The sequence below is a fragment of the Orcinus orca genome, chromosome 13, assembly GCF_937001465.1.
Source record: "Orcinus orca chromosome 13, mOrcOrc1.1, whole genome shotgun sequence".
In the NCBI taxonomy this organism is placed as follows: domain Eukaryota; kingdom Metazoa; phylum Chordata; class Mammalia; order Artiodactyla; family Delphinidae; genus Orcinus; species Orcinus orca.
Genome location: NC_064571.1, coordinates 23843005 through 23915093, shown reverse-complemented (window position 1 = coordinate 23915093; position 72089 = coordinate 23843005). Strand labels below are relative to the sequence as shown.

Below are 72089 nucleotides of genomic sequence, written 5' to 3'. Positions count from 1 at the left end.
TGATAGGGGAGTTGTATCTAGACTATATAAAAAATGCTTAAAGCTTAATAAAACTAAAGACAAATAGTATAATTTAAAATGGATATAGGATTTAAATAAATAGTTCCCCAAAGAATATATCCAAATGGCCAGTAAGCATATGGAAAAGATATTGCCACCATTAGTCATTAGAGAAATGCAGATTTAAACCCCAGTGAGATACCACTTCATACCCACTAGGATGGCTAGAATAAAAATACATATAATTACAAATGTTGGCAAGAATGTGGAGAAATTGAAACTCTATAAACCTTCTATATAGTTCCCAACTCTGAACCTGTCTGTGAGTGCCTTAGCTTGGGGTTTTCTTGCAGGATGGTCAGGATGAATTCATTTATGGATTCTAATTTTAGAAAAGTGAGTCAGCTTCCACCAGCAGCTGGAGCAAGAAGCTGGTTTCTGTCAAGAAACAAGGACTAGCAGGGGAAATTCACAAGTCTCATTTTGCAAGCAGAGTGTTCCCAGACCTTAGCTTCAGGCAGGATCCTAGTGAGGTATTCAGCCAAAATCATGTGCTGTAGACCCAGCTTAATCCTTGGCTGGAGATCCAAGGTCTTGCTCTCACCCCATGGGCCTGCCTGTTCAGATTCTTCTCAGCATTGTGGGTTTCTTCTCTTGTTTCTATTTATTGTTTAAAAAAAAAATTTTTTTTTACCAGAATTTCTATGTATTTGGTGAAGGAGCAGGATATCATTGAGTGACCCATATTTATACAGAGGTCAAAATTTTCTTTTCCCTTTAACCTCTCATATTTATTAAGGCTAACTAAAATACACTGAAAACACATCTACCATTTGTCTGGTACATTTTGCCCTATGTCCTACTTTTCATATCTAAGATCTCCAAAAGGTCCAGAGGGCTTCATAGCTCCCCCCACCACTCCAACTTCAGTTACCAAAAGTTTAGAGACTATTTGGAAAGGAAAGAAGAGGGAAAAGACAAAATTAGAGAGTCTAAACACAAAATAGGAAGTCACTAGTAGAAAGCACATGATGCACTCTGATTTAATCATCACCAAGAGCCAGGAAACATTAAATGAAAATGCAAGGTGGTGAATTTACAGTGCTACAATGAAATATGTGCTTTCACAAAATGCAGCAAGTCTGTTGAATTCTTTTGGAAATCATGGATGCAAACAATAAAATATCTGTTGCTCTGATTCTCTCTGTCACCTGTATCTTCACTGCAGTTTGGGTCACTACACAGGTAGGAGATTAGCATCCATGAATCTCAGGAAGATGAGACACATTTGTCAAACCCACTCATCAGCACTTGTTAACTTCCTTTGGGTTTTATGAGGAGAGTAATCACAGGATTGTTTGTCTTTTATATATTTGCCAACATTTCCCCCCAAAAGCTTTCATTTATCCTTAATCTCCATGGTAAGTTTAGAGCTTTTTTTTTCTTGTTTTGGCCTCATAAATCCCCCAAAATCCTCAAAAGCAACTATGATTTCATGCATTGGAAAAGTCAAAATCATAGATTTTTCTCTACCTCTTCTTACATTAAGATCTGACCTGACCTGGGAGGTTGTATGGGATGGGGACCATGGGAAATTTGCTTTGGAATCTGTGCCCTTTATTTCTTATCTTTTGTCTTTCATGGCTCTTGTCAGGTATATATTGTGCATTTAAAAATTCCTGTTTAAGTGGAAGTGGCTATATGGATCAATGCCACTTTTTTAAATCTCTGCTTAAGGCTCAGAAATTTAATTTATTGTATTAAAGATTCATTTTTCTTTAAAAATATAATTGGCTAAGAAAAATCCAACATTTTACATACTAAATTTTCCTTTTGAGAACAAGTAAATAGGTGCTTTTAATTTGTTCTAAATTTTAAAACTAAATTTAAAGGTTGAGAATACTTAAGAAAGTATGTCAGAGTGAGAAATATTACTTCATGCTGTTTTTCTTTTGCTATACATTAATTAGAAAATTATAAAGGCTACCTGTTTCCTTGGAAATAACTAAACATCCATCAGTTGGGGATTGGTTCAGGGGTCAGGAGATTGCAGCCCTTTTTTGTAAATAAATTTTATTGGAACACAGGCAAGTCCATTTGTTTACATATTGTCTCTGGCTGCTTTTGTACTCTAATGGCAGAGTTACAATGGAGGCAGTATAGCAACAGTGAGTCTAGTCTTCCTTATGCCACCACCTCTCTGGTTTCTCTTTTCTGCCTTCTTTCCCTTACAAGGAACTGAGTGATTTCATTGGGCCCACCTAGGTAATCCAGAACAGTCTCCCCATGGCAAGGTCAACTGATCAGCAACCTCAATTCCTCTTTGCCATGTAACCTAACATAATCAGAGGTTTCAAGGGATTAGGATGTGAAAATCTTGGGGAGGAGGAGCATTATTCTGGTCATTATACTCCCTACCACAATGAGTATTTTAAAATCTTCACAATATTTTGTTATTTGGGGGGAAATGTAAACTAGTAAAACATCATATACATACGGTTCAGCTTAAATATTTTTGTGTTCATCTTATGAATAGACTATTAATTCTCCAAGGACTTGTGACAAAATATTACAATTAGTTTCTCTGGAAGACAGAATTATGCATGATTTTTACTTTAATACTTTTAAAACCCCCAAATATTTAAACATTAGCACTTGTCACTTTTATAAAAGGGAAAAATCTAAATGCAAATGATGGTAACTCAGAGACCAATTACAACAAAAATTTCAGAACAGGAAATTTTGCAAAACAAAACCATTGTTCCTATGTATATATTTGTAGTTTTTCTTTTATTCTTTTTATTCTTAACAGAATCAGGTACTTCTTACTTTCAATTCGTTGGTAAGATCTACTGTTGTCTTAATGCAAGTGTTTCTCAGAGGGGCTTTACTTCCCTGCATCATGAAAAACCCGATACTAATATCCTTGGACTAGGATGTCCCAAACAGCAGAGAATTGGAACCACTGAGTTCTCATAGAGAGATCACTACTCTAGAATTGTCATTTTACATGAATATTCAGTATTTTCCAGGTCCCAGTTAACTGATTTATAGCTTTTGAAATTCACTCGCATATTCCACACAGTAGTCTACAAGTAATTCCAATGCATGTTACACTTGAACATCTCACTTTCTTTTTCACTTGCAGCTCCTAGAGACAGATTAAATAGGCCATATTACTGCATGATGTTTTTTCCTTTTTCTTGTTTTCTTATTTTTGTTTTTGAGATAACTCAATTGCCTTTTTCTCCCAACTACTTATCTCATGATGTTCGGTTTTTGTTTTGATACAATTGTTTCTGTTGTTTGATATTAATCTGTTATACCAGATCATCTTAGAACTTCATAATTTCTTCCACTTATGTTACATCTTGTATGAATTCAGCTTTATTTAATAATCAACAAGCATTTATGGTATACCTACTATAAGTAATCTTGGATACTATTTTTCTAATGTGCTTATTTTGCACTCTTTTGTAGCAGTTGATTAAAATCACAATACTATCAATCAGAGCAATTGTGCTACTTGAAATAAAAACATTGAATTTAAAAAGTGTCAGACCAGTAGAATCTTCAGAGGATTCACAATTTTTTAAAAAGGAAGAAGTTTAAAATGGGAAAGAACAAAGAAGTAGCATTCCTTTAATTGCTTTGAGTTTAGCTTTCTCTTGCTCATTAGCTTCAATATGGCTTAGGAGACATTTGTTACTTTCACACCTTTATCAGATAAATTGTCCAAAGAGTGTGTGAGCCTTATCTTTATATCCTGCACAGTAGCCTGCACATTATGGGTCCTTGGAAGAGACTGTCGACTGAAAAAAAATTGCACAACCTAAAAGTTGAGAATTATGTTTTATTCAGCAGACTTTCTGAGGTCTTCAAGCCCAGGAGGCAGCCTCTCAGATAGCTCTGAGGAGCCAGGATATAGAGGAGTTTTTGCAACAGAAACCAAGTAGTTGGAACTTCAAAGAGATTGTTATTAATTAAGGAAAACTAGACATCAAGTTTATGAATTTAGTGCTTTTCTATGTATGGGGAATGCAAGAGTCTGGACTCATTGAAATCGTTCCTTTGATATGCACCTTAGCTATCTAGGGCCAGTATCCTGTTCTTTCCCATGGTGAGTCCACTCGCTGTGCACCATTAGGGGCAACTGCTGTGGCTGATGGCTTGATGACAGGCATTCTGTTTCCATCCTGAGTCCCCTCAAGGCTCACCAAGGGGGGAGGCTATAGTGGCTGTTGGCTTGATGGCCACAACATCCTTTGTTTACTGATATGGCAGGTGTCATTCTTAGTCCTCAAGACTAATAAGGAGATTATTAATAAACATGGGAACAATATTTTTCTTTAATAGGAATGTGTGCAGCAGCCCTGATGTAAAATAAAAATAAATATAATAAGGAGAGAGCCAGGTGCTTTGGTCAAAGAGCTGGTAAAGAGAATTTTAAAAACACTAGATAAAATTTGGCTGAATTAGTTTTGTGTTGTTAGCCTAGCAATAATGTGTTATTAATAATGTTCAATCTGAGGAAAGTTGTGTTTTTCAATGAATAATACTTGTCAACAACAAAAATTTCTTAAACCTCTACTTATATGCAAAAATTTGGATAGTGATTTCATAAACCTTATCATCTCTTTGAAGAGACAAAATTTAACACTGACTTAAAAGAAGAAAGCAAAATCAAAGAACCTCGTAGCATCTATGCTAAGAGCTTTAGTAGTCAGAAAGTCATTTGGGGCTGGAACAGTCAGTAAAGGCTCAAAGGCTGAGAGGAGATGAGTGCTGAGCTTCAAAGGACCAGAAAAAGATAAATACAGGATGAAATTTGAGGGTATGGTGGTGAAGGAATTACCATGGGCAAAATCAGAAGGCAAACAAGTGTATAACAAGTTATCACAATGGCTTACTGGAGCTTGGGTAGAGGTTGGAAGGATATGAATCATCACGTGAAATAAAGGTATTTAAGTTTATACTTAAGCAATCTTATTTATTTACCCCAAAAATGACTCTCAATTGCTCAGATATTATGATATACAAACACTTATTAACAAACAGACAAAAATCCAAATTTAAAAGAGAAAAAGAGGTGGAATTTCTGCCCCAAAGAGTTCTGTTTACTGAAAAGAATTGAACTCTGAGCTTCCTGGAACCTAAGAAAAATAGGGAAAGTACAAATGGTAAGGTATATTTTACTGTTAAAATGACAAACATCTTTTCCTTTCCTTCAGCCCTAGAGAACTTTGTGATAAGAACATTGAGTAACATAATGAGTAATGGCCTTGTGAACAATTTTAAAATGCAGGCATTTTGTAGCTGATGACTCTTCCTTTACTCACACTTAGTAAGAGCAAAGTGCATTGGGGACCAGATTGGGAAGGACATTTTGTATGCCAGGCTGGCTTGACCAAACCCCCTGGCTTTTTTCCTGTTATATTTATTTTGTCTTTAGGTCAGGTCTACTACATCAGTGCCTGACTAATAGAGAACAATAAACTTCCCTTAGTTATTAATAAGTTTTTTATTAGTCTCTTCCAAGAAACAATAACATGTTAGTTTGTGGCTGGCACATGCAGACAAGCATCATACACTCTTCAGTTAATTCTCCTAATACAAGTGAGAAAATAAATATTGGATCATAATCAATGCTGAAGCTAATGAGAAAAAGAAAGCTAGACTCAAAGCAATTAAGGGTATTCCACTTCCTTATTGTTTTCTCTTTTAAACAGGTTTTATTGTGAATCCCTATATGATTCTACTGGTCTATATTTTGATATTTTAAAATGTATTGTTGCTGTTTTAAGCAGTACAGTTTATTTAATTGACAATTTGTGATACTAATCATCAGTTACAAAAGAAGGCCAACAGCATACTGTAGTTTTTAAATGTAGACATTTCCTATGTGATGACACTGCATTGATGTTGGGGAGAACTACGTGTTTCTGGGTAAGGGTGGGGCCTGGAGAACACTTGAAGTCCAAGGGGAGAACATTTGTTTTTTTATTTTAATAAATAGATAGTCTTGGAACATTTAAGTGGCTGTAGAATAAAATAATCTGTAATATTTCAAGCAGGTTTCTAAAAGAGTTATATTCTACTTTTTATACTTCCATCCAATTTAGGAGAGGGCTGAGGGTGAATAATACATAGTTAGAGCTGTGATTTCATGATATGCCAAATAAGTACCAAGAAATAGCTACATTTATGGCATTTATGTTAAGGCCTATTACTGGTATGCAAATTTCCAGCCCATAATTGTTTTCACAATAGGGCCCAGAGGAAGAAATAATTATAAAATGTTTAAGTAAGAGTAATTATAAAATGGTAAATTACTTTTTCTACATCCTCAAATATTGCTCAGTTATAAATTAATCTTTGAAATACTGAAATGGCCACCTCCCAAGGACACGGCTCCCTTTGGGGAAATGTGCTCTTTTTAAGACTTTGCAAACTCAGGTTCTGGGACGTTCCAGCTTGGCAGGTGTTTCCGTGTCCTGTGCTATGGTCAACGTTTAGTGTACTGCAGAGATTTCTCTAAAGTGTGGCCTGAGTACCCCCTCATGTTCCTTCAAGTCCATATGGGAGAGAGGGATGTGCTGTCTATGTGAGCAGATGGGCTTTGCCGAGGAGCAGACACACAGCAGCCACAAATGTGTGAGCAAGGCAGGTGGATATTTGAAGAGGAGGATTATGCTGAGAAACTTTGGCCTTTTAAAATGGGAGGCCTGGGAAATCCAACCAGATGCCAAAAGGCCTCACTGGGCCACAGCTATGGGAACCAATTTTTCCACACAGAATTAAAACTTACTTTCCTACTAAAAGTTATATTGCACAAGTTAGCTGCAATTTGAAAAGGACTATAAAGGTTTAAAATGCACAGTGATCTAGGGTGGCTGCAGTGTATGGCAGGTTGAAGCAGGATCTTAATTCCCTGACAAGGAATAGCACCTGGGCAATGACAGTGAAAGTGCCAAATCCTAACACTAGACCACCAGGAACTAGTGGCTAGAAACACGACTCTGGCACTTGTCTTCTTTGGAAAAAGAATTTCAGCACAGAGAAAATAATGAAACAGGTAAAATGTTTATTAAGAGAAAAGTACATGTGGCTAGTCACATGGGAGGACTCAGAGAGACAGTCGCATGCTCTGGGGGTTTAAATCATTTATATGGAGGCAGTTTTCTGGGTTTCCTCTGGCCAATCATCTTGTATCATCTGGCTCCAGGTCTATATTTGGTCTGACTTAGGGCTCTCCCCTGTGTGCAAGCACATCTTTTAGCCAAGATGGATTCTAGCACAGGGGTCTCTAGGGGCTTGACAGGACATATTATGGGCTAGTTTCCCCTTCCCTGAGGAACCTTTCTGTGCATGTGTAGTCTGGGAGGTCTCCTTGACCCCAAGAATGAGAAATATGTGGTCTCCTTATCTTTTACAGAAGCAGGGCTTAGTCTCTCTCTGCTCCTGCCATTACCCTTATCTTGAAGTGTCCACAGGAGAAAAAGTCCAACTTCTTATCCTCTTCCTGTTATGTAATTTGTCTCAGCATAGTTGTAAATGTCTAACCTGGGGGCCATTTATCTCCTGTCTCAAGACTATAGTGAAAATTACCATTGAATGGTAGAGCCAGTAAATACACCTACCCAGGAGGACTGTAATCATCTCTATGACCTGGACCCTGCTTTTTCAAGTGGCATTTTATACTTACAGTCTAGAATAATGAGATACAATTCAGAATGTCCAGTTAAACTTGAATTTCAGATAAAGAGTAAATTTTTTTAAGTATATGTATGTCCCATGTAATATTTGGGACATACTTTCACTAAAAAGATATTGTTTACCTGAAATTCAAATTTAACTGAGCATTATAGATTTTTACTTGCTGAATATAGCAATCCTAATCTGGTTGCTACAGTAAATAGTATCTTTCTATCATCACACTCCCAGACTAGTTATTGCTAGTAGAAGAAAACATTGGTATTGTGCATATCAACCAAGCTATCTTACTGAATTCTCTCATTAGTTCTTTGGGTTTTCCTGTTGCCCTACCTTTGGCAAGTAATGATATTTTTGCCTTTCTCTTCTAATATTCAAATGTTTCAGTTCTTTTCCTTGTATTATTGCATTGAACAAAAATATGAAAGCAGAATTAAATAATATTGGTTATATAGGTATCTTTGTGAAACCCTATGTCTCCAGGTTACAGTTTTCTTTAATTTCCAAATTAAACAACTAAGGCTCCCATTCCAAGTTCTGTGAGAATTCCAGCTCATACTTTATTGTTTCTGAGGATTCTGGGGCTGACATTTTCCTAGTGATTTCATCTCATTCTAAACTTCAACACCTGATGTAGTCTAAATACACCATGTATCCTCTGCTTCTGTGACTACTGCTCCTCTTCTATATCCTAAAGTAGTGCTAGTACAACACTGGTGTGCAGTAGACACAGAGAGCAGAAGGGAGTTTAAAGTACACATGCATCTAAAAACAGCTTAAAATTCACTGTTAGCTGTCATTTTCTTTAACTCCCCACAGCAATATCTCCTAGGTCATCTCTCTCTCCCTAGATTGCTATCTGTAACCAAGTTGCTGCACCTCTTATTCTACTCTACAGAGAGTTTCTCCCATAGTCCCTTTTAATCTACACTCAAGTGCACTCAAAAACTCTTACATAAATCACCACTCTCCCCAAGTATGGGGAGACTTCAAATACATGTTTCATTTTACCAAAAATAATTTGGGTTACTAGAATAATTTTGCATGTACAAAAAACTTTGTGTATTCATTAAGAAGTTAATTTTGCTAAAGGGCCATCTTCCACTTTCTCTACCATTAGCAATTCAAAGTACTGCCAAAAGAGTGAAATAACAGATTTTCTATAGTTTGGGCTAGATCAGATTCTAAAGCAGGTCTCTTCTGGGAATGGAAGTACTAATTGGAAGATGGGTTCTTCCATTTATAGTGGTCTTCATTCTCACTTTCATGTGTCTTCTAATTATTTTAGCCTAATTATAAAGTAGCCTATCTCTTTGAGATAAATACTTTTGTTATGCTAAGGAAAATTTTGAGAGCAGTGGTGTTGAATTATATCAGATTTCTTTCTGACATCTATCAAGACAACCAATATTCTCCTACTACCAATTTTGATCAATTGGTAGGTTAAATAATATTAACATAGTTCCTAATTCCAAGTCATTTTTACTTCCTGCAAAGTACTTGATGTAGCTGTATTCTTATATACTGCTAAGACTTATCTGAAATATCAATGTTTCTTACCTTGTTTCAGGAAATAATCAATGCTCCCCAAACAAAATTTTCTGTAAACAAATAAGCTTGAGATACCTTTCCCAGGGAAGATACACAAAACTTGTCACCATATTAAAGACTCAGAGAAATACAAAGTTTAAATATGTTTTTATTTTTTAAAATTTTATTTTGACTTTTATAATTTTATTTATATTTTTATACAGCAGGTTCTTATTAGTTATCCATTTTATACATATTAGTGTATATGTTATTTTTTAAATGATTGAATTAACTCATTTGTACAAGGAAAATACATTCCATAAAATCAACTTAAAAGTTTTTTTTTTTTTGGAGTCGGGATCAAGATGGCAGAGGAGTAAGAAGCAGAGTTCACCCCAGTCTACAGAAACATTGAAATTACATCTACACGTGGAACGATTCACACAGAACACCTACTGAGTGCCAACAGAAGACCTCAGATGTCCGAATGGACAAGAAGACCTACATGTAACTGGGTAGGACAAAAGGAAAAAGAAAAAGAAGGAATCAGAATGAGGCCTGCACCCTGGACAGAGAGCTGTGAAGAAGGAAATATTCCCATACCTTGGGAAGGCTCCTCATCAGCGGAGAAGTTAGACTGGATGGGGGGGGAAGTTTTAGAGCCTAAAAGAGGAGAGCAGCCACCAGTTTGTGAAAGGCAAGATGGAGAGTAACCTGCACAGAAGGTCTTCACTGCCACCCTGCGCTCCCCAACCTGAGATAGTCCTCTGTCAATAAGGGTGGGGGTCAGGTGCTGAAGCTCAGATTCCAAAGATCAGCCCCAGGGAGAGGACCAGTGTTATGTATGGAAACAGCCTGAAGAGGTCGGGCTATGGAAACTAAGGGTGTACTAAGAATTCTGATCCCTGGGCCAGGCAGAGAGGAAAAGTACCATTATTAGGAGATACATGAGGAAGGGAGCAGGACAACCATAAGAACTTCTATCCCTGTGAGTGCTCCCAGCAGGAGCCCTGGGTGGGTGGGGGGGGCATGAGTCAGCATCACCATCTTGGGCTCCAGAGGTGGGCACTGGTTGCCTCTTCCAGACCTGCAGGCAGATGCTAAGACCCGCTCCCACTGACCCAGAAGGGGCTGGACAGATCCAGCCACTAGAAATTCCACCAACAGTCTCCAGGGCCTGCCCATGCTGTCCCAGGAGGGTGCAGATAGCTTCTGTGACTAGGAAATCCATCAGTGAGTGCCAGACACCACCCTGCTGTCCTGGCAGCATGCAGATAGCTCTCCCTACTAGGAAATCTGCCAGTGGGTGCCAGGATTTGGCCCACTGTCCCAGGAGAGTGCAGATAACTCACCCACTAGGAAATTCATCAGCGGGTGCCAGGACCTGCCCACACTGTTCTGGGAGGGTGCAGATAGCTTCCGCAGTCAGGAAATCTGTCAGTGGTGCCGGAACCAGCCATGATGTCCTGGGAGCATGTGGATGGCTCTCGGTACTAGGAAATCTGCCAGTGGGTACTGGGACCTGCCGTGCTGTCCTGGGAGGGCACAGATAGCTCTCCCCATGAGGAAGTTAGCCCAGAAAAGGGGCTGAAACCATAGTTGATTCCAGGGGCTGTGCAACTAAGGAAGAAGAGCTGAAATATCTCCTTGCAGCAGTGTGAACTACAGAGTTACACCTCCACTGACAGCTTCCTAAATTCAGCAGCTGTAAAACATCCAAAAGGACAACAAGTGCTCTGGCATTTGGAATGGGTCTGGCTTTAGCAGCTGTGGCCTCTGTGGGCACATAGCCATGGGGGTTAGGCTAGACCAGAGCTGCCTATGTAGCTCCCACAGTGGGTCCAGGTGCACGACTACTGCAGTCCTGGGACCTGACCTCAGTGGATCTGCACTGGTGGTCTGGTGAAAACAACACCTGAGAGTCACCAGGCCCAATTGACAGCATACCACAGTTAAGGTGGGACCAAAAGCCAAGCCAACAACAGTGTACTTTGTGAGGCCACACAACAGGTGAAAGAGGACACAACATAGCACATTCACAGGTGAACAGCTCAGAGGAAGAATACTCAGTGGCTTCTCTCCCAGTGGGTGTGCCTCAATCCCATATACCGTGCATCACTGATCAGAATCACAGCTAAGAAACAGATCTGGGGGCCTCTACTCCAACAACTATGGAGCAGACCATGCCCCTGACAGGGCAGTGACAACCACACAGCAAAGGGGAGGCCCCACTTAATATCCAGGGCAAGCTCTGGTCACCACAACACTACTCAAACCCCTATCAAAGGGATAACAGCACAAGCCTCTGGACCAACTTCACCCACCAGGGGACACCAGAAGCAAGAGGAACTAAAATCCTGCAGCCTGTAGAGAGGAGACCACAAACACAGTAAGTTAGACAAAATGAGATGACAAAGAAATATATTGCAGGTGAAGGAGAAAGATAAAAACCTACAAGAACAACTAAATGAAGAGGAGATAGGCAATCTACCTGAAAAAGAATTCAGAGTAAGGCAAGTAAAGATGATCCAAGATTACAGAAAAAGAATGGAGGCACAGATCAAAAAGATACAAGAAATGTTTTAAAAAGACCTAGAAGAACTAAAGAACAAACAGAGATGAACAAGACAATAATTAAAATGAAAAATACACTAGAAGGAATCAGTGGCAGAATAACTGAGACAGAAGAATGGGTAAGTCACCTGGAAGACAGAATGGTGGAAATTTCTGCCACAGAACAGAATAAAGAAAAAAGAATGAAAAGAAATGAGGACAGTCTCAGAGACATTTGGGAAAACATTAAATGCACCAACATTTGAATTATGGGGGTTCCAGAGAAGAAAAAAAGACAAAGGGACTGAGAAAATATTTGAAGAGATCATAGGCAAAAACTTCCCTAACATGGGAAAGGAAACAGTCACTCATGTCCAGGAAGTGCAGAGAGTCTCATACAGGATAAACACAAGGAGGAACACACCAAGCCACATATTAATCAAACTAACAAAAAATAAATACAAAGAAAAAATATTAAAAGAAGCAAGGGAAAATTAACAAATACATAGAAGGAATCCCAATAAGGTTATCAGCTGATTTTTCAGCAGAAATTCTGCAGGCCAGAAGGAGGGGCACAATATATTTAGAGTGATGAAAGGGAAAAACCTACAATGAAGAATACTCTATGCAACATGGCTTTCATTCAGAATTGACAGAGAAATCAAAATCTTTACAGACTAAGCAAAGGCTAAGAGAATTCAGCACCATCAAACCAGCTTTACAACAAATGCTAAAGGAACTTCTCTAGGCAGGAAACATAAAGAAGAGAACAAAAAAGGAAGGGGAAAAAAGAACTACAAAAACAAACCCAAAACAATTAAGAAAATGGCAATAGGAACATACATATCAATAATTACCTTATATGTAAATGGATTAAATGCTCCAACCAAAAAACATAGACTGGCTGAATGAATACAAAAACAAGACCCATATATATGCTGTCTACAAGAGACCCAATTCAGACCTAGGGACACATACAGACTGAAAGTGAGGGGATGGAAAAAGATATTCCATGTAAATGGAAATTAAAATAAAGCTGGAGTAACAATATTCATATCAGACAAAATAGACTTTGAAATACTGACTGTTACAAGAGATAAGGAAGAACACTACAGAATTATCAAGGGCACAATCTAAGAAGAAGACATAACAATTGTAAATATATATGCATGCAAAATAGGAGTACCCCAACATATAAGGCAAATGTTAACATCCATAAAAGGGGAAATCAACAGTAACACAGTAATAGTAGGGGACTTTAACACTGCACTTACACCAATGTACAGATCACCCAGACAGAAAATTAATAAGGAAACACAAGCTGAAATGACACATTAGACCAGATAGACTTAATTGATATTTAGGGGACATTCCATCTGAAAGCAGCAGAATACACTTTCTCCTCAAGTGCACACAGAACATTCTCCAGTATAGATCACATCTTGGGGCACAAATTAAGCCTTGGTAAATTAAAGAAAATTGAAACCATATCAAACATCTTTTCTGACCACAACACTATGAGATTAGAAATCAATTACAGGAAATTGTAAAAAACACAAACATATGTAGGCTAAATAATATGCTACTAAATAATCAATGGATCACTGAAGAAATCAAAGAGGAAATGGAAAAAAATACCTATAGATTAATGACAATGAAAACACAAGTATCTAAAACGTAAGGGACATAGAAAAAGCAGTTCTAACAGGGAAGTTTATAGCAATACAATCTTACCTCAAGAAAGAAGAAAGTCTAAGATAAACAACCTAAAGCAACTAGAGTAAGAAGAACAAACAAAACCCAGTGTTACTAAAAGGAAAGAAATCATAAATATCAGTGCAGAAATAAAGTAAAAATGAAGAAAACAGTATCAAAAAATCAAGAAACTAAAAGCTGGTTCTTTGAGAAGATAAACAAAATTGATAAACTTTAGCCAGATTGATCAAGAAAGAAGGGAGAGGATTCAAATCAATAAAATTAGAAATGAAAAAGGAGAAGTTAAAACAGACACCACAGAAATACAAAGGATCATAAGAAACTACCACAAGCAACACTCAGTTTCTGTTTCTGTTTCTGTGTTATGGTACAATGCTGATGATAAGTTGTGGACTGGTAGGAAAAACTAAAATGCGATGTACTGTATGATGTATGTTTTACTGAGGTGGCTTTGTCAAATTCTAATGATTTATGATAGAAATCACCTAAAGCTAGCATCACAATTCTCCAGGAATGTTCTGTAGAATGCTGATGTTAATGATGAATATGTGAATCCCAAATATTTCATTTGTATTGACCTTATCATCATTAACTCTTCTCCCAACAATGACATAACTAGAGTTGAGTTCTAAAGTGTACCTTCCTCTTTTCCCATAGAAATGGTCCCACAATTTCAAAAGGTGCTCAAAGGTGAAAAAGTGCACACGACATTTATCACATTTGCAAATGACAATGAAAATGCTAAGGTAACACTGTCCAAAATGCAATATTCTTCTGTGAGAGCACCCAGCTTTAAACAAATACACATATTCTAAATACAACTTAGATCTCTAACATGTTTTGGGCAATGAAGTGTGAGCAACATGATGGCCTTAGATGAGCCACAGAGGCCTTAAATGGGCTTGTGCAGTTGGGCTCATCTCTTATGTTTCAGTGAGTTTTGTGAGAAGACAGGGCCTGGGAGCTGCAGCCTCACAGTTGGGCTCCAGAGGAAGATGTGTGGGACAGACCTCAAACTGACCCAAAACACAGAGCAAAACCAGCCATCTAGAGGTCTAAAAGAGAGCCACTGCAGCTAGTCCATAGGTCTAAGAAAAATAAATTATTGTTTATGTAACTGAGTTTTGGAGTGATTTGTTCCAAAGCATTATCACAGCAAGAGCTGACTAATACAAAATCCTCCAAAGCTTTGTTATGTACATGGCTGCCACCATACCTACATGTAAGGCAACTGTGTACTCACATTTTGAGAATTCTTGAACTCTTGGTGCCTCTCCAACACAATGTACATGGCTAAAGTTTCCCCAAATAACTTCACTAATGTACCACAAAGATCTCCTAAACTTTTATTAAATGTAATGCAAAGTTCTTTAAAAAAAAAAAAGAAAAGTCCAACCACACCAAGTATTGGTGTGGCAGTATAGGAACTGGAAGTCTTTTACACTGCTAGTGGGAAGGAAATTGCTACAGTCACTTCAGTCAACAGTTTGGCTGTTTCTTTATAAGTTGAGCATACACCTACCACATGATCCAGCCTTTCTGCACCTAGATATTTATGCAAGAAAAATGAAAGCATATGTTCATACAAAGACTTGTACATAGATCATCATAACATCTTTATTTTTACTAGACAGAACTGTAACAACCTCGAGCACCCATCAACAGGTGAATGAATAAACATACTGTGGTATACTCATACAGTGAAACACTACTCCGCAAAACAAAGTAATAAACTATTGATACCCACAAAAATATGAATTACTCTCAAAATAATTACACTGAGTGAAAGAAGCCAGATAAAAGAGTCCTCACTGTGTGAAGCCATTTATATAAATTTCTAGAAAAATGCAAACACATCTCTAATGATAGAAAGCATATCAGTGGTCACTTGGGGATGTGGAGGGGTGGAATGTGAGGGGAAAAAAGGGGCTTTATGAATGAGGCATAAAAACACTTGCACGTGATGGATATGTTCCTTTTCTTGATTTTGTTGGCAGTTCCATGGGTATATGCATATTTCAGAACTTAAATTGTGTTCTTTAAGTATATGCAGTTTACTGTGTGTCCATTATATTTAACAGAGCCATTAAAAAAAGGCTAAGAATAGACGTTTGTCTCAACAAATAAATGTAGCAAAGAACAGAAAAGTCAAATACAGTATGATCTCTGTCAGTTGAATTTTCCTATTGTTTATTTCCCTCAAAAAATATATCCCAGTTCTTAAAAGAGATGGGACTCTTAATAAAAGGTAAAAAAAAAAAAAATGGCAAAGCCATCAGCAGGTTGAGCTCCAGCTACTTGTCAATTGTGAGACATTAGGTGCACGGTGCAGACATGCTAGGATGTTTGTTCTTCCTGCCCAATATTTTAGAGAGGATATTAAACTCCCCTGTTAAATGCCTGCAAGTGATGGCCAGAGTAGAATTTGGAGAATGATGGCTGTGATCTTTAGTATGATTGTGCCTTTGTAAAGAGTCTCACTCATAATTTCCAGGGTAATTTTGGAGTCAACTATACTCCAATAAAAATTATTTAAAAAAAATATTTTTATAAGCTCTGTAAGAGTTTATATATAAGGTGAATTTTATAGTTTCATAAATATTTGAAGGAATTCTATAGTCAAATCTTTTGTATGCAGTGCTGTTGTGTGTGTGTTTGATTCATTCCTGGAAAACCTTAAAACTAGGATTTCTAATTTCTCTGGTGACAACTATAGTAATCTTCATTTTCATAGAAACATATCTATTTTATCGAGGTATTCATACAAGCTATGTAGAATTATCTGCATAATTTAGAATTATTTTATAGCTTTAAATCATTCTTATCTGTGTCTCTAGATTTAGTGCTCTGTATTGTTTCCCTAAATCACCATTTCATTTCTTTTCATTTAACTTACAGCTTTAAATCTACCACCTATCAAAACACCTTTAGCAAATGATCTTACTACTGAACACACAGAGGAAGTAGATACTAATACACAGAAATATCCACCACTTTATCTCTGCTAGGTACTTTCTATCTGTATTTAAATATTTTCAAATCTCTTTAGATTGAGAATATAGTCCACTTGTTTCTAAAACATATGTCCACAACGTTTTTTCGTTTGGTTTTTGTTTTTTTAATATATTTCTTTCTTCAGAGTGGAGGTTAATTCCTTTCCCCTTAAGTGTGTGCTGGATTTAGCAACTTGCTCCTAACAAATAGAATTCAGCAAAAGTGATGGTATGTCACTTACAAGATAAGGTTATAAAATGAATGCATCTTCCATTTTGAGTGCAGGCTCCCTCTTACTTGCTCTCTTGCTCTCTCTATCTTTTTCCTTGGATCACTTGCCTGGGGTTAGCCATGTTGTGACCAGTCCCATGGTTACATTCATGTGGTGAGGAAATGAAGCATCCTTATAATGTTACGTGAGTAAGTTTGGAAGCTGAACTTCCAGTCCCAGTAAACTCTTTAGAGACTGCATCCCAGACAGACTGTTTGACTGCAACCTCATGAGAGATCTTGTTACTACCACCCAGCTCAACAGTTCCAAGAGTCCTGAGACTCAGGAATTATGTGTGATAATAAATGTTCATTATTTTAAGCTTTGTTTAGGATAATTTGTTACATAGCAAAGGATAACTAACATTTTATTTCAACCTCCCATCTTTCTATCACTACTACACTATCTCTATCTCCTTTCATAGTAAAAAAAGTTGGAAGAATTTTAATTATCTTAAGGACATTTATTATCTCACATAACAGACAGTATTGTGGGTTCACATATCAAGGGTAGATCCAGGTCTGGCTAACTCAATGACATGGTTATGTCATTATGAATCGTTGACTATTTCTCTTTCTTCTTGACAATCTTTAGCATGTTAGTTCTTGGGTGGGCTCTTTCAGGATTCCAACATTGTTGCTGAAATTCCAGACATTATCAATAGGTGTCAACCTTACAGGCAAAATGATCCCATTTGATTTATCTTTTTTAAAGTGAGAAAAGTCTTCCCAGAATCCCTCTAGCAGACAACCTCACATTTCATTGGTCAACGTTTTATCATATGTACATGCCAAACCAATTCTTAGCCAAAGGGAACAGGATTATCACATTTGGGCTAAAGTAAACTCTCCCTGCCCGAGGTATTTAATTGAGTGTTTAGTGATTAAAAATTTAACTGGTATTCACATGTACATTATACTGGTATGTATACAAGTATGAACTGTGGATTTATATTACTTTTCTTCCTTGAAGCTCTGTGTTACTATTTGTTCTTTTTGATCCCAGTTACCAGCCCCACTCCCCATTGTCTTGTTTCCCTAGAATTCCCCAGAATCCATCCTTGTTTCATTCACCTTACCTTGATATTTAGTGCCTATTAGAGTTGGGCAATATTATCTCACATCACTGTGAGGATGACAAAATTATCCAGAAAGAATATTAATTAGAGCAACTTTGCAAATTCTATTATATGAACTACTATCCTGACTTTGGTCAATTTGAAATTTTGTAAAATTAATGTATTTAAAATGATAAGTACCCATAAATGGTAAGTCTTTCTGATTCTGAGAGCATCTAGCTAGAGTCAGCCAGAAGTTAATTTTTATAATGAAATTGTAAATCCTTGACATGGGAAATTGTATTTGTTCAGCCAACCAGAGTCTTTTTGAATGCCTTTGTTATGGATAAAATGGCTACAATATATTGTGACAGAGAAATGGATTTGTCTCAGGATGTACACATTGATAGGCAAGGTTGAATGGAAGATCTCTGACATAATTGATTAGTATATTTTCTAATGACAAATATCCCTTTACAGTTTTAGAACTGACATTCTTGACAACACAATTAACCTAAGAGATGATGGAGGGAAAATATATAATCCACAATAAGAATCATGTAGCATTATAAAATGCTAAGTCTTAAATTTAACCTTATTAGAATATAATTAGAATTGGTCCACATAGTCAAATTGTTAGGCATTTTCTGAAGTCTGAAAAACCCAAGTTTCTCACTATTCTTTGCACTAAATTTGTAGATACACTAAGTGATGTACTTTGTTGTTGTTGTTTTGTTTGTTTGTTTGTGGTACGCGGGCCTCTCACTGTTGTGGCCTCTCCCGTTGTGGAGCACAGGCTTCGGACGCGCAGGCTCAGTAGCCATGCCTCACGGGCTTAGCCGCTCTGCAGCATGTGGGATCTTCCCGGACTGGGGCACGAACCCGTGTCCCCTGCATTGGCAGGCGGACTCTCAACCACTGCGCCACCAGGGAAGCCCAAGTGATGTATTTTGACTATACTTATTATCATCTTTACTGCTAGTTATCGAGTATAGCAACAGATACCATGAAGGAGAAGGTAAAATTTAAATATCTGGGTAGTGGAGTCATAACAGACCAGCCATAATATATTGAGCCATATTCTTTGACTTGTAATAGGGTTTATATAATCATTCTTGACACACTAATAGACATTATTTGTCCTTTACAAAATGTTCTCTGATTCTATTTTTATGTTAGTTTCTATTTTCATTCAGCATTTTCTTGTTATTGACAGAATAAACACTTACAATCTTATGCTGTTTGAGTTTTTAATGACAATGAGTCTGATAGGAGCTCTGGTGCCTTTGGCTCGGCATAAACTGTGCCCAACACACATGGTCTATACATATTACTTGCAATCTGTTTTGGGAAACAAAAATATCAGGTGAATAGAGAAAACAAGTCCTTTGAGTTGACAAGACAAGGTAACTACTCTCATTTTCTAAGAAGCATTCTCTATATTCTAGTCAGTAATTCTGGGACCTGGGGGATGATTTTGGAGTCCATGATATGACTTTCAATTCTATTATAATATCCTATGTAATTTATGTTTCTAGCTCAGATCTCACCTGGAGATGTAGTCTTGTGTTTCTAATTGCCTAGTTTGTCTTAATTGAATTCTTAATCTCATCCCTGAAATTTCTCCTTGTCCAGTTTTTCTCATCTCATATAATTGCATCACCATCATTTCAATTATTCAAGACATAATAGCTGCCATTCTGAACACTTTTGTTCCTCCTCAGCATTAAATTCATCATCAAGTCTTATCTAAAGCCCCTTTGTGAAACAGATTTGCACTTACATCTCCATTTCATCTAATGCCTATCTCCAACTTAACTATACTTAGCTATACTCTACTTCTTTTAGTTCTTCAAGTACATCATGCTGTTTTTTGTTTTGTTATTTTTTTCTTCCTGGAATACTTTCTCTACTAATTTCACCTGGTTAATCCCTACATATCCTTTTTCTCCCAAAATTGTTTCATTCTTTTAGTGCACCCTGTTCTTTTCCTTCATAACGTATACCACAATTTGTAATTACAAAATGTTTTTTCTCTTCATTTGTCTGATGTTGGCTCTCCCCTGTACCTGTAAACTCTAAGGGAGCTTGAATTGTGTCTGTTCTATTCCATTGTCTTCCTAGTGTCTACTACAGTGCCTTGAGCCCAGTAGATATACAGTTGACACTTGAACACCAGGAGTTTGTACTGCATATGGGTCCACTTGTATGCACATAGTAAATACACCATCGAGGTTGGTTTTAATTCTTGTTTGTGGAACCAAGGATACAGAAGGCCAACTATAAGTTATAATTGGATTTTTGACTGCACGGACGGTCAGCACCCCAACCACTCCCCTTCTGTTTGAGGGTCAAATGTATACTAAATATTTGTTAAATACAAGGTTAGATCTTTTAATAGATATATTACTATAACTGAGAGAAATGTGTATGCATACTTTCCACTGGATCTTATGGAGACTGATTAGTACACATAAAGTTATTACTTAATTATAAGAAAGGAAAAAGTTGTTGTGTTTCATGTTTGTAACATTCACATTGTCTTTCAAGTAGACATTCAATAAATTTTCATTAAATGAATACCTACATATATAATAACAGTCAGTTAAGGCCAAAAGTTTTTTTTAAAAGCTTAGAAAAATAAATGTTACAGAATATCTCAAGACAGAGTTGGAAGCAAAGTTCTTGGTTTCCAAGATATAGTCTGATTTTCTTCATCTGTCTATTCAATATTAACATCATTTATGATTAATTTACAGTATTTGAATTTATTTTCTTTCCCTGAACATATAAAACCATATTATTAGTGTAAGAAATAATTGTGAAAATAATTTTTTAATCTTACCATTTTTGTTCCCCAGTAAATGTTTGTGGTTAAAAACATTTTAAGATAGTGATAGAAATAAAGAGGGAATTAAGGATCACTATTAAATACTCTACCCAAAAGCAATGTGAAAATGTATTTCTGTATTGCTTTTTCTCTCTATTCATATGTTATTTCTTATAAAATAAATTTCTAAAATAATGATAAGTAATGCTTAAATAGATTTTTCTCTTTGCTGAACATTGTTCTAATTTCTTTGTAAATGTTAACTAATTCTATTTTTTCAATGACTCTTTTTTTTTTTTTTTTTTGTGGTACGTGGGCCTCTCACCACTGTGGCCTCTCCCGTTGCGGAGCACAGGCTCCGGACGCGCAGGCTCAACGGCCATGGCCCACGGGCCCAGCCACTCCGCGGCATGCAGGATCCTCCCGGACCGGGGCACGAACCCGCGTCCCCTGCATCAGCAGGCAGACTCTCAACCACTGCACCACCAGGAAAGCCCTTCAATGACTCTTTGACATAGGAATTATTAATGTCCCCATTTTACATGTGGGGAAACTGAGGCTTAGATTTTTTTCAAGGTCACATTATTAGTAGGGCACAAACTGAGGTTGTTTTCCAAGTGTGTGTTTCCATGATATTTAATTTCATGGACCACAATTTATTAAGAAAATTATCACAGTGTTACAGATGTTTAGACTTCTTCAAATGTTTAATTGCTTTAGACAATGATAAAATAAATATTTTCATACATATTTACCTGTACAACATTTTCTCCCTAGATATGATGGCCTTTTGAGCCCTAGATAACCAATGAAAAGTAGAAACAGACACAATGTTGCCTCTCAGTTACAAAGGAGTGAGCAAACAAAGCTTGCCTAAGGGAGCATGTGGAGATTACAGTTTATGGAGATCACAGAAATCTCTTTCCTCCTAGTGTTTAGCCAAAAAGTTTTGCTATTTTATCTTTCCAGAACTTGCCTTTTTGGTGATATGAACTCTAAGTAGTCTGACTATTCAAATTCTAAACATTTCCAACTATCTCACTCTTTGGAGTTAAAATAGGTATTTTACTTTATTTTTAATTTAAAAAATTAATAAACTTTATTTTTAGAGTAGTTTTAGGATCACAGCAAAATTGAGCCAAAGGTATAGATATTTTCCATATATACTTTATCACCACATGTGCATAACATCTGCCATTATCAACATCCCCTACCAGAGTAGTATTTCTTTTTTAATGATTGATGATCTTACATTGACACATTATTATCACCCATAGTTTACATTGTTTCATTCTTGGTATTGTACATTCTATATATTTAAACAATTATATGACCTATATACATCATTACAGTATCATAGAGAGTAGTTTCACTGGGCATTTTATTTTTGAAGATTCTAGGCTATTTAAGTTTACATATTCTGGAAGATATTGGTTTTATCAAAGAGCCTTAATGTGCTTTAGAAAAGAAGGAAAATGTTGGAGAAATGTCAAAGATATTCTAAAATAATTAGCTAGAAAAAACACAAACCAAAAATCTTTAGGGCATTATTTTGTTATTCAAGCTAAACTGTTTTAGAATACTATGAAATTATGTCTATAAATGAGAGAAGGGTGTTCTCCAGTTTCCTGGTTTGAATAGTTTACCATGTAACATGCAGTTAGATATGTACGCTTGTTTATCCTCAATAATTATTAGTATATACATTTTTAAAAGGCTTTTTTTTTGCCGTACGCGGGCCTCTTACTGTTGTGGCCTCTTCCGTTGCGGAGCACAGGCTCCGGAAGCGCAGGCTCAGCGGCCATGGCTCACGGGCCCAGCCGCTCCACGGCACGTGGGATCTTCGCGGATCGGGGCACGAACCCGTGTCCCCTGCATCGGCAGGCGGACTCTCAACCACTGCGCCACCAGGGAAGCCCCTAAAAGGCTTTTTAAGAGCAGGTTTAGGTTCACAATAAAATTGAGGTTTCCTTTATATCCCTTGGCTTATGTATGTATTGCATCCCCCACTATCAATAATCCTTACCTAAGTGGTATATTTGTTACCAAGGATGAACCTAAACTGACACATCATAATCACCCAAAGTCCATAGTTACTTTAGGGTTCACTCTTGGTATTGTACATGCTATAGGTTTGGACAAATGTACAATGACACCTAGTTATTATTGAACGGAAGTTCCTGTGCCCAAAGCACTCGGAGGCCAAAGAATACTGAAACATCAGAGTTTGGGGCAGAGAAAGTTTTATTTCAGAGCCAGCAAGGAGACAAGTGGCTCATGCCCCCAAATCTCTGAACTTCCCAACGGGTTTCAGCAAAGCATTTTTAAAGGCCAGGTGGGGGAGGGAGCTGCAGGGTATGTGATCAGCTTGTGCACAATTTTCTGATTGTTTGATGGTGAGGAAACAAGGCAGTGTCACAGAGGTTAACGTTATCAATCCTTAGACTCCTGGAGGCCTGGAGGCTACGTGCTCATGGTCATCAAGTAATTAACATCTTCCATTTGGTGGGGGTTTTCACATCTGTAGAACAACTCGGGAAATGTGCATCAGATACTATTAACTAAGCACTTCAGAGAGGAGATAAAGCAGAGGATATGAAGGAACAGTCTCGCTGGGAAGGCCCAGTAGGGTCCTGCTCAGTTACACAATCATTATAGTATCATACAGAGTATTTTCACTGCCTTAAGAATCCTCTGTGCTCTGCCTATTTATTCCTTCCCCCTACCCCAACCCCTGGTAACCACTGATCTTTTACTGTCTTTATAGTTTTCCCTTTTCCAGGATGTCATATAGTTGTAATGATATAGCATGTAGCCTTTGAGGCTTGGTTTCTTTCACTTACTATGTGAAAGTGTACAATTAAGTGTACACTTAATGGTATAAGTCAAAGCATTTAAGTTTCCTTCATTTCTTTTTAAGGCTTGATAGCTCATATCTTTTTTGTGCTAAATAATAGTTCATTGTCTATATGTACCACAGTTTATTTACCCATTCATTTACTGCTTCTGGATTTTGGCACTTTTGAATAAAGCTACCATAAACATCCAAATGCAGGTTTTTGTGTGGACATAAGTTCTCAACTCCTTTGGGTAAATACCAAGGAACTCACTTGCTGCATCATATGGTTAGATATGTTTAGTTTTTTGTTTTTTTTTTTTAACTGCCACGCTGTCCACCAAAGTGTCATTTTCCATTCCACCAGCAATGAATGAGAGTTTCTGTTGCTCCACAACCTTGCAAACATTTGGTGCTGTCAGTTTTGGATTTTAGCCATTCTAATGTTTTTTTAATGGTATCTCATTGTTTTAATTTATTTCTCTGATGACATATGATATGGAGTATCTTTTCATATTCTTATTTGACATCTGTATATCTTCTTGGGTGAGATATCTGTTAAGGTCTAGTTTTACACATTTTTATCACTTAATATAAACTCCCAGTATTGAAATTGCTGAGGCATGCTGTATAAATCTTTTTAAGATCCTTGCTCTTTTTCTTTTAAAACTGAGATAAATATACATGTGATAAAATTTTAAGTGATTTGACAAATGTATATAGTGAGGACTTTAATAGTGCCTGTGGCAAAATATAGACTATTCCATCCCCCAGAATGTTTTCTTGTTTTCCTTTCCAACGAAATCCCCTGTACCACCTACATTGCCCAGTCCCCCCAAACCCACCAGAGTACATTACCATTTTCATTTTGTCACCATAGCTTTTAATTGACTGCACTGAACTTTATACACATTGAATCATATGAGATGTATGACTCTTTCTGGCTTCTTCACTCAGTGTGTTTTTGAGCTTCATCCAGGTTGATATATATATATATATATATATATATATACACACACATATATATTTATTTTTTATTACTGAATGACATTCCTTTGTATGACTATGCCAAAATTTATCTATCCACTTATATGTTGATGGGATTTTTTGGTATTATGATCTAAACCTATGATACATATTACAAACTTTCCTTGCAGAAAGGTTGTCTCAATTTACACTCCCCCTAACCCATAGTTCCCCTCCCCTGCCAGCAATATAAGAGAAGATATTTCTATCACAGCTTATCTGTGCCAACAGAATCAGTTTTAAAGCCTGTTTCAATTTGATAATCACCAAATAAAATCTTATTCTAAATTGCATATTAAAATATTGAGCTTAAATTTTTATTCATGCATCTGTCTATTTTTCAATTGGTATGTTTATTATTTAAATTTCTTCTGCAAGAGGTATATATATACATTAAGGTTTAGGGGTTTTGGGGGGCTCCTTTAAGGACTTTCTCACCACCACCAAACTTCCTCCCAGCCACCCTCCAATACACAAACATTTATTATCTCCAAAGACAGGTATTATTATTGTGATACCCATTTTAAAGATGGAAAAAAAACAACAAAGTTTAGGCACAGTGAGTTTAAGTATTTTGCAAGAGATCACAATCAAGCAAATGATAGAGAGAAAGGTTAGTACTAAAACTCTTACCTTTAACTCCTTTGTTATGCTAATTTTCCATTCAAAGCAAGCTTAGACAACAAGAATAATTGTAACTACCTCATTGGGTTGTTTTAAAGATTAAACAACTCTATAATATAATAATAATAATAATAATTACCACTATGTGCCATTGTTCTATGTATCTTATGTATATTAATTCATGTAACCCTCAAAACAGTCCCATGATGAGAACTATAATCTCTCATCCAAATTTTACACATGAGGAAGCTGATGCACAGAAATGTTAACTACCTAGCCTGTATAACTAATAAGCAGAGATGAAATTTGATCTTAGATAGTATGCTTTAGAGTCTGTTCTTTTTAATCCCATGCTACCAGCTGAAAATAACTTCTGGAAAATAGTGTGTCTTAAATAGATGTTAAATAATATCATTATTAATGGGAATTTATTGGGGCATCATTATGGAAATAAAGCTTTTTTTCCTTAGGAGTTCCAATTTCTTGAGTTTGCTTCCTCCCCTTCTCCATATTGTTGTAGCAGTAAAATTGAGGGCTGACATTTTGGAGAGGGCTTGTGAAGAGACAGGTCTATGTCTCTTTCATTCAACACTTTGAGGATTTAGCATGTATTAGTTCTGATGTGGAAAAGCTGTATAACAAACAACTTAAAAATCTGAGATACTTAAAATAGCAAGTATTTATTTTCCTCATTTACAGATCATTCATCAGCTGTCACTCTGTTGGACTTAACTTGGCTATTCTCCTCCACAGAAAGCTATTTAGATTCAAATTTGCTTCTGGGTCTTTATCATTCTGGGATCACTGGAACTCAGCACCCAGAGCCTGGGTGTGATCTTCTTATGGCAATCATAGGAAAGCACCTGGGTAAGCCAAACTGTGCAGGCACATTTAAAATCTGTTGCATCATGTCTGCCTTTAAACACCATTTATGACATTTTGCCCACTGAAGCCCTTAATTTTTATGTAGTTAAAATGGCATATTTCTTCCTTTATGGTTTGTGCCTTTGGGTTGTTGTATATAAAAACTATGCCATAAAACCCAATCCAGCATGACTTTAGCATAATTTTGTTCAAAACTTTTCCATGGCTTTCCACATCCTTTAGAGTAAAAGTACAAAATCTTCCAAAGCCAACAAAGTCCTTCACAATCTGCCCCTCTCTCCTCCTTTGATAACTCTCTGATGTCATTGCCTGCTTCCTCTCCTCTTTAAGCTCCCACCAGCCTAGTCTCCTCACTGTTCTGAAAATACACCTAGTGTCAAAAGAGAATTTTAAAAGTTAAAAACAAGACTCATTATAAATATGGAGCAAGCCCATTCCAAATATTTGCTTAGTAATTAGTGAGACAACCAGCAAAATGGTAAGGCTGGTTCAAAGAATAGGTGTTTAGTATTATAAACAAAAAGAGCAAAGATTTTCCTTCATCATTCATTTACACGAAGGGTTAAAATCACACCCACTGCTCTTGCCCAACAACAGTATGACCTGAGGGGAATTCAGGATGGAAAAAACAGAAATGAAGCATTCTGTATTTTGGATATAGGGTCACTTCGAGAGCTAAGATACATATTAACCCAATGAAACCCAGATTCTTACATCTTCCCAAACATAGAAAAGCACTAATGTAATTAACTTGGCATACCTATTCTTTGTGATTAGCAGTAACTTTTTACCAAGATGTATGATTGACTACATGTATTTCTTAGTCAAAAAATTCATATGCATTTACTGATTCCTCCTCTACTTCTTTGGAACATCTTCTCAGAGCTACTGGCTACAGACACCGCAGAAATACAAAGCATCCTAAGAGACTACTACAAGCTATAGTCATCAGGAGGACACTGAATAAAACTTAACTCACAACTTTTAGGTTGTATGTCTTTCTTTAAACTAACAACATAAAGAGTCATTGGAAAAAGGATGCTGTAATAAGATGGCAGAATTATATACAAAACAGGTTAATATCTTACTGTGCAATGAAATTGGGACACATACACAAACGTATCTTTTTCTAATTTTTTTTTCATCTCATTGATCTCTTTGGGCACCAGAAGCATACGGTTTTTAGAAATGTGTTTATTGGCTTATTGGAATAAGATAACGTGCCTAAGATCAACAGCTGGCTCTTTTAACCTCTTGGAGAAAGAAAATATCAGCTTCAACTGGAATTTTTTTGTCTTCTTTAAGCACAATATATAAACGTAAAATGCCTAGTAAACAGCCTGACACAAAATAGGTGCTGATTAAATGGGTCTACCTGAATTGCATTCTCCTTAGAAATTCATGGAAGATTGGATCAAGATGGCAGAGTAGAAGGATGTGCTCTCACTCCCTCTTGTGAGAACACTGGAATCACAACTAACTGCTGAACAGTCATCGACAGGAAGACACTGGAACTCACCAAAAAGGATACCCCACATCAAAAGACAAAGGAGAAGCCACAATGAGACGGTAGGAGGGGCACAATCACAATAAAATCAAATCCCATAACTGCTGAGTGGGTGACTCATAGACTGGAGAACACTTATACCACAGAAGTCCACCCACTGGAGTGAAGATTCTGAGCCCCACATCAGACTTCTGAACCTGCGGGTCTAGCAACATGAGGAGGAATTCCTAGAGAATCAGACTTTTAAGGCTAGTGGGATTTGATTGCAGGACTTTGACAGGACTGGGGGAAACAGGGACTCCACTCTTGGAGGGCACACACAAAGTAATGTAAGCATCAGAACCCAGGAGAAGGAGCAGTGACCCCATAGAGACTGAACCAGACTTACCTTCTAGTGTTGGCGGGTTTCCTGCAGAGGCAGGGGTGGCTCTGTCCCCCCATGAAGACAAGGACACTGGTGGCAGAAGTTCTAGGAAGTACTCCTTGACGTGAACATCCCCAGAATCTGCCATTAGCCCCACCAAAGAGCCCGAGTAGGCTCCAGTGTTGGGTGGCCTCAAGCCAAACAACCAACAGGGAGGGGACCCAGCCCAACCTATCAGCAGACAAGCGAATTAAAGTTTTACCAAGCACTTCCCACCAGAACAACAGCCAGCTCTACCCACCACTAGTCCCTCCCAACAGGAAACTTCCACAATCCTCTTTGATAGCCTCATCCACAACAGGACAGACAGCAGAAGCAAGAAGAACTACAATCCTGCAGCCTGTGGAACAAAAACCACATTCACAGAAAGACAAGATGAAAAGGCAGAGAGCTATGTACCAGATGAAGGAACAAGATAAAACCCCAGAAAAACAACTAAATGAAGTGGAGATGGGCAAGTTTCCAGAAAAGGAACTCAGAATAATGATAGTGAAGATGATCCAGGATCTCGGAAAAAGAATGGAGAAAAAGATCAAGAAGATACAATAAATGTTCAACAAAGACATAGAAGAATTAAAGAACAAAAAAACAGAGATGAACAATACAATAATTGAAATGAAAAATACACAAGAAGGAATCAAGAGCAGAATAACTGAAGCAGAAGAACGGATAAGTGACCTGGAAGACAGAAGTGTGGAATTTACCTCTGCAGAACAGAATAAAGAGAAAATAATGAAAATAAATGAAGATAGCTTAAGAGACCTCTGGGACAACATTAAACACAACAACATTCTTGTTATAGGGGTGCCAGAGGAAGAAGAGAGATAGAAAGAACCTGAGAAAATATTAAATATTTGAAGAGATTATAGTTGAAAACTTCCCTAACATGGGAAAGGAAAGAGCCACCCAAGTCCAGGAAGTGCAGTGAGTCCCATATAGGATAAACCCAAGGAGAAACATGCTGAGACACATAGTAATCAAATAGACAAAAATTAAAGACAAAGAAAAATTATTGAAAGCAGCAAGGGAAAAGTGACAAATAACATATAAGGAAACTCCTATAAGGTTAACAGCTGATTTCTCAGCAGAAACTCTACAAGCCAGAAGGGAGTGGCATGATATACTTAAAGTGATGAAAGGGAAGAACCTACAACCAAGATTACTCTACCTGGCAAGGGTCTCATTCAGATTCGACAGAGAAATCAAAAGGTTTACAGACAAGCAAAAGCTAAGAGAAGTCAGCACCACCAAATCAGTTCTACAACAAATGCTAAAGGAACTTCTCTAAGTGGGAAATACCAGAGAAGAAAAGGACCTACAAAAAAACCCCAAAACAATTAAGAAAATGATAATAAGAACATACATATTGATAATAACCTTAAATGTGAATGGAATAAATATTCCAACCAAAAGACACAGGCTCACTGAATGGATACAAACACAAGACCCATATATATACTGTCCACAAGACACCCACTGCAGATGTAGGGACACATACACACTGAAAGTGATGGGGTGGAAAAAGATATTCCATGCAAATGGAAATCAAAAGAAAGTTGGAGTAACAATACTCATACAGGAAAAAATAGACTTTAAAATAAAGAATGTTACAAGAGACAGAGGAGGACCCTACATAATGATCAAGGGATCAATCAAAGAAGAAGATATAACAATCATAAATATATATGCACCCAACATAGGAGCAACTCAACACATAGGGCAACTGCTAACAGCTCTAAAAGTGGAAATTGACAGTAACACAATAATAGTGGAGGACTTTAACACCACACTTACACCAATGGACACATCATCAAAACAGAAAATTAATAAGGAAACACAAGCTTTAAATGACACAATAGACCAGATAGATTTAATTGATATTTATAGAACATTCCAACCAAAAACAGCAGATTACACTTTCTTCTCAAGTGTGTGTGGAACATTGTCCAGGATAGATCACATCTTGGGTCACAATTCAAGACTCAGTAAATTTAAGAAAACTGAAATCATTTCAAGCATCTTCTCTGACCACAATGCTATGAGATTAGAAATCAATTACAAGGGAAAAAAATGTAAAAATCACAAACATATGGAGGCTAAACAATACGTTACTAAATATCCAAGAGATCACTGAAGAAATCAAAAAATTACCTAGAGACAAATGACAATGAAAACATGATGATCCAAAACCTATGGGATGCAGCAAAAGCAATTTTAAGAGGACACTTTACAGCTATACAATCCTACCTCAAGAAACAAGAAATATCTCAAATTAAAAATCTAACCATGCACCGAAGAGAACTAGAGGAAGAAGAACAAACAAAACCCAAAGTTAACAGAAGGACAGAAATCATAAAGATCAGAGCAGAAATAAATGAAATAGAAACAAAGAAAACAATAGCAAAGATCAATAAAACTAAAAGCTGGTTCTTTGAGAAGATAAACAAAATTGATAAACCATTAGCCAGTCTCATCAGAAAAATAGGGAGAGGACTCAAATCAATAAAATTAGATATGAAAAAGCAGAAGTTGTGACAGGCACCACAGAAATACAAAGCATCCTAAGAGACTACTACAAGCCACTCTATGCCAATAAAATGGACAAACTGGAAGAAATGGACAAATTCTTAGAAAGGTATAACCTTCCAAGACTGAACCAGGAAGAAATAGAAAATATGAACAGATCAATCACAAGTAGTGAAATTGAAACTGTGATTAAACATCTTCCCAAAAACAAAGTCCAGGACCAGAAGACTTCACAGATGAATTCTATCAAACATTTAGAGAAGAGCTAACACCCATCCTTCTCAAACTCTTCCAAAAATTTACAGAGAAGGAACTCTCCCAAACTCATTCTATGAGGCCACCATCACCCTGATACCAAAACCAGACAAAGATACTCCAAAAAAATAAAATTACAGACCAATATCAGTGATGAATATAGATGAAAAATACACAACAAAATACTAGAAAACACAAGCCAACAGTACATTAAAAGGATCATACACCATGATCAGGTGGGATTTATCCCAGGGATGCAAGGATTCTTCAATAGATGCAAATCAATCATTGTGATACACCATATTAACAAATTGAAGAATAAAAACCATATGATCATCTCAATAGATGCAGAAAAATCTTTTGACAAAATTCAACACCAATTTATGATAAAAACTCTCCAGAAAGTGGGCATAGAGGGAAACTACCTCAACATAATAACGACCATATATGACAAACCCACAGCAAACATCATTCTCATAGTGAAAAAGTGAAAGCATTTCCTCTAAGATCAGGAACGAGACAAGGATGTCCACTCTCACCATTATTATTCAACATAGTTTTGGAAGTCCTAGCCACAGCAATCAGAGGAGAAAAAGAAAGAGAAATAATACAAATTGGAAAAGAAGAAGTACAACTGTCACTGTTTGCAGTTGACACAATACTATACATAAAGAATCCTAAACATGCCACTAGAAAACTACTAGAGCTAATCAATGAATTTGGTAAAGTTTCAGGATACAAAATTAATGCACAGAAATCTCTTGTGTTCCTAAGCACTAATGATGAGAATCTGAAAGAGAAATTAATGAAACACTCCCATTTACCATTGCAACAAAAAGAATAAAATACCTAGGAATAAACCTACCAGAAGAGACAAAAGACCTATATGAACAAAATTATGACACTGATGAAAGAAATTAAAGATGATACCAACAGATGGAGAGATATAGCATGTTATTGGGTTGGAAGAATCAATATTATGAAAATGACTATACTACACAAAGCAATCTACGGATTCAATGCAATTCCTATCAAATTACCAATGGCAATTTTTATGGAACTAGAACAAAAAATCTTAAAATTTGTATGGAAACACAAAAGACCCTGAATAGCCAAAGCAGTCTTGAGAGAAAAAAATGGAGCTGGAGGAATCAGACTCCTTGACTTCAGCCTATACTACAAAGCTACCGTAATCAAGACAATATGGTACCGACACACAAAAAAGAAATATAGATCAATGGAACAAGATAGAAAGCCCAGAGATAAATCCACGCACCTATGGTCAACTAATCTATGACAAAGGAGGCAAGGATATACAATGCAGAAAAGACAGTCTCTTCAATAAGTGGTGCTGGGAAAACTGGACAGCTGCATGGAAAAGAATGAAATTAGAACACTCCATAACACCATAAACAAAAATAAACACAAAATGGAGTAGAGACTAAAATGTAAGACTGGACACTATAAAACTCTTAGAGGAAAACTTAGGAAGAACACTCTTTGACATAAATCACAACAAAATCTTTTTTATCCCCTCCTAGAGTAATGGAAATAAAAACAAAATAAACAAATGGGTCCTAATGAAACTTAAAAGCTCTTGCACAGCAAAGGAAACCATAAACAAAACGAAAAGACAACCTCAGAATGGGAGAAAATATTTGCAAATGAATCAACGGACAAAGGATTAGTCTCCAAAATATATAAATAGTTCATGCAGTTCAATATTAAAAGAACAAACAACTCAATCCAAAATGATCAAGAGATCATTTTAAATAAACATTTCTCCAAAGTAGACATACAGATGGCCAAGAAGAACATGAAAAGCTGCTCAAAATCACTAATTATTAGAGAAATGCAAATCAAAACTACAATGAGGTATCACCTCACACCAGTTAGAATGGGCATCATCAGTAACTCTACAAACAACAAATGCTGGAGAGGGTGTGGAGAAAAGGGAATCCTCTTGCACTGTTGGTGGGAATGTAAATTGATACAGCCACTATGGTGAACAGTATGGAGGTTCCTTAAAATCTAAAAATAGAATTACCATTTGACCAGCAATCCCACTACTGGGCATATACCTATAGAAAAACATAATTCAAAAAGACATATGCACCCCAATGTTCATGGCAGCACTATTTACAATAGCCAGGTCATGGAAACAACCTAAATGCTCATCAACAGATGAATGGATAAAGAAGATGTGGTACCTATATACAATGGAATATTAATCAGCCACAAAAAGGAACGAAATTGGGTCATTTGTAGAGACGTGGGTGGATCTAGAGACTGTCATACAGAGTGAAGTAAGTCAGAAAGAGAAAACCAAATATCGTATATTAACGCATATATGTAGAACCTAGAAAAATGGTACAGATGAACCGGTTTGCAGGGCAGAACTTGAGACACTGATATAGAGGACAATCTTATGGACACCAAAGGGGGAAAGCGGCAGGCAGTGGGGGTGGGGGTGTGTGATGAATTGGGAGATTGGGATTGACATGTATACACTAATGTGTATAAAATGGATGACTAATAAGAACCTGCTATATAAAAAAGTAAATAAAGTAAAATTTAAAAATTAAAGAAGAAAAGAACTGTAATTATTAATTTTATATATTAATCCCATCATTATTCTTTTAAAAAGTGTTCTTGGTGATTATTGCTTTTTTATTACAGACACAAATTTTGGCATTTGAAATTGGAATATTATCAGTTTTAAGATTAATTTTTAGAATGTCTATGGATTGTCATTCAATCTTAATTTTAATAAGTTGAATTATGAAAATATTTAAAATTGAAATATACTTGATTTACAGTATTACATTACTTTGGGTGTACCACATAATGATTCAATGTTTTAATATCTTATACTCCATTTAAAGCCATTATAAAATATTGGCGATATTTCCTGTTCTGTACATTACTTCCTTGTACTTTTAAAATTTTATACCTAATAGTTTGCCTCTGTTAAACCCCTACATCCATGTCTCCCTTCCCCACTGATAACCAGTAGTTTGTTCTCTATATATCTGAGCTTCTTTCTGTTTTATTTATTCACTTGTTTTATTTTTTAGATTCCATATATAAGTGAAAACATACAGTATTAGTCTTTTGCTGTCTGACTTACTCCACTAAGCATGATACCCTCCAGGTCCATCCATGTTGTTTCAAATGACAAAATTTCATTTTTTATGCCTGAGTAATATTCCACTCTGTGTCTGTGTGTGTGTGTGTGTGTGTGTGTGTGTGTGTGTGTATCTCACACCATCATTATCCATTCATCTCTGGATGGACACTTAGGTAGTTTCCATATCTTGGCTATTGTAAATAAGGCTGCTATGAACATGTGGTGCATATACCTTTCCAAATTAGTGTCTTTGTTTTCTTCAGATATATACCCAGGAGTGGAATTGCTGAATTATATAATGCTTCTATTTTTAACTTTTTTGAGGAACCTACATACTGTTTTCCACAGTGGCTGCATCAATTTACATCCCCACCAACAGTGTACTAGGTTTCCTTTCTCCAAATTCTTGCCAACATTTGTTATTTGTTGACTTTTTGATGATAACCATTCTGACAGGTGTGGGGTGATATCTCATTGTAGTTAATTTTCATTTGCATTCCCAAGATGATTAGTGATGTTGAACAACTTTTCATATGTCTGTTGGCCCTCTGTACATCATTTTTGGAAGAATGTCTATTCAGGTCTTCTGCTCATTTTTTAATTAAGTTTTTTGTTTTTATGTTATTGAGTTGTATGTGCTGTTTATATATTTTACATATTAACCTCTTATCAGACATAATATTTGCAAAATTTTCTTTCATTCAGTAGGCTGTGTTTTTATTTTGTTGTTGGTTTCCTTTCAGTGCAAAAGCTTTTAAGTTTAATTAGATCACATTTGTTTATTTTTGCTTTTGTTTCCCTTGACTGAAGAGACAGATCCAAAAAGATATTGCCAAGACTTATGTCAGAGTGTTTTGCTTATCTTTTCTTCTAGAAGTTTTGTGGCTTCAGGTCTTACATTTAAGTTTTCAATCTATTTTGAATTTATTTTTCATATGGTGTGAAAAAGTAGTCCAGATTGATTGTCTTGCATGTAACTGTCTAATTTTCCCAGCACCCATTCTTGAAGAGACTCTCTTTCTTCATTGTATAGTCTTAACTCTTTATTATATTAATGACCATATAAGCATGCATTCACTTCTGGGCTATCTATGCTGTTTCATTGACCTATACATCTGTTTTTGTGCTGGTACCATACTGTGTTGATTACTTTATAGTATAGTCTACATTCAGAGAACTTGATACCTCCAGTTTTCCTCCTTTTTCTCAAGGTTGTCTTAGCTACTTGGGGTCTTTTCTGATTCTATATAAATTTTAGGATTATTTTTTCCACTTATGTGAAAAATGTCATGGGTGTTTTGATAGGGATTACATAGCATCTATAGATTACTTTGGGTATTATGGGAATTTAATAATATCAATTATTCCAATCTATGAACACAAACTATCTTTCCACTTATTTGTATCATCTTCAATTTCCATCATCAATGTCTTATAGTTTCCAGAGTAAAGATATTTCACATTCTTGGTTAAGTTTATTACTAGCTATTTTATTATTTTTGCTTGTTATGAATGGGATTATTTTTGTTTACTTTCTCTTTCTTATAGTCCATTTTTAATGTATAGAAAAGCACGTGTTTCTGTATATTAAGCTTGTATCCTGAAACTTTACTGAATTTACTTATTAGTTCTAATTATTTTGGTGGAGACTTTAAGGTTTTCTTTATACATAGTAACATGTCATCTGCACATAGTCAGAGTTTTATTTCTTTTTTTCCAATTTGGAAGTGTTTTGATTTCTGTGGCTAGTACTTCCAATATTATGCTGAATAGAAGTAGTGAAAGTGCACATCCTTGTCTTATTCCTGATTTTACAGGAAAAGCTCTTAGCTTTTCACCATTTATTATGACGTTAGCTGTGGGTTTGTCATAAATGGCCTGTATTATGTTGACATATGTTCCCTCTATACCAACTTTGATAAAAGTTTTTACCATTAATGGATTTTGAATTTTATCAAATGTTTTTTTTCTGCATCTACTGAGATTGTCATATGACTATTTTCCTTCATTTTGTTAACATGGTGTATCACATTGATTGACTTGTGGATTGTGAACCATCATTGCATCGCTGAAATAAATCCCTCTTAATCATGCTGTATGATCCTTTTTTATATATTGATGATTTTGGTTTGCTAATATTTTGCCAGGAATTTTTACACCTGAGATATTGTGCTATAACTTTTTTTTTTTTTTTTTTTTAGTGATTTTTCTGGTTTTGGTATCACAGTAATGGTGGCTTCATAGAATGAATTTGGGAGTGTTCCCTCTTCTTCAAATTTTTGGAAAAGTTTCAGAAGTATAGGCATTAAATCTTATTTATATGTTTAGTATAATTCCCCTGTGAAGTAGTGTATTCCTGAACTTTTACTTATTGAGAGATTTTTTATTACTGATTCAATTTGAATACTAGTAGTTGGTCTATTCAGATTATCTATTTCTTCCTGATTTGGTCTTAGAAGATTTTATGTTTCTAGGAATGCATCCATTTCTTCTAGGCTGTCCAATTTGTTGGCATATAACTTTTTACAGTATTCTCTTATGATTACATATCTGTAATGTCAGTTGTAATTTCTCATCTTTCATTTCTTATTTTGTTTATTTGAGTCCTCTGTCTTTTTTTCTGAATGAGCCTGGGTAAAAGCTTACCAATTTTGTTTATCTTTTCAAAAAACCAGATCTTCATTTTATTGATCTTTTCTAATTTTTTTTTGTCTCTATTTTATTTATTTCTTCTCTAATCTTTATCATTCCCTTCCTTCTGCTGACTTAGGGCTTTGTTTTTTCTTTTTCTAATGACTTTTGATGGTAGTTTAGGTTGTTTGAAATTTTCCTTGTTTCTTGAGGTAGGCATGTACCACTATAAAATTCCCTCTTACAACTGTTTCACTACGTTCCATAGATTTAGGAAAGTTGTATTTTTATTTTCATTTTTCTTAACATATTTTCTGATTTCCCCTTTGATTTCTTTAATGACTAATTTTTTTTTTTGGTGTGACATTTTTTTTAATCTTCACATGTTTGTGATTTTTCCATTCTTCTTCCTGTGAATGATTTCCAGTTTTGTACAGTGGTGTTTGGAAAGTTGCTCAATAAAATATCTGTCCTCTCAAATGTTGTTTTGTGGTCTAGCATGGGATCTATCCTGGAGGATGTTCCATGTGTACTTGAGAAGAACGTGTATTCTGCCCTTTTTGCATTGAAAGTCCTATAGATATCCATTAAATCTAACTCATCTAATGACCACATTTAAGGTCACTGTTTCCTTATTGATTTTCTGTCTGGATGATTGATCTTTCCTTTGATATAAGTCTGATGATAAACTCCTCTACTATTATTGTCAAAAATTTCTCCCTTTATATCTGTTAATATTTGCTATATATATTTTGATGCTCAAATATTAGGTGCATATATGTTTATGAATGATATAGCCTGTTCTTGTATTGATCCCTTTATCATTATTTAGTGCCCTTGTTTGTCTTTTATTATAGAACTTGTTTTAAAATCTACTTTGTCTGATATGTGTATTGGGATCCCAGCTTTCCTTTTGTTTCCACTTGCATAGATTAATTTTTCCCATCCCCTCGCTTTCAGTCTGTGAGTGTCTTTAGCTCTGAAGTGATTCTCTTCTTGGTAGCATATAGTTGGCGCTTTTCCTTTAATCCAATCAGCCACCTATGTCTTGTGATTAGAACACTTAGTCCATTGACATTTCAAGTGATTGTTGGTAGTTATGTGTAAGTGCTATTTTGTTACTTGTTTTCTGGTTGTTTTGTAATTCTCTGTTCTTTTCTTCTTCTTTTAGTCTCTTACCTTGTGGTTTGATGATTTTCTTTGTGTAATGCTTGTTTTTCTTTCTCTCTAGTTTATGTGTATGTATTGTAGATTTTTGATTTATGTTTATCATGGAGTTCATATATGTTGACTTATAACAATGTCTCCTTTTTTAAATTGATAGTCATTTAAGTTGAAACTTATTCTAAAAGTTCTACATTTTTTTACTCCCCTCCCCCACGTTTTGTGTTTTTGATGTCATATTTTACATCTTCCTGCTTATCCTTAACTGTTTATTTTAGATATAGTTGACTTTACAATTTTTGTCTTTTAACTTTCATACTAGCTTATTTAAGTGGTTGACTCAGACTTTACTATATATTTGTCTTTACTAGTGGGATTTTTCCTCTTCTATAATTTCTTATTTCTATTGTATTTTTTCTTTTTCACTTAAAGAAGACCTTTAATATTTCTTGTAAGGTTGGTTTAATAGCGATGAACTCTTAGTTTTTGCCTGTCTGAGAAGCTCTTTAACTCTCCTTCAGTTCTGAATGATAACCTTGCTGGGCAGAGTATCTTACGTTGAGTTTTTGTTTTGGTTTGGTTTGGTTTTTTTTTTTTTTTCCATTTCAGCACTTTATATATATCATGCCATTCCCTTCTTTCCTGCACAGTTTTGGCAAAAAAAATCAGATGATAGATTTATGGGAGTTTCTTTTTATGTGACCCTTTATTTTTCTGTTGCTGTCCTTAAAATTCTCTTTTTTTCTTTAACATTTGCCATTTCAATTATGATATACATTAGTGTAGGTCTGTTTGGATTCATTTTGTTTGGGACTCTGTGCATTCTGTACCTGGAAATCTGTTTTCTTCATCAGCTTCAGAAAGTTTTCATCCATAATTTTATCAAATATATTTTCTTCCTTTTTTCTCTCTCTCTCTTCTTTTTCTGGAAACCCTATAATGGAAATGTTAGTACACTTGATGTTGTTATAGGGATCCCTTAAACTATACTCATTTAAAAAAAAATTTTTTTTATTCTATTATTCTATCTTTCAGATCACTTATATATTCTTCTCTATAACCTAATCAGCTGTTATATTCCTCTAGGGTATTTTTCATTTCAGTTATTGTATTCTTCAGCTCTGATAAGTTCTTTTTTATATTTTCTATTTCTTTGTTAATATTCTCACTGTGTTCATCATTCTTTTCCCAAGTTCAGTTAGGATTCCTATTACTGTTGCTTTTAACTCTTTATCTGGCATATTATTTATCTTTGTTTCATTAGGGTTTTTTTTTTCCAAGGGCTTTTCTTGTTTCTGCTTGAAACATATTCCTCTGTCTTCTCATTTTTCTTAACTTTCTCTGCCTCTATGAAATTAAGTGAGCAGTTACCTATCTCAGTCTTGAAGTTATTTCCTTGTGTGGGACCATCCCTATGCAGTCTGTGTGTGCCTAGTGGCTTTGGTGGGACAGCTAGATCTGAAGTGAGTATGGGTAATATCTTTCCCTGGGAAGTGCTTGCAGCTCCCTCCTTGGTAGGAGGTAGGGCTAAAGACAGAGTGGTTAGAACCAGAACCACATGTGAGCTAGTGCTTCTCCTATGCTCATAGCAGTCATCATTCTATCGTAAGTGGGATTGGGACCCAAAAAGCTGCAGCAGAAGCCCTGAGGAAATTGAGTTTCTCTATGTGTGATGGCAGTCTCTGCCTTGGTTTGGGGTAGTGGCAGGGTCCTGAGGGCTTGAGGTTATATTTCTGTGCTGGTTTTACTTTTTATTTGTTGTGCACACCTTGGTTATGTTGTGTTGTGCTGGAGTTGGAGAGATTTGGTTCCACCTGCTGAGCTGGTTTTGCTCCTGCTGGCAATATTGATCTTCACCCTGGGAGCTAGTTTCACTATTCCTAAATGTGGGTAGGGTTGTAATGGCTTCAGACGCAGGGTTGGGTCTGATCTGTCTCTCTTTCCTCTATAAGAATGGAGCCTCAGTTTCTCACAACCCTCTGGTAAGCCCCAGTGGTTTTCAACCATCTAAGGGAACTCATCTTTCTGGTGTCAGACCCTGGGACTGGGGTGACTTATATACAGCTTGAACTTCTCACTCTCCAGGAAGTATACCTGAGCCCATAATATTTCCCTCTTCTTCTGAGACCTCTGACAGGGTTGTGGATGCCAACCAGATTGCTTCTCTTCCCTTCCTACCTGATTCCATGTGGGTTTTTCTTTACAGCCTTCTTTGTAGAAGAGTCTTTCTGCCAGTCTCCAGTTTGTTTTCAACAAGAGTTTTTCCACATGCAGTTGTATTTTTTTTAAATATAAATATATATATATATTGAATTTTTGAATTTTATTTTATTTTTTTATACAGCAGGTTCTTATTAGTTATCCATTTTATACATATTAGTGTATATATGTCAATCCCAATCTCCCAATTCATCACACCATCACACCCCCATAGTTGTATTTTTGATGTGTTCATGGAGGGAGGTGAGCTCAGCATCCTCCTACTCTACCATCTTTATTTCTTCTCTCTATACAAAATATTTTAAGTAATTGGGTCCTTCAGTGTATCTGAAAGTGGCTGAAAATATGTCAAAATCAATGGATATTGAGGTAGGTATAAAAGTCTAATTTAATTACTTTGATAGCATTATGGAATGATTATTTAGTTAATTAAGGCATGAAAACTGCCAAGTAGCTTTCATTTAACATTGAACATTAATCTTCAAACTGTTTCTCAAATTTTGAGGACATGCATAAAACAAGCTACAGACATGCTAATCTATTTATTTCCATTATAACATTTGAAAAAGGAAACAGATTATTGCCAAATGAGGCCATGTTAAACTACCTTCAATGATTGTACTGATAGGTAAAGGAAATACATCAGAGAAATAGGAGAAAAAAAGGGGAAAATCGTTGAGGTTATAATTAGAAGTTTCATAAAGTAGAACTTGCTAAACACACTAAAATATTATACCTATCCAGGTCTAGTATAAATTTATTCAATGAATCACTGGAATTAAGTGGTATAATTAAGGTTTGGAAAAATAAAACACAAAGAGAATACCTCCTACTCAATTATTTATTTCCATAATTTGATTACTTTTCAGTCAGAATAGGCTATTTAGCTCTTTTTATAATCTAGCATAACTAAAAGAATATTATATTCCAAATTTTCTATACAGCCCTCAATGTTCTTAAGGGTATCCACCTGAATATTTATGTTCTAAGTTTCAGGGTTCACACTTTCCCTTTGGGGGCTCTGATTCTCAACTAAAATTAAGAGGCTTGCAAAGTGTCAGAATATAGACTCTTTTGAAGCTCTTCTACTCAAACCATTAAGTCCTGGACTTAATGGTTTATCAAACATAGTTTGCCCTCTGGGTATAGGTCAAGAGAATCTCTTTAAATGCTATTATGGAAGCCTTCTGAGATTCACGTCATGCTCTGAGTTGGTAATTAATGGATTAAACTGAGCTTGCTATTTTCACTCTTCAGTCATGAATGGAGCTTAACAACAAAGAATCAACTCTACATTCCTTATGATTACCATTTCCCCATATCTCTTAAACATCAAATATATTATGTAGGCCAGTGCATCTCCTTCAATCTATATCCCAACCTAGTCACCGTAAAGTCAATTGTAATGTATGCATGCCTCATATTAGCAATCTCTGTTTACTAACAAAAATGGGTTCCCAGTTGCCATCTGGCTAGGGAGTGATCCAATAAGTATTCTATCCTTAAGGTCTGCTTCCTAGGACTACTTCTTAGGTAGTAGTATTAAATTGAGTTGCATTTCTCAGATGCAGACTCCAAGACAAAGTTTTCTGTAAAAGTATTTATTTAGGAGACAGCCCCAGGTAAAACCAGTGGGGGAATGAGGAATAAATTTAAAAGAGATGGAGGGGAGGCCAAGAAGGGATCTAGTATTTAGCAAATTCCTATGGAGGGTGACTTTAGCTCTGTTCTATAGTCAGGCTCAGGAGAAGATGTAGGTCATACCTTCTCACACTTGTCAGCCATTGGTCAAGGGCTATATTTGCAGAGGCACTTCTGATGCTCCATTCATGCAGGTAAAGAAGCGGTCTGAGTGTGGTCCATTGACAAAGGGACACAAGTACTAGCTTCTTAAGAGTTATACTAGGCATTTATTATCTGCATAACAAAATACCCTATAACTTAGCACCTTAAAACAACTATATTCTATTTTATGGTTTTGTAGATCAGCATTTTGGGTTGCATTCAGCTGGGGACTTCTGTTGACTGCTCCTTGGGTCACTCAGGTGGCTACAATCACCTATCAGGTTGGCTGGAAGTGCTAGGTTTAAGACACCTGAGCTGACACAGTTTGTTTCTGCTCAACTGGTCTCTTCCTCTTATAGCTCAGTCTTTCTTTCTTGCCTGTTCCAGGGAAGCAAAAGTGAGAGCAGAAGCCAAATAATCCTTTAAGGCCTAGACTTGGAAGATGTATAGTACCACATCTGCCACATTCTGTTAGAAAAAGTCACAAGGCCAGACCGGATTTAAGGAATGGAGGAAGAGATTCCTCCTCTTAATAGGAGGAGCTTCAAAGAATTAGTGGTTACTAATCCAGGAGTAAAAGCATATAGGGAACCAGTGTGCAGAAATGAGGAAGCTGAGAAATATGAAATATGAAATGGACGTTGACAGTGCGATAATTACTCACTTCTTCCCAGTGCTCAGTTCCTGGCATATGTCACCTGCTCAAGTTATTTTGTTGTATGGGCAAATAAATGACAATTCACTAAAAGTATAAGAATATTTTATTTACTCTGTATACCTTTAGGGAGTCTTCATTTAAATAGATTCAAAATTAAAAAAACAAAGACAAAATTTTCTTTGAGATTCCATATCCTGATATCCATTTTGGAAAATTTGTTGTTCATTTTAAACAGCTGGATATAGAAGGCTAAACTGATAACCATTTTTAATTAACATTAGACACATAGCAGACAACAAATCTTTGTTGAATTAGGGTAACAGTAGAATGCTAATTAAAAGTGAGGAGATTGAGAAAAATCAAAATAAGAGAAAGGATGTTTGCTTAGGAGTAGTACTACATTTACTCCTTTTTGAACTTCAGTAAGAGGGGAAGAGAAAAAATATGTGTGCACTTACTAAGTTATTCCATACATTATCATCTCATTTTATCCAAAGAATGATCCTGTAAGGTAATAATATCGACTAAATAATGTTGACTATATGTCATATCAGATAACTGTAATGTGTGGTGACAAAAACTCTCTCCTTGACCAAACTTTATTTAGGCATCTCTGAGTGTCCTTCTGACTGGGTCTTGTCCTTGTCCCTATCTTTGCCAGACCTACATAACCCAATTGTAGTTAGAATCCTGCTAAGTCAATTTAGTAAGTATACCTGTTAGACCTTCGCGGTCTCCTAGGAGTTTCGACTCGCCCAGGAAACAACAAGAGTCGGAAGCCGATGCAAAACGCAAGAGGTTTATTGAAGGCCGGTACACCGGGGTTCCTTGGTCCTCACGCAGGAGGCCGGAGAAGGAACCCCCCCAGGGCGTGAACATGTATTTTTATAGGTCTCAATTTCCTGTTATGCAAAGTGTGGATTCAATTGTGATTTTTAATGATAGGTTCTTAGCTTCTGTTCGGACCAGAGAGGGAACCTGTCCCAGGCTTCCTGATTGGTTCTTTGACAGATACCTTTTTTACATTTTGTTTATCTCCCTCCTTCTCGGAAGGGGGCCGGACATCCTGGAAATTCACCCATTGTCTAAGAAGCCCCTATTGTCTGGAGAGTTCTTAATCATTAGCTGGAACAATGTCCCTCGAGTCCCACATTTCCCCCTTTTTCTTGTGACTATTGATTCCAATCATGGAATCTCAATCTTCTGTTCATAAACTTTGGTACTGTTGTCTTAGCATTAGAACTTGTACAGTACTGATACGTTCTCTAATAAATGTTATCAAGCAATTTAGAATACATGGTCCAAAAGTTAAAATCAACAATAAAACAATAAGAGGTCCCAACAGAGTAGAGATTAAGGTGGTAAACCAGGGGGATTTATCAAACCATGATTGAAATCATCCTTTTTCGTTTTCTCTCTCCCTTTGCCTTTTATCTAAGCGTTCCCTGAGTTTATCCATGGTTTTGGTAATGGTTCCTGAATGATCAATATAAAAGCAACATTCTTCTTTTAGAGCGGCGCATAATCCCCCTTCCTTAAGAAACAGCAAATCTAGGCCTCTTCTATTCTGCAACACCACTTCTGAAAGTGAGGTGAGTGATTCCTTTAGTTGAGTTATGGAACTTTCTAATGCTCGAAGGTCGATGTCTACAGCCTGTCTTAAACTTGCATAATACTGGGGTTGTTGTATGAGGGCTGTGGTTCCTGTTCCTATCCCAGCAGTTATTCCTAGTCCTAGGAGCATGGCCAACGTGAGGGTTATAGGTTCTCTTTTCCATCTTTTTCTTCCCTCGTATTCATCTAGAAAGGATGAATCCGAATGATAGATAAGTCTAGGAACTAATTGCACTAGTACACAAAAATCAGCTGAAGTGTTGAGAACTTCCAGAGAAACACAAGGGGTTAGCCCCATGTTACATGCCCACCATCCATCTTGGGGAGGTACAAGATATCCCGAGCCTGAAGGGAGGCTAAAATCATGACAAAGGTGTCGATGGGACTGGGGAGGTGCTCCTACACAAGTACCATTTCCAAAAACCGAAGACAGAGTTAATTTACTGTTCCCTTCCTGTTTCCATCGACAATGGTCCGGGGAGCTGACATTAGTATAATTAGAACTATATCCTATAGCATCATAGTAAGGGGGAGGGGCAGCATAACAAAGCCAACATGATTTTGTAGCCTCCGGGTTTGTAGCATTAAGGACCGTAAAAGCTGCCTGCACCAAAGAAAGCATTCTATCCTGGCGGGTTCCGGGCTTAATCGTTGTCTCTTTCAGCCCAGAGGTCCCGTTATTTTTAGGGGCTGGGGGTAACAGGGGGGGGCCAAGTACAGGGTTTGGGGGTAACAGGGCGGGGCCAAGTACAGGGTTTGGGCCTATCGACACAGGAGCGGGAGTCTCAATTTTTAGCTTAAGGGTCATCAATATTCCCAAATCATATCCATTCTTGTAAAATCTAATGCCCCATGAATGGCCATTTATCCATTCTTTATCTCTTTTTCCAGGATTACTAAAGGAAATTTTGAGGGGGTGGCACCATCCTGAACATTCGGGGGCGACAGATTGGGGACCCCTATAAGAAGTATGAGTATAGTTGGCTGTTACTGTAATAAAATCCCAAGTTGAGGTGGGTCTCCAATAAGTATCTCCTGTGGTTTCACATCCCCAGTTTTGGCAATAAAAATTTTCGGTTTCCCCACATTTATAATTCAGGGATCAGGGGCGATGGAACCCGGGGCATACATAGAAGGAGAGGGTTCTGAGCCAACTTCTTCGGACCTGATTTTTACAACCCTCTCCAGAGTAATCAGCTCTAGTTAGAAGTTCGGACAGAGCATTATGCTGATCATAATAACTCTCTAGATCCCAATAGGGAGCTCCTATGGCCAGTTTACAGACATCAGGAAAAAGGTCTGGCCACCAGGTCCAGGGAGGTGCAGTATGGCTAATGGACCGGGTTACATCTCCAGTTTGAGAAATTACCTGCCAAGTTAGACGTTGGGGCAGGTGAGGGCTAAAATCACTTACAGTCAGTAAAGGCAGTAAAATCAAAATTATAAGTCTTAGGTTCGTAGAAGCTTGAGTTTGAGCGGGTTGTCGGTTCTTTGGGCCCGCCATCCTGATGATGCCGTCGCTGGTGCAGCTTTCACGTGTGAAGCATGAATCCAGGCAGCGATGCCGTCCACTTTTATGGACGTTGGGGTGGTGAGGAGGATGGTGTATGGTCCTTTCCATCGAGGTTCCAACGTCTGGGTTCGATGCCGACGGACGTATACGGAGTCTCCGACTTGGAAAAGATGAGTTTCTCCCGGTGTTCCGAGGCCTCGGCGAGTTGGGACCATATCTCCTTTTGGACCAGTTGGAGTCCCAATAGCCTAGCATACAAGTCAGTGTTATTTTGACAGTCTGGTTTTATTTCTTCTCCTAAGGGGAGAAGAGGAGGTGGGGCCCCGTATAGTACCTCAAAAGGAGTAAGATGGTATCGGGAAGGTGTATTCCTAACCCGAAACAGGGCTAAAGGAAGGAGCACCGTCCAATCTGTACCGCCAGTCTCCAAGGACAATTTAGTTAGGGTCTCTTTTAGAGTTCTATTCATTCTTTCTACCTGACCTGAACTCTGGGGTCTATATGCACAATGTAATTTCCAATCAGTCCCCAAATATCTGGCCACATCCTGACTTACCTGGGCGACGAAGGCCGGACCATTGTCGGACCCTATTACCTTTGGCGCCCCAAATCGAGGAAAAATTTCTTCTAGGATCTTTTTGGCTACCACAGCAGCTGTTTCTTTCTTCGTTGGGAAGGCTTCCATCCATCCTGAAAAAGTATCTATAAAAACCAGGAGGTATTTATTACCGTACCTTCCAGGACGTACTTCGGTAAAGTCCACCTCCCAGTAAGTTCCTGGGCGGTCTCCCCTGAGCCTTTTTCTAATTTCAAGTTTTCCCTTGTGAGCATTTACCTGTTGACATGGAACACATTCCTGTACAATTTGTTCAGCTAATTTCGTCAATCCAGGGGTTCCGTACCCGGTTTTATGTAACAGGGATATCATTTTTTTAGTCCCCAGATGTGTCCATCTATGAATCTGTTGTAACATGGATTCTGCTTGCTGAGGGGACAAAGTTCCTTTTGTTGTGGCCGGGATGATTTCCTCGTCGCGGCCTGGTTTTTCAGGAACTTTATCTGACAGTCCTAAAATGACTTCTCCCGATGCTATTTCTCGGGCCACTTGGTCAGCCATATTATTACCCCTAGGTATTGGGGTATTGTCTTTCTGGTGTCCAGGGCAGTGAATGATGCTAACTTTAGTGGGAAGCATGAGTGCAGCCAATAGAGCCACAATTTCGTCTTTGTTTTTAATTTCTCTGCCACTTGAGGTTAGCAACCCTCTCTGTTGGTAGATGGCACCGTGGATATGAGCGGTAGCAAATGCATATCTACTGTCCGTGTAGATGTTTACCTTTTTATTCTCTGCCATCTCCAATGCCCTTGTCATGGCAATTAATTCAGCTCGTTGGGCTGAGGTCCCTTGTGGTAGCGCAGCTGCCCAGATGACTTGTTTTCCGTCTACCACGGCTGCCCCAGCCCGACGCTTACCTCCTTCCAGGAAACTGCTCCCATCAGTAAACCAAGTAAAATCAGCATCAGGAAGGGGTAGGTCCGTCAGATCAGGTCTACTACCGTGTGCTGCAGCCAACACTTCCTGACAATCATGGATGATGGTGGAGCCTTCTAAATCGGGATCAGGTAGCAAGGTAGCTGGATTGAGTCCTGTGGCTGGAGCAAACTTGATGCGATCTGAGTTTAGCAACAGGGTTTGGTAATGGGTCATCCTGGTATTAGTTAGCCACCTACCCAGTGGTTGACGGATTACATTCTCCAGGGCATGAGGAGCTGTTATCGTTAGATTTTGTCCTAAAGTTAGTTTGTCAGCATCTTTGACCAGGGCGGCTACTGCAGCGATTATCTTTAAACAGGTGGCCATCCTGATGCCACAGGGTCCAATTTTTTTGACAAATAAGCAACTGGGCGATTCCAGGGACCCAATTTCTGAGTCAATACTCCTTTTGCAATGCCCTTATTTTCGGCCACATATAAATGAAAAGGTTTGGTTACATCTGGCAGTCCTAGGGCTGGAGCTGAAAGTAAAGCTCGTTTGATTTGGTCAAAAGCCCGTTGTTCCTTTTCGCCCCAAACGAAAGGAGTGCTGTTTTTGGTTAGGGGGTACAATGGGGCCGCCAGCTCAGCAAACCCTGGAATCCATAGTCTACAGAATCCGGCCGTCCCCAAAAATTCTCTAACCTGCCTGGTGTTTTTGGGAGCCGGAATTTGGGCCACCGTATCCTTTCTGCTCTCCATGAGCCGTCTTTGTCCCCCTTTTAACAGGTACCCCAGGTAACTGACCTGTTGTTGGCATATTTGTGCTTTCTTGGCTGAGGCTCTATATCCCAGGGTTCCGAGCTCTGTTAACAGTTTTTCAGTTCCCTTGATACAATCTTCCTGGGTTTCAGCAGCTAATAAGATGTCATCAACATATTGAAGTAGCGTTACCTGTGGATTTGATTCTCTATATGATGCTAAATACTGATGAAGAGCTTCATCGAAGATGGTAGGGGAGTTCTTAAATCCCTGAGGTAAACGAGTCCATGTCAGTTGGCCAGATATCCCTGATGCTGGGTCCTTCCATTCGAAGGCAAAGTAGGGCTGGCTGAGGGGAGAAAGTCTTAGGCAGAAAAAAGCATCCTTAAGGTCCAAAACAGTATACCATGTATGTTGGGGCAGAAGAGTGCTTAAGAGATTATAAGGATTTGGTACTGTGGGGTGGAGGTCCGCCACTCGTTTATTTACCTCACGCAGGTCTTGTACTGGTCGATAATCATTAGTTCCCGGTTTCTTAACTGGCAGGAGAGGGGTATTCCACGCGGATTGACATCTTACCAGAATACCCAATTCCAGCAACCTCTGTATGTGAGGACGGATGCCATCTTTGGCTTCCTTACTCATGGGGTATTGACGAACTGTTATTGGGGTGGCAGTTGCCTTGAGTTCCACTAGTACTGGGGGCCGATTTTTAGCCATCCCCATACAGGCGGTTTCTGTCCAGGCTTGCGGGAACCGAGTTACCCAGTCTGTGACATTAACTCGTGGAGATGAAGGTTTTTCATATAATTTATATTCATCTTCCAATCTCATAGTCAATATTTGGAGTAATCTTCCCTTACTGTCAGTTATGGTGGGACCTTCCGGTTGGAAGTGAATTTGAGCCCCCACTTTGGAGAGCAAGTCTCTTCCCAGCAAAGGATAGGGGCATTCCGGAATAATCAAAAATGAATGGGTTACTCGTCCAATCCCAAGATCTACTGTCCTTCGTGTGGTCCATGAATATTGTTTATTCCCAGTGGCTCCTTGTACCCATGACCTTTTAGCTAAGATAGGACCTTTTGAGTGGAGAAGGACGGAGTGCTGGGCTCCGGTATCTACCAAAAATTGAACAGGTCCCCCTCCACTTTAAGAGTTACCCGGGGCTCGGGGAGAGGGTTCGAGCCCTGACTTTCCTAGTCTTCTTCTTCCAATGTTAAGATTTTGTTTCTGGTTGGCCTTCCTCCATTCTTTTTCTTAGGGCATTCTCTCGCCCAATGTCCTATTTCTTTACAGTAGGCACATTGGTCCTTGTCTAATGGCCGCCTTCTGTCTGCCGTTCGCCCTTCCTGCCTATTTCTATCCCCTATATTTCTTCCTCCAACCACAGTGGCCAGTATCTTACTTAAATTCCTCTCCTGTCTCTTATCCCGTCTTATTTCACGGGCTTCCTGCTCTTTCTGCTTTTTTTCTTCCTTCTCTTCCTCTGTTTCTCTTTTGTTATATACTTTATCTGCCTCTTTTACTAACTCCTGAAGCGAAAATCCCTGCAAGCCATCTAGCCTCTGTAATTTCTTCTTAATATCAGGGGCCGCTTGATCTATGAAAGCCATTGCTATAGTAGCCCTATGTTCCTGCGAAGTTGGATCATAAGGGGTAAAGCATCTAAAGGCTTCCATTAAACGTTCCAGGAACACAGTTGGAGATTCCTGGGGCCCCTGAGTGACTTCCCTTACCTTAGCCAAATTAGTGGGCCGTCTGGCCGCTCCATGGAGACCCGCCACCAGAGCCTGGCGATACATTTTCAGGCGCTCCCTACCTTCCGGGGCATTGAAATCCCAGTTTGGCCTGACGAGTGGGAAACCAGCATCAATCTCGTTAGGCAGCTGGGTAGGTTGCCCATTGGCGCCTAATACATTTTTTTTGGCTTCTAAAAGAACCCGTTGCCTCTCCTCAGTCGTTAGGAGAGTCTGAAGCAGCTGCTGACAATCATCCCATGTGGGCTGGTGGGAGAAAACAAGAGATTCTATTAAAGCGGTAAGGGCCTGTGGATTTTCGGAAAAAGTTGGGTTATGCATTTTCCAATTATAAAGATCTGCAGAGGAAAAGGGCCAATATTGGAGAGGTCTATTCCCTTGGCCATCAGGGGGGCCATATTCTCTAAGAGGTAGGGCAGTGGAGTCCGGGGAGATAGCCCTCCGGCTCCTAGTGCCCGCTGAGGGACCCTTTCTTCTTCCATCATGGATGGTCCCCTTGGTGCCGAGGGCAGTGGAGCTGGGGGTCCTCTAGGTGGTAGGGGATTTGGGGCCGGAGGATAAGGGGGTGGGGAATCCAAAAGAAGCAAATCGGACTGCGGGTCAGGATAAATCGCTTTCGGTGGATCTGGGGCGCCGGGTAGCTTTTCTGTGTTGGGGTTTTTCTTTAGGGCTAATATCTCCGACGCTGCTGATGTGTGCGCGGACGTACCTGTTGAGGAAACAAAGGGTCGGACCCACGGAGGTGGGGAGAGAATTAAATCTTCCCAGACCAAGACATATGGTACTTGGTCTGGATGTCCGTGGGGTCCTATATTAAATATCTTAGACTTCAGCAACCTAATCTTGTCTAATAAAAAGGATCCTTCAGGGGGCCATCCTATCTGAAATGTTGGCCATTCAGAGGCACACAAAGTCTGCCACTTTCCTTTCTTCACCTCTACTGAAAAATTATGGGCTCTGGCCCGAACTTCGGTCCAATGGCTTAGGGTAAGGGAAAGAGGAGTCGTCATAGTTTGTCCCATTGTCGTCCGTCAGAGAAGAAGAATAGACCACAATACAGAAACAGTTAAAACTCCACGAAACACATATACGTATGGGCCACCGCGAGCTCGCTTCAAAACCGAAACCTCTTCAGATGGCAGTTGTCACAAAGGGAACTGCCGAAACCGAGTGAAGGGGAGACAGAGTTTGCCTCTCCTTCCAGATGAGCCACCAGGGCGTCCCCTAGGGCTCATGGACGCCGGCTATTAGCACGTCTGCCTAGCCAGAGGTCCGATACAGATTCCATAATAAGCCGATTCTTACAGCTTTCCTCCGATAATGGCCCACAAAGAACAAGGTACAAACAGACAATCAAGCTCGAGCTTACCTGGTACCTCCAACTCCCGATGTTCTTGTGGTCCGGGGCGAGTGGAATCCCGGACGAGCCCCCAAATGTTAGACCTTCGCGGTCTCCTAGGAGTTTCGACTCGCCCAGGAAACAAGAGTCGGAAGCTGATGCAAAACGCAAGAGGTTTATTGAAGGCCGGTGCACCGGGGTTCCTTGGTCCTCACGCAGGAGGTCGAAGAAGGAACCCCCCCAGGGCGTGAACATGCATTTTTATAGGTCTCAGCTTCCTGTTATGCAAAGTGTGGATTCAATTGTGATTTTTAATGATAGGTTCTTAGCTTCTGTTCGGACCAGAGAGGGAACCTGTCCCAGGCTTCCTGATTGGTTCTTTGACAGATACCTTTTTTACATTTTGTTTATCTCCCTCCTTCTCGGAAGGGGGCCGGACATCCTGGAAATTCACCCATTGTCTAAGAAGCCCCTATTGTCTGGAGAGTTCTTAATCATTAGCTGGAACAATGTCCCTCGAGTCCCACATACCCACACCCTTGATATCCAATCACCTGGCATACCTTTAGCCAGAATTCTGTTAGATCAATTTAGCAAGAAATCCCTTACCTTTGATGGCTCCTCTTAGTAATCTACTATCAACCAACTCCCTCATTCTGATCTAGGCTATAAATCCCCAGCTGTTTTTGCTGTATTTGGAGCTGAGCCCTATCTCTCTTCCTAATAAGGAATATTTCAATAGCAGTAGTCATGAATAAAGTCTTACTATTTTAACAAGTGTCAGAATAATTAGAAAAACTTACAACTTAAAAGTTGCATGTCATGATTTATCCAGGATCTTACTGAGGACTACAGTGCAGGAGGCAGCCTCTCAGAGAACTCTGAGGAACTGTTCCAAAGATACAAGGAAGAAGCCAGGATATATAGGAGTTTCTGCTGAAACAAAAACCATGTAGTCAAACACCAAAAGATTACTGCTAAGCACAAAAACAGACATCTCAAGTTAATGAATTTAGTGCTTTTCTATATATGGGGAGATGCAAGAATCTGGGCTCATTGAAATTATTATTTCTTTTGATATGCATCTTAACCATCTAAGGACAGTATCCTGTTTTTCTCCATCCTGAATTCCCCACAGGGCAAACCATCAGGGGCCTGAGCAGTGGCCAATAGCTTGATGATGGTAACATGTTTTGTTTTCTGCAATGGCAGGTGGCATTTTTTGTCCACATCATCATTACTAGCACCAAAGTTGCCCACTGTGATATCAAAATCATAGGAGAGATGAGAGGAAGCCTGAATAAAGCACTGTAAAATTAAAAATATCTTTAGAGTTCACTAACTTATGCAAAAGTATGCTTAAGGAGCTCCTTAAAATAGAATGCTTCAGTCTTTCCTATACCCCTTATCATTGGGAAGCTTTGTTTCAAAGAAATTCAGTGCTAGCCTGTGTAATTGCCTGGACATCTTTTATCAGATGGTGTGCATTTGCTCATCTCCACCTGCTCCACCTCCCTGTGTTTTGAGTATATTTACTTATCTTAAGCCATCAGCAGGACCAATATTCTATCCCTAGAGAATGGTTACTCTAGCTTTTATCTCTGCTCCAGGTAACCTCAATTCCCACAAGACAGCTGTGATCAGACTGTAATCTTTTATGAGACTTTAACAAAACCTCAAAATAACACGTACGTATGATAAACACAGAAAGTAATATATGTCTGCCATTAGATCCTCTTTAAGTCCAAAAACATGTAATGATACATTTGGGGCACCAATAAGATGCTTTCCTTCCTCATTGTAGGGCTTTTCTCCCAAATGCCAACTCCCCTCCATGTCATGTTAAGATAGATTACTGTGTAGGGAGGAAAAATTCACCTCTACCAAAATATCTCTTTGGCATGCAGCTTACTTTCAGCTGAAACAACAGAGGCCCAGAAAACTCAGGGAGAAATTTGACCTTCAACTTAGCTGCCTAAAAATTTTAGATAAGGGGCCTATTCCTGGAATACAGTTATTTCCAGAGATATTTGCAAAGAATATGAGCTAGGTGTGGTGGGGAAACTCTGCAGTGCATAGAGATCAGAAGCCACTCTGTGTCTCATTGACTTTATATGACCCAGAAAACATTTGTTTAACAGTTCTTTGCTTTTCCATCTCCCTATGAATTGCCTTCCTCCTCTTTGAAGTCCCAAACCACTACCCCCAACATTCTCTTTTGGTTTTAACTGAAGATGGTATTTAAGGTGGGGCTTCAGCCATTTTGGTGAGTTAATCAGTTTTCCACCGTCTCTCCTATTAACATGTTATTAGACTTTTGTTTGATTTTCTCCTGCTAATCTGTCTCATGTCAATTTAATTCTTAGACCAGTCAGAAGAACCTAGAAGGGTAAAGCTTCTTCTTCCCTGATACCCTCAATAAAAGACTGACTTTGAGCATGTTTTGTTCCTTTGAATACAGCTCAACAAAATGGACATATCGGAACAAAATTGTCCGGCCTAAATACATTTTACAAAGTCTGTGTTCATTATCTTTTTATTCCAAATAAAGGATTGTCGACTTACAAAAAGGCATAACATGAGAGTTGCAAGTTAAGTTTTATTTGAGGAAAATGAGGACTGCAGCCCGAGAGACAGCATTTCAGATAGCTCTGAGTAACTGCTCCAAAGAGGTAGGGGAGAAGGTCAGTATATACGTGATTTTGGTGAAGGAGGAATGCATGCAATCAAGCACATATTTTTTTCGTAGAAAGTTTCTGCTAGTCTCATGAAGGTTACTGCTAGTCATGAGGAGCAGATGTCACAATGAAATATTTTTGTGTTTTTCTAGATATGAGGAGATACACGAATTGGGCTCATAAAATCGGCTCCTGAAAATATCTAACTATCTGAAGACCTGTTCTGCCAGTTTTTCCCAGAGCACAGAATGCCTCATTTCAGCTCTCCAAACTGAACTCCTTTCAGAGGGGTGTTGAAAATGAGCAGGTGCAGCAGCACATGATTTAATCCTTGTAGAGGTAGATGGCAAGTGGCAATGGTGAGTGCCAATTGTAGTTGACAGGATATTGCTGGTTTTATTCCACTCTTCCAGGTCATTTTTGATTGTTTGGTTGGTTAGTTTTTAAAATCCTTTTTCCAGAAAAGAGTAGAAAAATTTGTACATCTTTTCTTTAGTCTTCTCAGTCACTTTCTATTTTTTTGTAGGAACTAGTTAAAGTAGGCCATATCATCACATACATGCATGCATGTGGGACACACACACATGCACACAGGGGCACACACAGCCCTCTGGTTTAACAAACTTCAATCTCTTTGCACAGTGCAGTCTTACCAGTGGCTTGAAGAGAAACACTTCTCTAAAGGGAAAAGAGTTTACAGAGTTGCAACTCTGCATTTACAACAATTTATATTATTACCTCGAGCAATTGCACCTCTAGACAGCATTTAGAGATTTTTTTCTGTTTTTAAACTCTGTCTTACATTTGAATAATCGTAAGACCTATCAGAAATATGATTTTCCGAAAACTGTGTGCCCCACTGTTGTTTTCAAATTTCCACCCCACTAAAAGCTATGAAATAGCTATAAAACTTTTATTTATTTATTTTTTTACTGTGTCTTTCTAGGTTTCAAATATATCTTTTTGAGACAAGAAGGGGGCAGGGCACAACCTTTAAAAGAATGACAGCCATTGAGGACACAACATAAACTGGTTAGAACCAAATAGGTCCAAGATGGTGGATGATTGACTTCCACTAGACCTTGAGCCTCAGTGTACGCTCATTGTAATACATCAGCAAGCTAAATGACACACCCACCAGCACCATGATAGTTCTGAGGCTGACCATAAAAGGTCAAAAAGTGGGTGGTGACCCAATTCCTGGAAATCCCCTCCCCTTCCCCAAAATAGTTGTAATAATCCTCCCATTTATTAGCCTATGGAATTATCCAACCTATAAAAACTGAGAGCCCCATACCCTGGTGCCTCTTACCTTCCAAGATGTCCCGCACTGTCTGTGGAGTGTGTATCTCCTTAAATAAACCTTCTTTCAGTTTACTATGGCTTGTTCTTGATTTTTTTCCTGTGCAAAGCCAAGAACCTACACTGAGCCGCTGTCCCAGGGACTTGGACTTGACCTGGGATGTGACCATCCTTTTGTGTCCCACACCACATTTTTTCCTGTATCTTTTCTGGCGCCCAATGTGCGGCCTCAAAGGGCATAATCTTGATCCACATATTGCGCTACATCTCCCTTCTGGAGGGTGGCTGGTACTTGTCCCAAGCCATGTAGATTCAAGTATCCTCTTAGGTGACAGCTAATGCCACTTGCAGGATCTGGCAAAACCAGTTTTCTTGCCATGAAGAAGCCCATGAAGGCTAAGGCTTTTCTCCCCTTTATCTTTCTCATTCTCCTTTTGCTCTGTCTCTTTGGATTCGAGAAGATCCACCCAGATGACCACTGGACATCCAAGTTAAGACCAGGCAGCAAGTGATTGACAGCTTGGTCGGGTGAGTTTCCCCTGTGGCTCCTCGAGCCCAATTCCCCCTCCCTACTCATTCTTAGTCCCAGTCCGGTTCTGGGACACTGGAACTGCATCAGTGCCCAAATTGGGGGACTCTGTGAGTCCTCCTTTATATTTGCAACCCGGCCCTCCCCGAGTGCTCTCGTGGCTTATGGCTTCATTGCACTACCCCCTGAGTGGATGTTGTGGGTAAGCACTTCCCTGGAGAGGGTCGCAGTCCCTTCCCTACTAGGAAGTATAGCAGCTGTGCACCTTAGTCCCACTCAGTCTTCCTCCTTATTTCAAAACCTTGTTCACTGTTATACTGAACCGGGTGTCATGCTTGTCACATCTCATGGGGAGCCCACACACCCCTGAGTGGAAGTGTGGATAAGCACTTCCCTCTTGGGGTTGCAGGGGGACTTTATCAACCCCTGAGCAGAGGTAGTGGGTGAGCACCTTTCTCAGTGGGCTTACAAATCTCTCCTAGGTAGCGCTGTGGCTGTACACCTTCCTACCTTTTTCCCCAGGGATTTTTACCCCAGATATTGTACCCCTGAGCATAAGTGTGGGCAAGCACTCCTCTCATGGGGGTTACGGGCAGACTTTATCAATCCCTGAGCAGAGGTACTGGGCGAGCACATTTCTCAGTGGGCTTACAAGTCTCTGGCCTGGGAAGCATGGTGGCTGTACACCTTCCCTCATGTCCTGGATTTCTCTTATATCCTTTTTCTCTCCTGACTCCCTGGACTATCTACTGATTCTTGAGCCTCCTTGCCAGCTTTGCCAGCAGGTTGGGTGTTGTCTCTTTTACTTCTGTGGAGAGGTAGCCCTCCTTAGCATAACAAGGACCATATGCAGAGGGGAGATTTTTGCCTTGTATTGTTATCACTGCCTTGTGGTACTCCAGCCCTACTCTTTTGCTCTATTTGTTTCTCTTTCTTTTGTTACAGAGATAAAGGTAATCTGTTCAGTTGGTTCAGGGCATAGGTCTCTTCCTTCCCTCTCTGAAGGATTTAGGTCCTGAGACTCTGGTTGCTTTTTCTCCCACTGGCTCTTGTTCTTTTCCTTGACTCATCCAAGGGGCCTCCTCAAACTTACCGACAAGGCAGATTTCGGTGCTCACAGGGACCCCACTGTTGACACTGGGAGAATGCCAGGACAAATAACTACCATCTGGCCAGGATCCATCAGACCCCTGTCCTGTCAAGACATCCCACTAAAAAATGGGGGCAACTCCAAGCATCCCAAAGGACTCCCTGCTAGGATGCGTATTAGCTAATTGGGAAAATTTAGACAGGGTGGTTTAAGAAAAAGTTCATTTTCTTTTGTAATACTGCACAGCCCCAATACAAACTAGGGGACCAAGAGGTCTGGCCAGAAAGTGGGTCACTAAATTATAATACCATCTTGCAGCTGGACCTATTTTGTAAAAGGAAAGGTAAATGGGGGGAAGTCTCATCCATGCAAATGTTCATGACCCTATTCCAAAATCCAGGTCTAAAGAACTCCTGCCAGGCACACCCCTTTCAAAGTAACTTCTATTCATTTACCCCTAATGCCCCATCTGGGGAGCTAGAGACCACAGCACCCCCATAAATCAGCTCATGGATTTGGCCTTTGGAATATTAGAGATAGGGTTGAAGAGGCAAAAAGGAGGCAGGGACAACAGCTAACAGCACAATTACTGGAGGCAGCCCTAACCCTTATACCACCTCAGGGTTATCATCCCTTGCGAAGACACATGGTGAGGAGAGGATCCAGGCAGGCTGGATTAGAACCACTGTCTCACTGAGAAAAATATCTCTTTTAAGTGTGACCAAGAGGGCCACTGGGAGAATAAATACTCTCTGTATGGAAAAAGTCCACTGGCACCCTGCCCGATATACAAACAAAAGGGCCACTGGAAGTGAGACTTCCCCCGGTCCCAAAGTGGACTCAGGGCTCCCAAACCAGTGATGGCTGAGAGGACTGAAGACTGACAGAGCCCAGGACCCTCCTTGTCTCCCAAAGGACACCTGGTCATTTCTCTGAAAAAACATCGTGTAACCCTTGATGTGGTAGGTAGGAAAGTTATTTTCTTATTAGATATGGGGGCTGCCTACTCTGTGCTGACTGATTTCTCTGGACTCTTGTCCTCCCAATCCTGTATGATAATGGGAATTGATGGAAAGCCCAAGACTGTGGCAGGCGATAGATGGGCCCCAGGCTGAGCAGCTGGAGTTTGTTCCCTGTGGGACAAAGCAAGCTAAATGACACACCAACCAGCACCATGACCGTGCCAGGGCCGACCATAAAAGGCCAAAAAGTGAGTGGTGGCACAATTCCTGGAAATCCCCCCTTCCCCAAAATAGTTGGAATAATCTTCCCATTCATTAACCTATGAATCCCTCTGAGAGAACACAGTTTAACTTCAAATTATGAAAAAAGACATGACATTTGTAAGGGTGAAAAAACTGAAGAAAACTACTACACTCAGAGAATAAACATGTTACCAAGACAGAATTAATATAAAAATAGAAACAAATGCCTCTGTTACCAAACTCAGGTCCGGCTGCTAGCTGCTCAAAAGCGAATACTTGAGAGACAAGTGTTGGTAGGAATGGAAAGGTTGCTTTAATCAGGAAGCCAGCAACCTGGGGAGATAGGTGACTTGTGTCCAAAAATGACCTCCAAAGATTCTGCTCAACCATGAAGGTTTTTAAGGGAGAATCATGTGGGGAGAGTGTCAGAATCTTCGTTTTCCTCCAGTATGTGTAGACTCTCTTCTGATTGGTTGGTGGTAAGGTAATGGGCATTGTTCCAGGAATCTTGTGCTCAGCCTGAAGTTTCCATCCTCCACCCAGGTGGGGGCTTTTGTTTCTGCAGAAGAACTCAAAGGTATTGTTATGTATATTCCTTGAGGAGGAACCTGGACCCTGCACCACAGTTGCACTATTGTTTCTTTCTTTCTTTCTTTTTTTTAATTGGGGTATTGTGTTAGTTTCTACTGTAGAGAGAAGTGGAGTTCCCTGTGCTATACAGCAGGCTCTCATTAGTTATCTATATTATACATATTAGTATATATGTTAATCCCAATCTCCCAATTCATCCCACTCCCTCCTTTCCCCACTGGTGTCCACACATTTGTTCTCTACATATGTGTCTCTATTTCTGCCTTGCAAATTTGTTCATCTGTAACATTTTTCTAGATTTCACAAATATGCGTTAATATACAATATTTGTTTTTCTCTTTCTGACTTACTTCACTATTGTTCCTTGAGTGCACCTCCTTTGTTTCTGCATTCCCTCCCTTCCCTGATAAGCAACTGTTTGAACCTGCCCTGTGGAACTCAAGGAAGGTCAAAGAGACTGATTGAAGCCTGTTTCCTACAAACAAGAAATGGGAGACATGAGAAGGATTTGTACTCAGAAGGGCCCCACAGGGTCTTGCTCCATTTCAACTCTGCAAATAACTGGTAATACTTTGGGGAACCCACATTAAATACTGTATTGAAATTAAATAGGGAAGGCACATATGCCAAAGGCAGAAAAGAAATAAAAATCCAATCCCAATATTTAGAAAGATTTTCTTTAGATGAAATGTGTGATCACAAAACTTTAAAAAAGTAGGTTAATAAAGAAAAGACTGGATAAATAACAAAATGGCAAATTATAAAATAAAATTTAAAAACTATTTCAAAGTCATGAAAAAAGATAAGGCAAGGAAAAACACATGCAACAGGACTGCAGTAATAATACACACACAAAAAAAAACCGAGAAAATTGTGAAACAAAATTCATCTTTTATGGCAAGAAAAGAAAAGTTTAAACATAAATTTTTTTTCTGCCCTTTGGCCTTCTCTCTGTCCCCACTGTGTACTGTGTATCTGCATTATGTATTGACCAAACCTCTACCGTTGGCAGAAATACCTGCTCAACCATGAAGAGTAACATTCCCCCTGCATCAACAAAACAACTCCTAAAAAGATGACATTCCTTTTTGATCTTGTAATGGGCCAAAATTATGCTTAGATCTGGATTGTGTGAACTGTTATTTAAAGTACAGCCCTCTGTCTCAAAAAACTTATACAACTGTGCCTTGACTTCTAAGGGGTGGAACAGTTCTCAGAGCTTTCTGAGATGCTTTTTCCAGGTTATAATCCTCAAATTTGGCTTGAGTAAAGTTTTCCATTTCTTTCTTAGATAGAATGATTAATATTTCATTCACAAAACACTTATGATTTCCAATATCACAAAATAGATATCCCAGAAGGAGAAAGAACATGGTTTTTAAACCATTAGAGATAAAACATTTTTAGAGCTGAATAAAGAGATTTGGATCAGGCTTCCCTGGTGGTGCAGTGGTTGATAATCTGCCTGCCAATGCAGGGGACACGGGTTCTAGCCCTTGTCTGGGAATATCCCACATGCCACGGAGCAACTAGGCCCATGAGCCACAACTACTGAGCCTGCGTGTCTGGAGCCTGTGCTCTGCAACAAGAGGCTGCGATAGTGAGAGGCCCATGCACTGCGATGAAGAGTGGCCTCTGCTTGCTGCAACTAGAGAAAGCCCTCACACAGAAACGAAGACCCAACACAGCCAAAAATAAATAAATTAATTAATTAATTTTAAAAAAAAGAGAGAACTGGGTTATCAGATTGAGTTTGTTGAGACCAGGAAAATATCTATCATATTCAAGTGTATAAATTCTAAGAGTAAAGAATAATGTACAAACTCAGCTAGGCAGGAAAACAGAGAAAAATGTTAATACATGTAGATGTAGCGTTTTAAAAAAATACTTCATAATATGAATTTACTATAATCTTTTAACAATTTTCTACTTGGAAATTTTCAAGTTGAGTAAGAAAGTAAGGATAATGAGTAAGAAAATCTAGGGTAATGTTAAGAGAATGACTGAAATAATAGACTAACCCATAAAATTAGTTGGAAGGGATGATAAGATATGCTAAGACTGACAAATATAAAGAAACTTGAAGACTTGAAAAACTGGAGGTGCTGATGAGGCCCAGGAAAAGTATAATTTTGTATTGTTTGAAAAAATGCTTATTAAACGTTTGCATTAATCTAGTTGTATAAATAAACTGCCAATATCCTAACGCCCTTCTTTTTTTTTTTTTTAATAAATTTATTTATTTATTTTTGCCTGCATTGGGTCTTCATTGGTACACACAGGCTTTCTCTAGTTGCGGCGAGTGGGGGCTACTCTTTGTTACAGTGTGGGCTTCTCATTGCGGTGGCTTCTCTTGCTGTGGAGCACGGGCTGTAGGTGCACAGGCTTCAGTAGTTGCAGCATGTGGACTCAGTAGTTGTGGCTCGCAGGCTCTAGAGTGCAGTCTCAGTAGTTTTGGCACACATGCTTAGTTGCTCCGTGACATATGGAGTCTTCCTGCACCAGGGCTCAAACCTGTGTCCCTTGCATTGGCAGGCAGATTCTTAACCACTGTGCCGCCAGGGAAGCCCACCCTTCTTTTTTAGTAAGATAAAAATAAGAGATGAAAAGAAAACTCTTTAGTAAGATCAAAAGGCATTTAGAAAAACATATGACTAGAGTACTTAATTCAAACAGCAGAATTTAATTCTTTTTTTCATTCCTCCAACCCCTAACCCCAGCCCACATATTTAGAAAAAAAATCTCCATATGTAATACATATTATGTTAAATTACATTATTAAATGACAGTCGCATATTTACATTCCATTTTAGCCTTTTGATATATTTAGCACTGCGATTGCAAAAATTTTTTCATAGGAGGTGAAACGAATCCAATTATAACATATATACAGCTTCTTTCTAATGTTAAGCTAACAAAATTTTAGCTTGGCATTTTGACATACCTTTTTTTGGGGGGCGGGGGGTCAGTTGTGATTCTTTACATAATAAGGCGATAATTTAGTTTATTATCAGTATGTTTTATGATCCTTCATTTTAAAGTTCCTGTTCCAAATAATATAATAATACAATGCAAAACAGTATTTGTTGTTTCAAATTTTGAACTTTGCTTCTTGACATACAAAATTCCCTAAATATAACATGTACATTCAGGAAACACTTGTTGATACTGTTTATTTTGAGGGGGGGGACAAATAGAGGTTTAATAAACTCAAGAGCATAGAATAGTACTTTATTGCTCACTGAAGCAGCAGGTAACAAAATATTACAAATTTCAAATATGTAGAAATAAAATAACTATAGAACTAAAATGATTAAAAAGCTGCTTTAAGATTTAGTGCTTAAGAGGAAACAACCCAAGTGTCCATCAACAGATGAATATGTGCTGCAACATGGATGAAACTTAAAGACATTAAGCCAAGTGAAATAAGCCAGACACAAAAAAATAAGTATTGTATAATTACATTTATATGAAGTACCTAGAACACGTAAATTCATAGAGTTAGAAAGTAGATTAGATGTTACCAGGAGCTGGGGGAAGAGAAAGTAAGGAATTATTGTTTAATGTTTATGGGGTTTCTGTTTGGGAGGCAAAAGTGTTTTAGGGCTGGATATTAGTGATACTTGTACAACATTATGGGTGTAATTAATGACACCAAATTGTACACTTAAAAATGGTTAAGGTGGTGTATTTTATGTATGTATATTTTCACACACACACACACACACACACACACACACACACACACACACACACACACACAGATTTTAGCTCCATGCAAACCATGCTTTCATATTCAGAATAAAAACTAAGCATAGATGTAAATTTAGTTACTGTGTATATGTATCAGATATAGTCATTGCTAAACTAATCTAAGATTGAAGTTTTAACAAATCTGGAAAAACTTCAGAATTAATATATTTTAGGCCATTATGATAGGGATAAACTAACTTTTATTAAATAGATATTGGGAAAACTATTATAATCTAAGTACTCTCACTTTTCATACAATATATATTTTAAATAATCTACATAGTAGTATTTTCTGAGTATCACAAAATTTTAACAGTTTGTTGAGGGAAATTTATTGTATTCATGATATTTTTAGATGTAAAATAATATTTTATTTTTTACTTAAAATTATTCAAAATTTAAAATGTTCAAAATTATTAGTCTTTCCTGGTTTCTTTCCTTTATATTATTTATCACCTGATGAATAAATATTGAATTATCTTTTATTCTAAATATTTTATGGTTTTGTTTTAATAATTAAGCTTGTTGTATGTTATATAACTTATGTATTGCATTTATTTTTTCTTCTTAAAATAAGTATCCAATTAATATTTAGAATTTTACATTTTACCACCAATACAAAATATCTTCATCCTACATTATAGGATGTTTATCTTTACTTCTGATTTTTTTATCATGTCATTGTTCTGAAAAATTGGGACAGCACAATGATGTACAAATTACTGAAAAACTATCTTGTGTGCAAGTATATTTAGTTACCCTTATTTCAAAATTTTTTTTTATGATTCTAAGCATTATTTTACAGCTTTAAACCATTTTGTCAGCCTTCTCTTTTCACCATTTTCCAAAAATTGTTGAGATTTTAATTATGATTGTATTAATGTACGTATTAACCTGGGAAAATTCACTTTCATTTCTTTCAGCTTGCTATTTTTGTTATTTACCTCAATGGCTCTAAATAATATGCTAAATTAAACTGCTGGTTCTCAGTTGTTTAGTTTTAAATGTTATCCATTTTCACTTCCCATTGGAGGAAAAGACTTTCTGTTATTATACTTCACCATATACATCCATCCTTCCAATTTTTATTCTCTTAATACAGTTATAATTTGATAATATGAATAATTATTATTTATATTCTTATGAGTATGTAAATGCAACTCATAGTTGAGTCTTGAGAATTTATTTCTGCAACAGTTTTTTTTATATTAAAATTTTGATTGATGTTTTATGTACTTATTAATTCAAACTCAAACCCTTAAAAAGTTGCCTAAATCTCCCCTAAAATGCTCAGACAGATTAAGTCTGCTATACATTGTATCTTAAGTCTGCTATACATTGTATCTTCCTGAAACAATGTCCCCCCTCTCCAACCTTCTGACCTGCTCCAGTCTGGCTCCATTTGTTCCCTATGCTGGCACATGTTTGTGACCCTGGGGCAATCTTCTCCTTTATCCTGGGGAATCCCATTGATTTTTCCCTGTGCTTGATATTGTTTCTAGAATGGAGTCTTCTTTTTGCTTGTTGTTTTCTTATATTGACAAAGTAAGTCAAACATAAACTTCCCAAGGAAGAAAAATATGGGAAGGGAACACATGACAATGACACTAGATTGATAGGTTGGCTGGATGTATTTGGTTGGGTAGAGAATTTGAGGGTTTATATCATAATCCTTCAGATGTTTAAAGCTGCATTTTTATTGTCTTATAGCTTCAAATGTTTTTATTAAGTCTGTAGCTAGTATGATAATGGATGCTTTTGAATTATCCATTTTATTTTTCATCCTAAAAACTGGTATTTCTATTATCCTTATTTTTCTAAAATGTAATAAATATGTTTAATGGTGTAGGTCAATTTCCATATACTGTGCTTGGAATACTTATGGCTCTTTATATTTAAAATATACTATATTTCATTTCCAGGGAAATTTTATAAATTTATTTCTTCTCTTTTCTCTAATGATTTTTCCTGGAACTTGCCTAATTTGGATATTGAACTTCCTCAACTGTTCTTCTGGTTTTCATATATTTCTTCACCCTTCAGAATTCTTTATTGAGGTATAATTGACAGGTCAAGATTATACATATTCAATGTATATGACTCAATGAAGTTTGGGGATAGGTATACACCCATGAAGCTGTTACCACCATCAAGACCATAACATATCCATCACTTTTATCATGCTTAGTCATTTTGTTCCATTTTCTCTTTGAATTTCCAAGAACGTATTTTTCTTGTCTAAATATTCCTTTCTAATAGTGCCATATTATTTTTTAATTGATATATAATTGATGTATAACATATTAGTTTTTGGTGTACAATGCAATGATTTGATATTTGTTCATATTGCAAAATGGTCCACAATAAGTCTAGTTAACATACATCACCACATATAGTTATATATTTTTTCTTGTGATGAGTATTTTAAGATCTACTCTTTAAACAACTTTCAAATATATAATCACCATTGTTGTTATGTCTTCTCTTATTTCTGGGAATTCTAATTATAGTGAAGGGGATTTCTGGGACATTTTCTTAATCCTGCAGAGTTTTGTTCCCTCCACTTTCTTTCTTCTTCTTTGATTGTTCTTGCATGTGATTTGCTTCTCTTAGGTCTGCTAATATTTAAGAGAGCTAAGCTGACTGAAAGCTCTCACCTGTGAAGGCCATCTTTTCGGCTGTGAGCTTTACAGAATGATCTGGCAAGGTTGGTTAGTAGGAGAAACTCTCATTCAGTATTTTTGCGCCCTTTTTCTAAGACTGATCATATTTTACAAAGGAAAATTCTCCAACTCAGCCTGAGCAGTGAAAAACTGGATGCTAGCCCTGTGTGAGGAAAGTGGGCAGGGCTTTCTAGGGGGTCTTGCATCTAGCGATCATTGTTCATTTGATTCAGTGATGTGCTGGAGCTGGTTCATACTGGCAAATGAGAGCCAAATGTTATCATTTTTGGCATATTGCAAGCCACAAAACAACTATTATTAAATTACATAAAATACAATTAAACAAGTTATATAAAAACACAAAGTTAATAAAAACCCCAAATTTGTCACTTCTTAATTATTTTAGATTTTTCTGTTATCTATGCCCTTGAGATTATTTTTAACTATTGTATTTATATGGTGGAAATACTCCATAATGTGTTCTTGTACATATTACCAATTCCACTTTCAGTATTGTCATGCTGGTTGCTTTAAATTAGCCATTGGAGGAGTATTTACACCACAGAAATTAACAAACTGTAAATCAGGACTTGCTTTATTGTTTTAATATCTAAGCTTAATAAGGTGAGGCAGAAAATGTAAATAAGGCACATTATACTGAAAAGTGTTTGGATTTGTAGTTGTTACCTTGTAAAGAGCACAAAAAATGAGGAACTATTCTTCCAGTACTTGAAAACTATTATCACTTATGTCATTGATGACTGAGGGAATTGCGTATGGGTATCTTCATAATTTTGCTTTGTCTTATCCCATAAGCAAACAAAAATAACCGGTATTCATGGTGGAACTACTCTTATCCATCAATTACAACCACAGATTCCTTATAGATATAAAAGTTTGGCCAAAAAATATAGATGAAAGCATTCTGTGAGAATCAATTGGCTTTAAGGAATTTATAGTAAAGAGTATTATATATTTAATTATGTTTTCTTTTGAAAATACTTTTTAAGAGCAGTTTTAGGTTTATAGAAAAATTGAGAGGAAGGTATAGAGATTTCTCATATACTTCCTAACCACATGTACATAGTCTCCCCCATCATCAACATTACTCACCAGAATGGTATATTTATTACCAAGGATGAACATAAATGGACACATCATAATCACTCAAATTTCATAGTTTACCTTAGGATTCAGTTTTGGTGTTATGCATTCTATGCATTTAAACAAATATATGGTGATTTTATTTATTATTACAATATCACACAGAGTATTTTTATTGCCCTAAAAATCCCCTGTGCTTTGCCTATTCATGTCTTCATCCCCATCTCCCTTCCCCAGCAATCACTGATCTTTTTACTCTCTCCACAGTTTTTGCCTTTTCCAGAATGTCATATAGTTGCGATCATACAGAATGTAGCCTTTTCAGATTGGTTTCTTTTACTTAGTAATGTGCATTTAAGGTTCCTCCATGTCTTTTTATGGTTTCACAACTCATTTCTTTCTAGTACTGAATAATATTTCATTGTCTGGAGATACCACAGTTTAATTATCCATTTAGCTGCTAAGGGATATTTTTGTTGCTTCCAAGTTTTGACAATTATGAATAAAGCTGCTATAAACTTCTTTGTGCAGGTTTTGGTGTACACATAAGTTTTCAACTCCTTTGGATAAATACCAAGGAGTGCAATTTTGGGTGGTATGTTAAGAATATGTTTAGTTTTGTAAGAAATTGCAAACAGTCTTACAAAGTGGGTGTACCATTTTGCAATCCCACCAGCAATGCATGAGAATTCCTGTTGCTCCATATCTTTATCTATTATAATTTTTCAAATTATGTGAAACACATCTTTCATGTTAGTAAAATCTGTAATAAATTTATTTTTTTCAAAGAGTCAGTTGTGAAATGTGTACCAGTCACCCTTGGCTTAATTCTCTGTTTTGTATAGTATCTCCATTTTAAATTGTTTATGTTGATTTATAAGTTTAAAAACTGTCTTTTTAACCATGTACAGTAAATATAAATCTTTGGTCTTTTTTTCCAGAGCATGTGTGTAGCAGCCTCCATGCAACACAGAGAAGGACATGTTAAATGTCATGAAATTCAATCACTTCTCTTTATTTTAGCTAATTGCTATTTTTTTTGTTTTCTCCATTGATGTTTTAAAATTTACTTTTCTTGAGTGAGTTAGATTACATGTTATTTTTTAAATCTGTTTTCCAACTTCCAGAATTTTGTTACCATTATTTTCTCTTTGTTCTCCCCTCCTCTCAATATGTTTCATTTAAAATAATTTTCTGTCCTGATATTTCAGCTGAATTTCAGGAGGTAGTGAAATTAGATGCTTGTAGTCAATGTAGCATCTTAGCCAGAAGTCCATAATACATTATTTATCCACTGACTTGTGAGGCTATCTTTATTATATACTAAGCCAATTTATATGGACTCATTTCTAAACTTCCTGGACAATTACCACAGTTTTATTTAATTTGGCTTTGTAATATGTCTTGATACATAATAAAATAAAGATCCTCTACTTTTGCACATTGACTTAGTTTCACATAAAATATTTTGAAGTAATATTCAGAAGCAGTTTTAAATTTTTTTCCTTAAAATTTTTCTGTGATTTTATTTGGAGTTTATTTATTTATAAACAAGGACAATTGATGTGTTTATGCTATTTAAAAATCTCTTCATTACCTTGGTATATATGTCTATTTTATTTTTTTTTTAGAGTTTTACAGACTTTCTTTATATGATGACTCTAGATAGTATGTATATTTGGTTATGAACATAAATAATATCTAACCTTCTATAATATTTTTTAATTTGGCTATTACTAGTTTAGAAGAACACAATTGAGTTTTTATATAAACTCATACCTTGCCCACTGATGAGTTTTTGCATTTTAGTTGTAATAATACCCATTGATTTTCTCAGTCATCTATGTGAGTGACATATATTAATTGTGTTAATTTAAAAACTTTAGAGATCTTCTATTTTTGGCAAATTTTAAGAATTTGTTATCAATTTCCAAACAGGTAATTTACATTTCAAATATTTCTATTTTAATTGATTTTAATGTTTTCCAATTTTGTGCTCCTAATTTTATATTACCACACACTCAACTGAAGTTAGTTTTTAATATAACCTAATTTTTACATAGCCTTGAAAAACCACTTCAATAATGGTACACAGATTGTAAATATTGCATTATTTGAGTTTTCTTATTATCATTGTTTTGGCTCAGTATAAAATTCAGGGATCATAAAATTTTCACTCAGAATTCTATAAGCTTACTCTTTTGCTTTTATTTCACAGAAGGACAATTTATGACCACCTTGTTTTTCATTCCTTCATAGGTAATTGAATTAAAAATATATTATGAACTATTTCATAACATGAGTATATGAGTACAAATACAGTGAATTGCATATTGAATAATTTTACACATTTAATTTAGCTTAAGAAATGGAATAGTCTTAAAATGTTCACTACTTATGTATTTTTCCTCATTATGACTCTTTGCCTTTGTATTCCCAGTGCAAGAGTTAATCACTAACCAGTATTTTATGTTCATTTTTTTCTGTTCTGGATTCTAGTTTTATAAATTTATATGTGTTGTAGAGTATTTGCAGTAACCCTTGTCCCATTCAATTTGCTCATGCTTTCCTGAATCCACATCCTTGGATAATTCCCTTCTATACTGACTCTGGTCTTACCCATATGACTTGTTTTGGTCAATGGCTTCACAAGTCTGTTGAACAACAAAGGGCACAAGGCCTAGTTATTCCCATCACTCAATTCATAAAGGTATTTATCCTCCTCTGATGTTTTATTTATTTATTTATTTTAAATTAATTTATTTTATTTCATTTTTGGCTGTGTTGGGTCTTCTTTGTTGTGCATGGGCTTTCTCTAGCTGCAGTGAGCGGGGGCTACTCTTTGTTGTGGTGTGCAGGCTTCTCATTGAAGTGGTTTCTCTTGTTTTGGAGCATGGGCTCTAGGTACACAAGCTTCAGTAGTTGTGGCACGTGGGTTTCAGTAGTTGTGGCTCACAGGTTCTAGAGTGCAGGCTCAGTAGTTGTAGCACACGGGCTTAGTTACTCCGCTGCATGTGGGATCTTTCCAGACCAGGGCATGAACCCATGTCCCCTGCATTGGCAGGCAGACTCTTAACCACTGCCCCACCAGGGAAGCCCTCCTCCCATGTTTTAGAATTATGCTTTTCACATGTAGGGCTTTAACTGATCTAGAATTGATTTTTTGTAAGTGCTGTAAGATAGAGATAGAATGTCATATTTTTTTCTATATGGATATGCTTTCATATTGGAACACTGCTTATTAAATAATCCATCTTTACCCCAAAGAGCTATCATATTTCTTTCATATATCACCTCCATGTATTTTCTTTATTCCTTTCATTATTCTATTTAGCTACTTCTGTGCCAGTAAAATATTTTGTTAATTTTTAGAGCTTTATAATAAATATTGGTCTCTAGTAAGGCAAATCAATTCATCTTGATCTTTTTCTCAACTGTGTTGCTTTCCCTTTAAATTTTAGGATCAGAATGTCAAATTCTAATAAAAACTTTAAAGGGGATTTTATCAGAAACGTGTTGAATACATGGATTGTTACTAGTCTTTATGGTTTTGAGTCACTAAACATGAATATGACACCTCTTTGTTTGTTTAGGTCTTCATTAACATTCTTTGGTAAAGTCTCATATGTTTTTCCATAAAAGTCATGCATCTGTTTTGTTAACTATCACAAGTACTTTTATAAAGACTTTTATTGATGTTTTAAATGGTACATTTAAAAAAAGCAGCATCATATAGCCATCTGTTGCTTGTGTATAGAAATGCTACTGATTTTTACATTTGATTTTATAACCATGATCTTATTACACTTGTTCGTTACTTCTAATAATTAGGCCTTTTTTGTTGTTCTATATAGATAATAAAGGACATTTTAATTCTTTTTTTTTTACTTTTGTAAACTTATTTCTTTTCTAATACAGTGTTGGAACAACACCTCTAGTATAATGTTGAAAACAAGGGATGATAGTGGGTATTCTCCTATTTTTCTTGATTTTAAAGAGAGTGTTTCTACTATTTCACCATTATGTATGCTGTTTGCCATATTTTATTTTAAGATACTCATTAACAGGTTGTCAATTATCTTTCTATTCCACTTAATAATAGTTTTGTAAAAATTAACATGTATTGCATTTTATTGGAAATCATGTTGCTTCTCTGGAGATTATCATTATGTTCCTTTGCATTTAATATGCTTATGTGATAAATTACTTTATTATTAGATTTTATAATGTTAAACCACTAGTGAACTCCTGGGATTAACCCAAATTAGTCATGAAGTCTTATTTATTACATACATTGCTAGGTTCAGTTCTATAAAAGTTTATTCGGAATTTTACACCTATATTAATGATTGAGTTTAGCCTATAAATTTATTTTCTTATTCTGGTCTAATCTAGTTTTAAAATAAAGTTTATTCTGGCCTTCATAAAATAAATTGGGGAGACAGAGAGAGTCATGTTCCATGTTTCTACTCTCTTAAAAGAACTTTCTTTCCTTTTTTTTTTTGTTTTTGTTTTCAAGGTTGGAATAGTTTTTTTCTTTAAATATTTGATACAACTCATCTACAAAATTCCTTAGGCTGTTATTTGTAGAAATGGGTAGTGAATTTTATTTATTGGCTAAGTTTCTTGATGTTTGTAGAGCTATCTAAAACTTCTATTTCTCCTTGAGAAAGAATAGCAATTTTTTTTTCTACTAAAATGTTAATTTTCTCTAATTTTCCAAATTTGGCATAATGTTTTTCATTATATTCTTTTTAACCTTCTTAGCTATGCATTATCAATTGTTTTATTCCCTTTACATTTTAATACTGTTTATATGTGCCTTCCCCCTTTCATTCTGTGGCTTGTTTTCCCCAGATATTTGTCAATTGAATTAATCTTTTTAAGAAATGCACTTTTGCTATTTTTAATTCTCTATATTTTTCTTAGTTCTTATTTATTATTTTCTGCTGTTTTACTTTTACTGGGTTTATTTGTTCTTCTCTAACTTCTATTTTTTGCTGTAGTTTTTTAAATTAAAATATAAATTATTTATAATATTGTGCAATAGGTCTCCTACATACAAACCTTCAAGTTGAGAACTTTTAAAGATGCGAATGTGCATTTGAATGTCCAATCATGTAAGTTAGTTCATGTGTCTTGTGTACATTGTCCGCTGTGTGCATCCTCTAGAAGTGGTTGTGTTTTTGTGTATTTTACTGTACAGTACTGTATAGAGTACAGTAATATAGTATCTTTATTTCAAGCCCAGGATATCCAGAATCAAGAGTAAAAGCAGTGATGTAGCTGGCACTGCTAAGCAGTGCCAAGCGATAATGATAGAAACAAAAGTGAAAAAAAATTTGAGAGAGTGGAGTGAGGTGAAAAGATGATAGACATCTCTTGTTCTTATAATATGAATCATTCAACAATTGGCATGATTCTAAGGAACAAGGGCAAGATCAAGGAACATGTGAAGTCTGCTGTGCCAATGATATTGACAATAATATGGAAGAATCATGGACAAGTGATTGAGGAGATGGAGAAACTTCTTAGTGTGTGGATGCAAGATCAGCATGAGCATAGAGTCCCACTCAGCTTAATCCTTATTCAAGAGAAAGTTAATATTGTAAATGTCCTCATCACAAGGAAAAAAAAATTGTGACTATATATGGTGACAGATGTTAACTAGAATTATTGTGGTGATCATTTTCAATATATACAAGAATGAAACCATTGTTTTATACCCCTGAAACTAATGTAATGTTTCATGTCAATTATACCTCAATAAAATTTTTTAATCAAGAAAAAAAAAAGAGAAAGTTAAAAGACTTTATGAAGACTTGAAGAAGAAACACAGTGAAGAATCAAAGGGTGCATCTTTTAATGCCAGCCATGGCTAGTTTCATCAGTTCAAGGCTGCAGCCAACCTTCACAATGTAAAAGTAAGGGGCGAGGCAGCAAGTGCAGGTATGGTAGCTGCCCAGGAATTTCCTGAAATGCTTTGAGAAATTATTGATGAAGGCACATATTTACCTGAGCAGGTTTTTAACGTGGATGAGATAGGACCATACTGGAAGAGGATGCCAGACCCAAGTTACATCAGTAAGGAGGAAAAGTTGATGCCAGGCTATAAGGCAGCAAAGGATAGGCTAATTCTGTTGTTTGTTGGCAATGCTTCAGGCGATATGAAACTGAAACCTCTCTCAGTTTATCATTCAGAGTACCCAAAGGCCCTTAAAAACATAGCCAAGTGGTCTCCTCCTGTTGTGCAGAAGAGTAACCCCAAGCTTGGGTTACACAGGCCATCTTCCAGGACTGGTTTTTCCACCACTTTATCCCAGAGGTAGAGAAATATTGCTTGGAGAAGGACATTTCATTCAACATTCTTTTGCTGCTCAA

At 37.3% G+C, this 72089-nt stretch overlaps 2 protein-coding genes across 2 annotated transcripts; both read right to left on the bottom strand.

Annotated features, from left to right (window-relative positions):
* Positions 1-45378: 45378 nt before the first annotated feature.
* LOC125960876 (uncharacterized) lies at positions 45379-48846 on the bottom strand (the record flags this gene model as incomplete). Its single annotated transcript, XM_049696241.1, is given in 3 exon segments — positions 45379-45655; positions 45658-47316; positions 47319-48846. Coding segments are annotated over 3 exon segments (3444 nt in total), but the record flags the coding sequence as incomplete, so codon positions are not given.
* On the bottom strand, positions 48837-51063 carry LOC125960891 (uncharacterized). The gene is made up of 2 exons (XM_049696276.1): positions 50824-51063; positions 48837-49700 (listed from the first exon to the last, which is right to left on the bottom strand). The coding sequence occupies exons 1-2, from the start codon at positions 51046-51048 to the stop codon at positions 48894-48896; spliced, it is 1032 nt and encodes a 343-aa protein (XP_049552233.1). The 5' UTR covers positions 51049-51063; the 3' UTR covers positions 48837-48893.
* Positions 51064-72089: the final 21026 nt, after the last annotated feature.

What these genes read in the sequence shown, in the direction of transcription:
- LOC125960891 (XM_049696276.1), bottom strand. Translation starts at nt 51,048, where the DNA reads ATGTTCACGCCCTGGGGGGGTTCCTTCTTCGACCTCCTGCGTGAGGAC. An exon ending in TCGGGAGTTGGAGGTACCAG is followed by an intron (nt 49,701 to 50,823) that starts GTAAGCTCGAGC and finishes TTCTCCCACCAG; the next exon opens with CCCACATGGGATGATTGTCA.